This window comes from Salvia miltiorrhiza, chromosome 2, assembly GCF_028751815.1.
Source record: "Salvia miltiorrhiza cultivar Shanhuang (shh) chromosome 2, IMPLAD_Smil_shh, whole genome shotgun sequence".
In the NCBI taxonomy this organism is placed as follows: domain Eukaryota; kingdom Viridiplantae; phylum Streptophyta; class Magnoliopsida; order Lamiales; family Lamiaceae; genus Salvia; species Salvia miltiorrhiza.
The window spans coordinates 36,084,488-36,144,826 of NC_080388.1; the positions used below are offsets into that span (position 1 = coordinate 36,084,488).

General features: G+C 37.6%; 2 protein-coding genes across 3 annotated transcripts; both read right to left on the reverse strand.

Annotated features, from left to right (window-relative positions):
• Positions 1-21,423: 21,423 nt before the first annotated feature.
• On the reverse strand, positions 21,424-35,995 carry LOC131012211 (callose synthase 7-like). Of its 2 annotated transcripts, none has more exons than XM_057940116.1 (42): positions 35,389-35,995; positions 34,346-34,446; positions 33,481-33,593; positions 33,303-33,390; positions 33,102-33,212; positions 32,868-32,990; positions 32,551-32,640; positions 32,368-32,459; positions 32,155-32,278; positions 31,841-31,975; positions 31,691-31,767; positions 31,363-31,450; positions 30,734-30,853; positions 30,145-30,262; positions 29,453-29,784; positions 29,324-29,376; positions 28,599-28,659; positions 27,847-27,928; positions 27,711-27,760; positions 27,540-27,626; positions 27,316-27,420; positions 27,075-27,169; positions 26,884-26,965; positions 26,644-26,807; positions 26,378-26,501; positions 26,173-26,276; positions 26,009-26,096; positions 25,754-25,905; positions 25,268-25,377; positions 25,063-25,182; positions 24,888-24,956; positions 24,561-24,750; positions 24,364-24,490; positions 24,142-24,264; positions 23,947-24,065; positions 23,759-23,842; positions 23,561-23,673; positions 23,236-23,465; positions 22,360-23,157; positions 22,230-22,280; positions 21,970-22,155; positions 21,424-21,881 (listed from the first exon to the last, which is right to left on the reverse strand). In XM_057940116.1, the coding sequence occupies exons 1-42, from the start codon at positions 35,594-35,596 to the stop codon at positions 21,639-21,641; spliced, it is 5,730 nt and encodes a 1,909-aa protein (XP_057796099.1). In that variant the 5' UTR covers positions 35,597-35,995; the 3' UTR covers positions 21,424-21,638. The 2 variants fall into 2 exon arrangements, with proteins under 2 accessions (XP_057796099.1, XP_057796098.1); XM_057940115.1 differs by having other exon boundaries at positions 30,734-30,865.
• A 23,059-nt stretch (positions 35,996-59,054) lies between these two features.
• Positions 59,055-59,494, reverse strand: LOC131008381 (uncharacterized). Its single transcript, XM_057935265.1, has 2 exons — positions 59,405-59,494; positions 59,055-59,363 (listed from the first exon to the last, which is right to left on the reverse strand). The coding sequence occupies exons 1-2, from the start codon at positions 59,492-59,494 to the stop codon at positions 59,055-59,057; spliced, it is 399 nt and encodes a 132-aa protein (XP_057791248.1).
• Between the last annotated feature and the right edge of the window lie 845 nt (positions 59,495-60,339).

A 60,339-nucleotide genomic window follows, 5' to 3' on the forward strand; every position in this document is an offset into this window, starting at 1 on the left:
GCGGTATGGTTTGTTGCTAAGAAATTAGTGATCAAGCACCCTTATAACGCCTCTGGTTAGAGCCCGATGGAGATCAACCCAACCGAGTCAACTAACAAGTGTACACAATTCTCAAACAACGTATTAGGTCATAAGAGAACCTCAATTGATTAACTGCGCGAGCCTTAAACATGGTAGAGTGCACAAAAATATTTATTGGATAAACAGTTTGTATTTCATGAAACATTATAAGCTCATTAGCTCAATCATACATGGAAAATAAGCCCACCTGTATAGGCAAAGCCTGTCGTTTAACCTTATCTCTGAATCGGAATAGCAGTGATAATCCTCCTGACGTTCAAAGCCTATAAGAAATCTATTCTCAATAGGTCTCCTTGAATCTAATCTTAAGTCTTGGTGAAGTGCTTAACATTCTATGATTCACTTAGCCGGGTTTTCAAAATTTAATAAATAAATAATTGAAAACTAAAATTCTTGAGTTAAGAACACCAACAATATTTTTACTCGTCTTTCTTTGGTAATTGGAATTATAATTAAAACCAATTAAATCATAAATACTCTTATTGCAAAATATAATGCAATTTCATGTCATGCTTGGCATATAATAAGTAATTACTTAAAATATGCTTATAATAATAATTTAATATTATTATAAAAATTTACTCTTTGAAAATAATTAATTAAACTTAATAAGTCTAATTAATTATAATAGTGTAGCTCCTTTAAATAAAATCTGCACAAATCCAATTAAATAAATACTTGGACAGCCCATGATTTAAAATAAACAGAGGCCCAGCTGATAAAAGAAAATCGGCTCAACTGAATAATTAAACAAAAAAAATCGGCCCACACAAAAGGAGCCCAACTCTCAAACCCAAACCTAGCCCAACACCCAACCTTTTCTCCCCTTCCTCTCCATCAGTCACGCACACACACGACGCATCAGTCTCCTCTCTCTCTCAACACTCGGCTGCTCGGCTCTCTCTCTCAACACTCGTTTCCGGCGCCTGCAGCAGCAGCAGAAGCCGTTCTCTTCCCGACTCCGGCGACGACGACAGCGACGAGCTGCCGCAGCGCCTGAACCCTAGCCACCCCTCTTTCCCCCCTCCGGCCGTGGCCGAGCGACAGCGGCAGGGCCGCCGCGCCCTGGCCTCCCTCTGTCCTCTCTCCCACTCCACGCACGCCGACACACACATACATCTCCTCTGTAAACGGCGATGAGCGCCGCCCTGAGACAGACCGGCGAGCAGCATCAAAGGCTGCCGCCGTCGACGACACACACCGCCCCCGAAGCCTCTCTCTCGCTTGACTCCCTATTTCTCCCCCGACTCACAGACGGCGTGCCAGCAGGAGGGGAGCCACCGCCCTGACCACAAGTCGTCCCTCCTTGACGACGGTGAAGACCACCGCCGCCGCCTGAACTCCCTCAAAAAGGACTTCCGGCGACAGCAGCCATGACTGCCGCCGTCGACTATCTCCTTCCCTCCACTGATGGAAACCTTGAGAGTTTCCAGTTGTTGAAACACAGATGGGTGGCTGCTTTGATTTACTTGATTGCTGGAAAAAGGTTTGAAAATAGAGGGATTATTAACTGAACTATTTTGTGCGAAATGAGGTAACAACACAATTTGAGTTCTTACCACAGTCGCTGGATTCTGTACGCCAAAGAGAGAGTCTGAAATGGTGGGAATTGCCAAGAAGAAATGGCCTAAGTATGTTTAGTTATGATAGAAAGATGGAGATTGGACTGCCTGCACAAAAGCATGGCTCAAGGTTGACTTTTGGGCTGAAATTGGGGCTGCAGCAGGTAAGTAGGGTGGCTGATGGACAACATAGGGTATGGGTGTTGATTGGACAAATAAAAATCCCTCAGGATAAAATATCGGGACTGTAATAATACTTCAGGGTTCGCTAATTAAAAGCTCGTGAAAATGTTTGAATGCTAAATTAAATAAATATCCAATGCATATATATTTAATAACTAAATTTACAAATGCTTTTGTAAATCATTTTTGTTGGAATTAAAATAAATTCATTTTCTTTATCTAGCGTGAATCATCTTAAATCTAAGTTCAAAATTATTCTAAACTTAGCTCGAGGAAACGGGGTATACAGAACGCCCATGTTGTGGCAATTCCACCCAGAAGGTAATGGGTTACTCCTACAGCACGTCCTTGTACAATTGCTCAAGGCTCTCGGCTGAGTAGCAGGAGCAACTTTAATTTATTATGAGCCCAACGATGGATTCAATAAGTTCTTGCCAATAACCACGTCCACTGAATATATCTTATATTGTTATTCAAAATAGGAAAATTAAATAATAATAATAATAATAATAATAATAATAATAATAATAATAATAATAATAATAATAATAATAATAATAATAATAATAATAATAATAATAATAATAATAATAATAATATAATAATAAAAGAAGAAGAAGAAGAAGAGAAGAAGAAGAAGAAGAAGAAGAAGAACAACAACAACAACAACAACAACAACAACTACAACAACAACTACAACAACAACGGTCGAAAAACGATCGCTAAAATAAAAAATAATACTAATTTATAATAATAATTAGTGACGTCATTACGGTCGTTAACTAACGACCGGAAATAAACGGTTGTATAATTATGCGGAGAGTTAATGACCGTTTTTTGAAATTTTGCGATTAAATTTTCGGTCGTTAAGACCATATTTTCTTGCAGTGACAAATAAAATTAAACTACAACAATTCTAAAATTCAAAATGCATAAAATTAGCAAATATGTCAACAAGTTAAAAAATCTATAATCTAAGTATTTAAGTATGTATCCAGTAGTGTAAAAATAAAATAAACTAATCAAAGGTTAAGGTATACTGATTGGTGGTATCAGAGGAGGAATGTCGATATATCTGCATGAGCTATGAGATCTGCATCTGCATCTCCTCCATCTTACGGGTCAAATTCTCCTCATTTTGTTTCCTCTGCTCGAGCTATTATTAAAAGTCTCATTTGTAATATGTCATTTATTTTTATAAAAAGTATTATTTGATTTTATAAAAAAATATCATTTACTAAGTATCATTTGCATAAATTAAAAAATATCACTTTTTGTTATTAAAAGTATCATTTGTAATATATCATTTGAGAAGTACTATAACTTCTCGGTCTATTCGAAAATATCATTTGTTTGCATTAAAATTATCATTTTCTATTATTAAAAGTGTTATTTGTAATATACCACGTATTATAATAAAAATGTGTCATTTGATTTAATAAAAAGTATCATTTACGAAGTATCAATTATATATATATATATATATATATATATATATATATATATATATATATATATATATGCACATTTGTCTGCACTATGCGGACGAATGTACAGGAGACCAACCCATAGATTAATTGTATATTTATTATGATTAACTGTAAATAAATTAATTTGTAAAAGAATATCAAGTTATTATATATGAATGAAATAATAAGCGGGATTTTTTTTCATGAATTAACAATAAATTTTTAAAAATTAAGTGACGATGGACTCAAATTCGAGATATTAGTTTTTAGACATTAACTACACTATTACTAAACCAACACGGTAAAATAAATTGCAATAATCTATGCAGCCACATTGTGGTCACCCACAAACTAGTTAATTAAATAGGAAAAAAAATTGATTTATTTAATTTATTTTTTAAATAAAAATAAAATTTAATTATTTTATTTTATAGTTTATATTGTACTTTTAATTTTACTTATTTTTTTAAATAAAAATTTATGAAAAAAATAACTATAAGTGAACAATACAATAAAATAACTATACCTTTTTTCTAAAATTAAATAAATATTTTTTCTCAATTTAAACTAGTGTGTGTGTCACACTCAATTCTTGAAGGAATAACTATAATCGAGGTGCGACTAAATCATAAAAATAAATAAGGGAAAAATCTTGTTGAATCCAAATAATAGGATCAAAGTTGGGCAACGCCCTTTGAGTGAAGAAAGACAGAATCAAGTGATACAAATCAATCAATCAACATTATAAACATTAGGATTACAAGTAGGGGGGGGTGTGCATTGGTTCGGTTCGGTGCAAAACCGAACCAAAAATCTAAAACCGAAAATCGAACCGATGGTTAAAATTAGAAGCGAACCGCACCAATTGGGGGGTGTCAAACCAAATCGAAACCAAACAAGTAAAACCGTCGGTTTTGGTTCGGTTATCCGATGCAATTTTTTTTTCTTTTTTTTTTGAAAAAAAAATCAATTAAAACCTGTAAAATAATATAAAAATATAAATATATAATTTTCAGGAAAACCAATTAATATAATATAAATATATAAAATATAAATATATAATAAAATATTATAAATATAAATATATAAACCAATTAAAATTAGAAAATTAATTATATATTATAAAATATAATATATAAGAAAATATTAATATTTACTTAAAACCGAATTCGAACCGAAACTTATCGGTTTTAATTTTTAAAACCGAACCGAAAATTGAACCAGTAGAAATCGGGACCGAACCGCAGCAAAACGGTTCGGTTCGGTTCGATTTTGCATTTCGGTTCAGCTTTTGCTCACCCCTAATTACAAGTTTAGTTTCATGCTTTGATAACCAACGTTAAATAACATAGTGCTAGAAGTTGAGAGTCTAAGCTCGATAAGAAATATCATTCAGAATATAACATAGAAGTCTTAAGTTAAGAAAAACGAAAGACAGATAAGAGTTAGTGCTACAGTAGAAGACAAAATACCGAGTTGAACCCTATTCGCTAATTTCTTAACACACTACAAGTGCACGGATGCAATTGTGTATATTAGCAAGTAAGGTCGTATCCACAGATACTTATTATAATTATTATCCTAAATTATTTTCTCTATCTGTACAATAAATAAGTTGGTTTTTTTAAAGCAAAGAAAATAAATAAACAAAAAGAAAATAAATCTTAGTGACAGAGATAAACAAATGGAAATAAAATATCTAAAGGCAAAGGTTTCAACAGATTCAGATAATCCAACATATTCAATTCAATAAGCCAAGATAAATTTTCCTAAGACAATCTCAATTCTAGTCAATACATACCCACGTGTGGCATACAAATCGTTGATTACATGCAATGCAACCGTCCACAGATCACTTTTAAACATGCAACTCCAAATAGTCCTTAAGATTAATATCCACACACTTATCTCAAGCTCTCTCGCTAATATTGACAAGTATGTTTTATGTTCTTAGTTCAGGAAATAATTATCATCTCCCGATATCAAATTAAACCTAATATTATGCAAAATTGGTGGGCCAATCAATAAAGCAATCAACAAACACAAGAACACAAAAATGGTGAATAAACCTTGAATTATTGAATCACATAAAAGTAAGAAAATCATTGCGTGCTTACTTCCTGAGCTCTAGGATAAAAATATTCTGGCAACACATAGACATATGAACTATAATAAAAATATAAATGGAATATATGAATATTCAACAAATAAACCGTAAGGAAATCTGTGAATTTTCAGTTCTTGCTCTTGAGGTCCTTCTCAGATTGTCTCTGCAGTGTTGGATTTGTATACTGAAAGCAAGAACGTTTTATGTTTGTATACAATAATTCATGTGTTCACTATTTAATCTCCTATCTGATTATGTTCATGATTGCATATGTACATCCTTTGTCTCTATATAAGTAGATTATATGGTGTGTTGTAGATCACAGAAGACCATATAATTGGAATAACCTTAAGATATATAAATTGATCACAACCGAGATTACTCTAGGACGAGTCGTCGGTTTAGGCTGCAGTATAGATGGAAGGAGTTTGTCTTGACTACTTGTCTATACTGGTACGTCATAACGTATTGATAGGATCACAGTGAGATGTATTCTTCTATCTGACAGAAGTGAAGAATCAAGATCTCGGTGACTTAATAGAATTTTAATACTAATAAGATTTCAAATATATATGTTGATTCGTGTATCACTTTGACTTACTATGGGTGAGAGTTATATAGTAACTTCAGTACTCTGTATCTTGGGTGATAGCGGTCAATATATGATATTTGATTATCTGTATTAGTATCTATATCCGGTATAGGATAATGACATCCTCTTAAGGAGCTCAATAAGGTTTATTGCGTTAAACCCTGCAGGTTGATTAAGTTCAGGCGCAATAATAAAGTTTGAGTGGTACTGCTTAAGGATTACAAAGAGATTAATTAATTTAAGCTGTCAGAGCTCTAATTAATTAATGGATGTCGGATATTTTAAATACGGAGATTTAATAAGTCTAAATACAAGCCCCGACTCATCAGCGACAATAAAGGGGTAAGTCAGTATTGATTCTCTAGTGGAATGAATTAATACTTATGAATTAATTATGATCTGGGCTGATCATAGAAATTAATTCATTAGAGGCCCATCTTTATTCCTTGTATCTGATCCCTGGATTGGCCCAAAGTCTCCTGAGCCCAGGAAACAGTAGCGGACGCCCAACAACAGTATAAGGGCCCTAGGTCTGTGTTTTGCCTATAAATACAGCTATCTGCTCTCAGAATAATACACACAAAAATTAGGGTTTTGAGAAAGCAGAATGTGGCGACAATACTAAGTAGGTGGCTACTGTCTCTGGGAGTTCTCATAGTTCGTTGTCCATCCAACGTTGGGAACTGAGCGGGATACAGTTCAGAAGATCTGAGCTGGAGTTAGTTTTTCGCAGGAAATCAAGTTCTGACAGTTTCCGAAGAACGGCCATAATTTCCTCTACAGAACTCGGATTTGGACGAAACAGGTGGCCACGGAAAGCTCTTTCGAAAAGGAAGAAGTCGTATTTCTGGATAAAATATGATTAGAGGATGTTTGAGGCTTCAAACGAAGGCTTGAAGTTGGCTGACCTGTTCAGCGACGAGTTGATGAATTCTTAGGAATTCTTCAGGTATTTCTAACTCCAAGGTGCAGCACTTAATTTAATAGAGCATGCTAGGTTTAATCGATGTATGGTAAATTAAGATAATCCAAGAGACGATCCTCGGGCAAATCGAGTATTAATTAAGTTTAATATTCCTTCATGCAGCTCTCAGAAAAGTAGAATATGATCAAAGGTAAAATCTAAGGTCTTTTCTTGAAGCTTTTAAGGGGTATTTATAGGCCATGATGTTAGATACTGAAGAAATCAAGTGAAAATCGACTTTGGGCTTGAAATTCGTCAAAACCCGTCTAAAATATAGCAGACACGCGGCCTCAGTCATCAAAGAGACGGCTAACCCCACAGACTTTGCGCTCCAAATTTGACGGTTATCCCCACAGACCAATACGAGTCTTTTCTAGCGTGTTTTATCCTCACTCGCATGCTCCTTGAGAAACTTTTCACGGGGTCACCCATCCTGAAATTGCTTTAAGCCGAGCACACTTAACCTTGGAGTTTCTTCCATGTGGATGTTGGATTTGTATACTGTAAAGTAAGAACGTTTTATGCTTGTATACAATGTTTCTTGTTACCACTATCTAATCTACTATCTGATTGTGTTCATGATTGCACATGTATGTCCTTTATCTCTTTATAAGTAGATTATATGGTGTGTTGTAGATCACAGAAGATCATATAATTGGAATAACCTTAAGAGATATAAAATGATCACAGCCGAGATGACTTCAGGACGAGTCATTGGTTTAGGCTGCGGTATAGATGGAAGTAGTTTGTCTTGACTACTTGTCTATACTGGTACGTCATAACGTATTGATAGGACCACAGTGAGATGTATTCTTCTGTCTGACTTAAGTGAAGAATCAAAGATCTCGGCGACTTAATAGAATCTTAATACTAATAAGATTTCAAATATATATGTTGATTCGTATATCACTTTGACTTACTATGGGTGAGAGTTATATAGTAACTTGAGTACTCTGTATCTTGGGTGATAGCGGTCAATATATGATATTTGGTTATCTATATTAGTACCCGTATCCAGTATAGGATAATGACATCCCCTTAAGGAGCTCAATAAGGTTTATTGCGTCAAACCCTGCAGGTTGATTAAGTTCCGGTGCAATAATAAGGTTTGAGTGGTACTGCTTAAGGATTACAAAGAAATTAATTAATTTAAGCTGTCAGAGCTGTAATTAATTAATGGATGTCGGATATTTTAAATACGGCGATTTAATAAGTCTAAATACAAGCCCCGACTTATCACCGGCAATAAAGGGGTAAGTCAGTATTGGTTCTCTAGTGGAATGAACTAATATTTATAAATTAATTATGGTCTGGGCTGACCATGGAAAATTAATTTATTTGAGGCCCATCTTTATTCCTTGTATCTAGTCCCTGGACTGGCCCAAAGTCTCCTTGCCCTAGCAAAGAGATAACACGCCTATTACTAAGATATTGGCGCCTCCTCGTATTTATTTTATTTTAAATACAGTTGTCTGCTCTCAGGAAAAATACACACTAATTAATTAGGTTTTTGAGAGAGCAGAGCGGCGCTAGAAACGTGTAGGCAAATTCTCTCTTGGGACTTTCACAGCTCGTTGTCCATCCAACGGTGAAAGCTGAGCGGGATACAGTTCAGAAGATCAGAGCTGGAGTCAGATTTTCGCAGGAAATCAAGTTCTGGCAATTTCGGGAGAACGGCCATAACTTCCTCCACAGAATTCCGATTCAAGCGAAATAGGCGGCCACGGAAATCTCTCTCGAGGACGAAGAATTCGTATGTCTGGGCAAAATATGATTTGAGGACGTTTGAGGCTTCAAACGAAGGCTTGAAGCTGACTGGTCTGTTCAGCTGCGATTTTGACGAATTCTTCTGAATTCTTCAGGTATTTCTGAACTCCAACGTGCAGCACTTAAATTCATAGGGGCATGTTAGGGATTAATCGTTGTATGATAAATTAATAATAATCCGAGAAACGATCTTCGGGCAAATCGAGTATTAATTCAGTTTAATATTCCTTCAGTGGACACAAAAAAAATGCATGTTGGGTCCCGGAGGGTCACTGAACAGGTGTATGGAGGGGGGGGAATACACCTGTGTGGCAATTCTTCGCGAAAACTGATGTTGGAACAAATGAGAGAACTTAACTGATTCTGAAAAACTTTGTATAAGAATATCAATTGAAGGTTTCAGTTAAGTCTCAAAATAGTTTTCAGTTGAAGATAGGATAGCGACTGATACTGATATTAATATTAGTGGATGACTTTAGTTAATTGAACCAGTCAGATAACTTCAGTCAAGTTTGAACGTAAACAGAAGAGTGTTATGAATCTTACTGATCAGTTAGACTAATAACACTAGCAGCGAAAATTAAACTTAGTTCAAATAGCCTTAAGAAAGTTTGTCACTTTATGAAATCCTTAGTTTCTCTTTTCAGTTAAGCAAAATTTAGATGTAAACAATTTTAGCGCAAATAAGAATAACTGAGGGAAACCATCACCCTCTGGTTTGTTGTTTTTTTTCTCGTGAGCGTGGCTGGTCTTTTTGGTTTGTTTTGTGGCGTAACCATCCGAGTGTCTGGGATACCTTGGGGGCAATGGTTAGGCCGGAGCTCTTGAAGTTATTCCACGCTTGGATGGTTGTCTTATTTTTCTTGTTTCTTTGCTTGCTTGGTTTCTTTTTAGACGAGTACTCTTTTTCCCCTTTACGGTTTTTCCCTTTGAATTTTCTGTAAAGGGGTTTTAATGAGGCTCGGCCCTTTGTCTGCGTTGTTGTGCTGTCAAGGGTTTTTTAGGTTCGTTTTTTCTTTTTTCTGCTAATAAAAGCCGTATTTTAATAAATAAGAATAACTGAAAGTAGATAAAGAACACAATGATTTTTACGTGGTTCATAAAACAAATTCCTACGTCCACGACCAGATGATCAGTTTGACAAACACTTTGGACTTGTGCTTACGGGTGCACAGCAAACCTTGAATTGAAAATACAATTTTCAGTACCAACGCACTGGGTTGGATTTCTCGCTCTTCTCTTAGCACACTAAGACACACAAATGCATTTGCAGCGCTTGGCTAAGATCTCTGGAGTCAGAGCACTGATCTGAACTCATCTCTACTCAAATACTCTTTTCGCTCGGTTGAAAAGGGTTCGAAATCTTCCAACTAAGATTACTGAGAACATGATCTCAAGTAATCGATTCTAGGCTTAGGATTCAACAAAAGTTGCCTAGATTTCTAAGAGAGTTTAGGTAATCAGTAAGATTGATTTTACAACGTTTGAGTACTCTCTTCTTCAATTCAAAGTTTTGTCTATGTTAAGGCTGGCTTGAGAATTTGACAGAGCTACAATGTTAGTCTTTGAATCGGTGAAGATTGCAGTGTTCCTCGAGCTCTATTTATAGGTGAAGTCTTGAATAGATCCGTTAGCTGAGATGGTCTTCAACATTTATGCCGTTGTGAGACAAGATTTGAATTTGGTTGAGGCTACAATCTTCGAGGTTCCTAATTTGGTGAAGAACGACGTCTCAGGTACAGCAGGTAAGGCGTCTCTGAAAAGCTTGCACCAAAAAGGGATGCCTCTGCAGAGAAAAGACGATCCTCAAAATCTCTGCATTTAATGCGGATGTACTTGAAAATACGTGGCTTCCTTTCAATTCTAAAACTTTAGTCCGAGGAAGAATGTCAACTGATACTTGACATTGAGTATCAGTCCACTAATTTCATGTGGCCAACATTAAAACTTCAGTCGTAACTAATTCATCAGTGAAATTCTCGTTCAGTCAATACATCAATATTTGACTTTGTCTTTTCACAGCTATCTTCAGTTGGGGTCTTCAGTCTTCAATCATCCGGTCTTCAGTCTTCAGAACAACAGTCTAACTAGAAAACTTGAACTCTAACACTTGAGTTTGAAAAGTTCTAGTCTATTACAAAAAGTTTTAAGAGTTTTGGTATCATCAAAACTAGGGAATTCCTCTCATTCGGATGTGTTCCGATTCATCTCTGCATCCCTCCGCTTGAAAGTCTTAATCGGAGCCACTCTTTATCCGTGCCTCTTTTATACCAACGATCACTCTGCACTTCGTCACTGAGCGTCACACTATATCTCTTTTAATATTCTTAATTGGTGAGATTGAAGCTCATCCCACATTCCCATGCTAGAGCTATATTGCAAATGTATTCGAAATATATATCATATGAATGAATTAATTAATTTTATAAAATTTGAGTAGGAATTGACAAGAAAATTAGACCAATCAAATATCATATGAATTAATTAATTTTATAATGAAGTCTAGATGCTGGTCAATCAGTGGATTTCACTTCAAATTTGGGGGAAAATGAGTTCAAATTTAAGAATTGAGAAATGAGAATTATAGTTATCCACTGTCTTGTCTTTTCTTCCTATTTACTTCAAATTTTATGCGCCAAATGAAAACAAAAACCTTTTTAATTTAAAACATGACAAAAAAAGAAGAAGATAATATTGAAATACAATAAGAAACAATAGCATCATTATTCAATGAAACAATAATGGTAAAAACTTGACGTCCTCGTGATGTGAACATGTATTCTAATAAGACACTCGTAAGTGTATAACATGACACTCGTGCGTGTTCTATTAATATGTGTTTATATTATGTCAACGTTTACATGAGATTTGTTTCAATGGGACATCAAACGGTACGATCTTCTATCTGTGAATAGTGAGGTTACGGGTTCAAACCCCACTGCTTCCCCTCCCTAATTCCTCCAAGTAAAAAAAATAAAACGTTTGCATGAGATTTCTCATCTTCAATAATTTGTGTCTATATTAAGACTTTACAATATTTTTTTTTCTAGACATTAAATTAATTATCTACGTAACATAATAATGTTATTATTAAAATCTGAATGATTATAAACAAAGTCGATTACTATATTAGATTTTGGAACTCGAATCTTGATCATCACTAACCTCTGATATAAATGGTAATTAACAACAAAATCTTTTTCCAGGTAGGATTAATTTGGAACCTTTGACTGAACGAGGGTAGAGCTAGGAAATGATAATTAATTCAATTATTCAATCAAAAATGAGTATAATTGAAGGAAAGTTGACCGTGGCTACAATACAATAGTGAAAAGTTTTTCAACGATCAAGCGACAAAAAAGAATTATGACGTTTTTTTTTTAGAATAGAATAATGACGTTTTTATATGCTACTAATTTACATTATTCAGCACACACTTAACCAATACACAAGAGAAAGATAATGAAATTACATTAGCTATATTTTAGTATATATTCATAATTATTTAAGCATATTCAACTAGGAGGATATCTCGAACTTTAGCGCTGGCTGTCTTTTCATTGACCTTTTAATTGTGATTTATCCTTTCACGCAGCATTTATTTTTGGGAATGAGTCTTAATATATAAAAATAATAAAGTTAATTATTATTTCTTTATTAAAATTTTGAGATATTTCCAAAATTTTAATTATTTTTATCATTTAAATTAATTTTACTTGATTCTTACTCGTTGAAATAGTGGAATATGAGAAATCATATTTTTGAAAATAAAAATATTCAATCATGCAAATATATGCATAGTACGATTTGCATACTTTACAAGATTGATAAGATGAAAGATTGAATATTATAAATACTCAAGAGTAAGATTGTTCTCTAATTTCACTTTTTTGATGGGATAAGAATTAAGCAAAATTAACTGGGCAATTACCTCAATTGGTTGGAGACCATCTTGCTTAAACATGAGGTCATGAGTTCGAAACTTTCATGAGGATTTTGTTGATTTTCCCGTGATTTTCTCCTAGGCTTCCAACCATTTATTTAGTGTGCGTGTGCTGGCCTAGTGGTAGGAGGTTAATGCCTGAGGTCTAGGGTTCAAATCCTTCGTCGCGCGGTCTTTGAATATCTTTATCTACTTGTGTAATTTATATATATAAAAAATAAGAATCAAGCAAAATTAGCTCAAATGATAGAAATAATCAAGAGTTTTGAGATATCCCAAAGTTTGAATCCATTAAAGTAAACAAAGAAATAGTCTTGCTATTTTAATCTATAGACACTAATTCTTCAAAGTAAATGTCCCCTAATAGGATATTTATAATAAAAGTGCTTTGTTAGGATACTTACAAGTATCCTATTAAAATATGTGAGTGGTTCCACGATGTGGACGATCGTATAAGAGAATTTGCGTGGTTTTTTGAAGGAGATTCACTATATATCATATTGTCATACAGTTATATTAGTTAAATAATTATTTGATAAGCAGTTTATCAATTGAAAAATTATATGGCAATCTTATAGAACTTTAGAATTAATGATGTTATCCCTCTTTGATTCACAGATTTTAAGTTTTTGCTCTTTGAAAATTTTCATAAATGTTATTCAGGTGAAGAAAAAAATTGCAATGCTGTATTTTTTTTCTTCAAGGAAATATCTAGGGCTGTCAAGCCTTGCGGGCAGGGCCGGCCCGGCCCAACCCAGCGGGCCTAGGCAATTTTTTGGGCCGGGTCGGGCCGGCCCAAAATTTCAGCGGGCCTTGAACAATGAAGCCCAGCCCGGCCCTATACGGGCTGCCGGGCGGGCCGGGCCAAAACGGGCCAAAAAATATATATTTTTTTCTTTTTTTTTTAGCTCCAAAAATTAATAAATTAAATCAAATTTAAAGAAAAAAATGAAGACAAATTCGACCTTAAACAATCTACATCTAAATTACATAATTGCCTAAAATTAAATGTAAACAAATATGACTAAAACTAAATGTACATAATATGAATACAAGTAAAAAAACAAAAACTAATTGCAAAAACAACAAAAACTGAAAACGATTTATTCACAAATTAATTAATACAGTAATCAAATCAACTGGAATCAAATAACAACCACAAAAAATAATAAAAAATAAATAAATCTTTCAAGTAAAAATAATTTAATATTGATTGTTGATTGCTAATTTAAATCCTAAGTTAGACTTCGACTCGTCATTGTCGTCAATTGAAGAAATTGACTTAGATTTGGTTGGTTTCATTGGGATTGGCCGATTGGAATTTGGGAGGAGATATAAATTTTTGAAATTTTCACCTTCTATACTGACGGGCCGATTTAGGCCCGAAAGCCCGGCGTGCTTTTTGGCCCGCGGGCCCCATGGGCCGGGCCAGGGAGGCCCGGTTTTTTTTGGGCCTTGGAAATCCTAGCCCAGCCCGGCCAAAACTATGGGCGGGCCGGGCGGGCCCATCGGGCCGGGCCATTTTCGGCCCATTTTGACAGCCCTAGAAATATCAATGACAAGTTATGGTTTGTAATATTATGATCCCTTTTAAACAAAATTAACATAGCGATAGATTTGTAACCAAATTGACTGTTGGTCTTATAAGAAATTTAAAAATATAACCAATTCGATTTTCGGAATGATAATTGCAAATGCTCGTGCGCTAAAAATCAATTTGACTGTCAACTAAGCAAATAAGAATGAGACTCAATGGGGAATATTAATTTCACATAAACAGATAATCTTACCGTTTTTATTTATGTATTCATATCCAAATAAAATATCGATCAAATTTCAACTCCGATGAGAAAAATCATATAAGTTTTGGACATCAGCGAAACTTAGTATCCTGCTTTTTGGATGCATCGGATAACCAATTAGTATATCTTGAGATTTGAATAATGAGTGCGTTTACTTTTATGGATAAATTTATGAAATAATGGTGTCAAATGGCCAGATTGAACATGCAAACATAATATTTGGCCACTAATTAAAAAAACACAAATTATGGTCATTAATTAGGCAATATGCCTAATATACCCCTAATTGGGCGGACTGGGTAGGGTCAGGAGCGCGGGTCGGGTTAGGCACTTATGGCACTATTAGTGCCATAAGTGCCAACGAAATTTTTTTTTACTCCCCCTGCCATGTCTACCCCCAGACTCCGACCCCACCCACCCCCAAGCCAAAAGAAACTTTTTAAACACTTCCCCTAGGGTTTAGATATTCCATTTAGGGTTTAGATTATTCATTTAGGGTTTAAATGTTCCATTTAGGGTTTAGATGATGTTGTTGTTTCTATATTTATTCTGCATGTTTGGCACTTATGGCACTAATAGTGCCATAAGTGCTAAAAAGACCATTTTACTTTATTTTATTTTGGATTTTCGTTGGCACTTATGACACTATTAGTGTCATAAAATAAAATAACAAAAGTAAAATTTGATTTATTTTTATCTAAGGGGGAGTAATTTTTTTTTTTTTTGTTTTTGGCTTGGGGGTGGGTGGGGTCGGGGGTCTGGGGGGGTAGACAGGGCAGGGGGAGTAAAAAAAAATTTCGTTGGCACTTATGGCACTAATAGTGCCATAAGTGCCTAACCCGACCCGCGTGCCTGATCCTACCCGGCACGCGACCCGCGCTCCTGACCCTACCCAGTCCGCCCAATTAAGGGCAAAAACGTCCCAAAGCTATAAAAATGGCCAAAATTTATGTTTTTTCAATGAGTGGCCATAATTTGTGTTTTATGATTCATTTTGGCTATTCCAAAATTTTACTCTAAATTTATTATTAAAAAATGATAATAAAAATTTATACCTTTAAATATTTCTTTTCTTTTTCAATATTTGGCACAATAGAGAAATTCACCATTTTCCTTTCAATATTTGTATTTTAAGGATGGATAATATTATCCACTAAGAAATGGAGGGATAATATTATCCATCCTTGAAGTGAAAATAAGGAAAGAAAAATGACGAACTTCTCTTTTGTGTCAAAAATGTTGAAAAAGAAATGAGACATTTAAAGGTATAAATTTTATTATTTTTTATTTTTCAATGATAAATTTATCCATCAAGGTAGATGCATTCTAATATAAAACTATTGCATTCTAGAGTGACCTTGTGCTGTCATCCAAATCCTACCAGGCCAAGGTCTATGTAATATGAATCTGTCACATTTAATTTTTTAAAAACAATTTATTCATTTATATGATTTACAAACAATTATACAAAAACATTAGTTTATCTCGTGTATCGGTGTATGTGCACCCAAAACAATGGTGGCAAGTTGTTATGAACACACAAAAGGACTTACTATATTTTTTATTGGGATGAACTCCTGTGAGACCGATCTTATGAATGAAACCAGTTTTTCACGAGAAGGCGTAGCTACGGAATGTAGGACGAAAGCTCGATTTTGGCGAAGCTACAACCTTGGTCCAGGGCACGACAGCGACTTTGGCAAAGCTGCGACCGCGGCGCAGTCGCAGAGTACATATGTGTACTGAAAAAAAGCTAATATAAAAATATTACTCCCTCCGTCCCAACTTTTAGTATCCAACTTTCCTTTTTTGGTCGTCCCACATTTTGGTATCCATTTCTATTTTTAGTAAAAGTAGGTGGGGCCCTTACTCCACTTTAATTATTTTAACTCTCACATAAAATGTGGAACCCTTATTCCACTCACAACACATTAATCACTTTATTAAAACCCGTGCCGTTTTCAACTGGATACCAAAAGCTGGGACGGAGGGAGTATGATTTTTTCATATCAATTATTACTTTTTATTATGAAAATTAGGACTGTCTAAATGAATATCGGGTATTGAATAACCCGATAATCGAACCGAATCAATTTATCCAATAATCAATTTTTTCGATTGTTGGATCGGTTTTGGTTATTGAATTTTCAAAAAATTTGGTATCGGTTAACCCGATAACCGATTAGCATTAACCAAATAACTGATTATTATTTCATTAATATTCCCTCTGTCCTTATAACATGTATCCAATTTGTCATATCCGTCCGTTCTCATAAAATGTATCCAGTCTATTTTTGGTAAGTTTTCCACTAACAATAAAGTGGGACCATTATTCCACTTACAACACATTCAATTACTTTATTAAAATTCGTGCCATTTAAAAATTGATACTTTTTATAAGAACGAATGGAGTATTTTTTTTAATTATAATTATTATTTTATCATTCTAATTTCGATGTTTAGTTAAATTAAAATTATGTTGTATTAAAAAAATAAGAAATAGTTTTGGTGCAGTGGATTAGTCGCTCCTTGTATTTGTTGAAGACTTGTATTCAATTCCTCCAACTTGCAATTTAGTGATTTTTTTTAAAAAAAAAATGGGTGTTTGGATACCCGAATAACCAAACACCCAATTCGATTATTGGGTAATCAAACACCCAATTCGATTCGAAACGGTTATTGGAAATAGGCTCAAGTAGATTTCAGGTAACCGAAATTTTCGGTTCGGGTAACCAAACCCGAACCAATTGACAGGCCTAACGACAATAATTACTTGACAAATAAATGAAAAGTATAAGTTATCGTGAGTAGAAATAACAATTGTCGTGAAAAAAAGTATGTTTGACAAACATTGCATTTCTTTAAATCGATTGTTATTTCATCAGAATGATAATTAGTTTGAAATATTCGGCCTGTGACCCTGTCACAGTCCAAAATCTCTAAGGATGGCTTATAGTTGGGGTTATGACTCGAAAATGAGATTAAGAAGTGGGGAAAGAAAGGGGCAATTACTTAATAGTCAATCACTTTATGAAAATAGACATTTATCAATATAACACTAGGATCATAACTGATCACCTGAACACCTAAGTATCATATTTGAAATAGAATATTAGCATAATCAGAGTATCTTGTAGCGAAAATACGTGTACATATCCATTCATTCCTCTAATCGTATCAATATAATATGCACAAAACTTGTCATACAAAACTAAAGCATTCAACATTTCATTCATAACATATCTTCACAATCATGTTCCTGCAACTGTTTAAAATCATAATACTGTTAAAAGATTGTAACCAAAGTTACCTTTTTCCCGATTGAGTGTGATGCATGGAGCGTTGAGCGGTGTCGCATGAATTCATATTAGTCAAATGACTCGACTTGGCTTTTGAAGGAAATACTTGGGCCAGAGCAAACGAACTGCTCTGATACCACTCTGTCACAGCCTGTCTCCAAACTTGATGGCTGTCCCCATAGACTAACACAAGTATTTTCTAACGTGTTTTTCCCTCACTCACATGCTCCCCGAGAAACTTCTCAATCACTATTTTTATAGCAACAAAAACTGCAACTAACACAGTATTATTGTAGCACATAAACGGTAATCGAGTATCATATCCATAGGGACTGATAAATGAAACCACTCTAAGTAATTTTAATAAAACTCTAACAATATTCAGGTAAAAGACCGGCGTCGTTAACAGCGTCGGTACACAGTGAGGGTACTAATGGCAACAGTTCGTTTTAGTGTTTGATTGAGCCATTTAATTTACAATAAGTTTTGGTGTTTTGTTTGAGTTGGTAGACTAGGATTTGACTGGCCCCTATATGAAAGTTGCTGCGAAAAAAAAAATTAATAAATTAAGTTTGACCTTTTGCAATTAATTTCCAATCCTTCAAAATTTGCATCACCATGATTTCCATATATACTGTAATCTCCATTCTCAATAGAGCTAAGAGCGTATCCAATAAGGGCTCTATAAAGCCCTCTTATTCAGTGCATTGACTTTATAAAGAGCTTTATAATTTTTATTTTTATTTTATCACATTTTTACTCTTTAATTTTAAAATTCAATATTTCATTAAAATTAAATTTAAATATTATATTAATTAAAATAAAAATTATACTAATAATTTAGTAATTAAAATTCAAAATTACATTAATTAAAAAAATTACAATAATTTAAATCTAGACTACATCAATCCTCTACGCTTGAGCACTTCTTTGAGCATGTTCTTGTGCCATGCCAAATGCATTTCTGACATATTTGAAGTATCCGTAATGAGGATTTTGTAATCGAGCGTCTCCCTTTTCACATCGACAACTTTTATTTTACTTCAACGACTTTAGATTTTGCTTCGGCGAGAGAATTGGTTGAGGTGGTAAATACCTCGATTCCTTTGGAAACACGTTCCATTGCTTCGTAGTATTGAGTCTTCTCCGTTGATGACTCCACTTTTTTCACTTGCCTTTGTCGCGCTTTGCCGCATTCTGGCCTTGGGGCCTCGTCGTGATACTTGGCTCAGAAGATGTTGTCGTGGCCTGTCCTTCCGAGCCCTTCGACTTCTTCGACGAGCGAACCGCTGACATTCGCGCAAAAGCATTGTTGGCCTCGTAGATCTCATGCGCTTGTTCAGTTATTTGCTCATCATTTATTCCGCTAGCACAATTGGCTTTACATTTCTCGTAAATCGCCTCCCACACCTTGACATCCTTTTGATCGCGTTGAAAGTGAGATTTGATCTGCTTCTTGTCACGAACATGAGCCCCATCATACCGATCATCGTTGTATTTTCTGGTGATATCTCCCCAATATTAGGTTCCCTTTTTCTCCATTCCCGTAATTGGGTTGTGGGTAGCCTCCACCCACAACATACAAATGAGCTTCGTCTTCGCCGATGTGTACCCGGTGCTGGGCTTCGACTTCTTTGGCTACGACACTTCGACGATGTTGTCTACAATGGCATGAGTTGGGTTCACTGTGGTTGGAAGAGAGCATGGAGAGAAGATATTCGAGGCCTGCAAGAAAGGTGCGAACCCCATCATCGGGGAAGAACTAGAAAGCCCCAGGGAAGAAGAAGAACACCCGAGGCTTGAGCTATATTTTTCATATATATAGCCATTGAATTGGTCTTCCATTTTTTGGCAATTAAAATTAAGTCAACTAAAATCAACTTTAGAATAATGAAAATGAAACAAGCAGATACAATTAATTGGCAAAGTTTTTTTTTTTGAATCACAAACAGACCTAATTCTACGGAGGCGACGCTCCGGTGACAGATAAATCAGGGGCTGCAGTGGTGAGAGAGGGAGATATATTAAGAGATAGAGAGAGATAGATGGAGCACGAGAAAGATAGGGAACGAGAGATATTACCTGGCAGGACAGACAGCGTGGTTTCAGCGGTGGCGGCGCAGTTTCAGCGGCGGTGGTGGGATGACTTAGTGACGGACATACAACACCTGTGAGAGCAACACAAAGAGAGTGAGTGAGAGCATAAGAGAGATAGAGATAGAGAAGAGAGCGAGAGAGATAAAGACGTGAAGAGCTCTCGATCGTCGAAATGAAGAGCTCTCGATTCGTCGGAGGAGAATTTTGAAGTTAGGGCACCAAATCTGAAAGGGAAAAAGCCCGAGGCCTATTTTACTAAAACAAACACCGACAGACTACCAACGGTAAAGCTTCATCGGCAACAGTTTTTCCGGCTTTCCATCAGAAGTTTTACCCGTCAGTGATTCCATAGGTAATTCACGCGGAAAAAGCAGAAAAAAACTTCGTCATAGATTCGCATAAAGCCATCAGTGATTACCCACAGAAGTCGCGCCACCAATGATTCTGTTAGTATACAGTGGTTTTTTGTAGTGTTAGATCCCAAAAATACTATAACAATATCTTATATCATTAAATATACATTAAAAATCTATATGATTTTATGTTTCATTGCTAAATTAATTAAAAAACTAACTTCTGTTTAATTATATTAATCATGAAAAGAATAATTTTTCAATATATTGTGAAATTTATTACAATTATTAAACTTTAACAATTTATTAATATGAAATTCATGAATTATGTGCAATGCACATACTCTCTGCTAGTTTATATTAAATTGTTCTATGGACACAACATTGTGTGATTTGATAGCCAGGCTTTGGAAGGAGTGTGACTTGTGGAATGTGTTGAAACCGATGTGGTACCTTTCTTTGGAAGATATCTGCGGAACGATTTTTCCGTAGATGGGAGTGGATGGCCTACAACTTTTTCTAGTAACTTGGAGATATCTTCATGGAGACAAAAAAGGTGATACGCACATAACATAATCATACGAGTAGATTGAAATACAAATTAAAAGATAGAACAATCTGCAACAAGGGAACCCGAGACAGTCTGAAACAATGATACAAATTGTCATTAAATATAAAGAATCACTTATAATCTATTGCATAAAAGAATTGATTACAACATATGTAAGAATGAATTAAATGTGACAGCCGCAGCAGAGGTAGAAGAAGCAGAAAGTGGAGACAAGAACAATGGCTTCCACCACATAAACAATCTTGAAAATGACATCATCAACCAACCATACTCTAATAATATTTATCTTCTTTGTTTTGATGGAAGAAATTCTCCATCTCCACCACTCCTTCCTCTCTCCCTTCAATGCCCAAATCCTCCTCACCATCTCTCTCTCTCTCTCAGAATGTTGGCTAGTTTATAAGGAAAAAGGGAATTTTCATTGATTATATCTGTGAGAATTGCCGAAGTTGGTAGTATACTAATATTCTTGATACTGCATAACAGCTGCTGCACTTTCTTTTTTTCATCTTTTTCCGAACGGGAAATTGACACCTTTTAAATGATTAATTAATGCGTAACGGCTTCATACTTTTTGTGTCAATCTCTCAAACGGCTAGCAGACGTTCTAGATGATTAGTGCTAATCAACATATGTAAATTGTAATGGAATTTGAGTTAGATATACTAGTGTGGAAAAAGATGTTAACCAATAACCATATGCTATTTTGGCTACATGGTTTTTACACAGCCTATAATTGCAGTACAATAGTAAGCACAAAAGTAAAAGTATGATGAGCTCAACTGAAACGGTAAGTAATGTGAATTATAGTATCTGATAAGACAGTAATGATCAAAACCCAGAAAATTTCAAGAGGCCGAAGACTTCTCCTCCTTCCTCCCGGACAAAATCATTGATATCTGGAGGCCCCGACTGAAGGCTTGGTTGAAGAGCAGACGCGTCTGGAACTCAGACATGAAAGGGAACCACGACAGCACAACAACCGGCATGAAGATCACGAGGCCCATTATGGCCTCGTAAGCTCGTGACAGTTCCATCACAGACTCCCAAAGTCCGATGCCCTTCAAGCAAGGCGCGCATGCTTGAGCAATCTGCCATTAGTGACATCAATCAGAGCAAGAACCAAAGCATGTATAACATAGAATGGAGGAAGAAAAAACGCGAGAACCAAATGCTTACGAGGATCAGGGCCCACCCGGTGGGCAAGAAGGCCAACGTAGCAGCAAAGATATCACTGATAGCAAGGCCAGCAACAACAAATAGCACAGTCATCACTGATGCAAACCCGAGGAACAGAAGCGCTTTCAGAATCCTAAACATGAGCTGAAAGTCTGTACCAAACTTCCGTCTCCCCATCGACACCATCTGTGGCAAAAACAGCTGAATCATGATATTGACCTTATGCAGACAGAGATAAGGAAAAATCCGAACATTCATACCTTTAAGACGAGAAGAACTGTGAGCATCACAAACCAAGACAAACCGTAGACCTACGAGATGAATGATTTTGAGCTAGAGTGATGACAAGAAGGTATGGTGAAAGAAAGAGATGATTGCATTAGGACGTACCATGATCTCCTTGCGGCCGTGTGATATTTTGAGGCGATAGACAATGCCGTACTGGTATATGAAAAATCGAGATGCAAGGATGATCTCCAGCACTCTGCCCCTTATATTAGTGTATTTCAAGTGTTCATGCTCTCCATTCCACCAAGATTCCCAACTTTTATCCTGTGCAATCCCGATCCCACCACGGTTTCCCATCCACTTCTTCCAATCCGTCCAATCATCCACGGTCTTTTGCCAGTCGAAACCGGATGGGTTAAAAACGAAAGGAGCGAACAGCCAGGAAGCAACAAGGAACCACATTGAAAAGGTGATGAAGAAATATAGTGATGAACTGCGGTAGGAGTGCCCATATACCTCGTAGATGATCAAAAGTAACAAAAGCTCCAAACCTTTGACAAAGTGACTGCGGGAATACATTCTATAGTTATCAGCAAACTTGGCATGAAAGACGACAAAGCCACGCCCTGTGGCTCGGTATTTCGACCCCCCATGTAACAGGGTTCTACCATAATAGTGGGCTTTTGTTCCAAGCTGAAATGTGAAGAAGACAGATGCCAGCTGCAATTGCATGATGATTAAATCGCCAATGGCAGTTCGAAAGCCTCGCTCAAGGCCGATTTCCATCACCATGGGCAACACCAGCAACAGGCCTAGCTGAAAAAGAGATTGAGTTGCCAAAGCCTCCTCAAGAGCTTTACTCTGACGAATATACGGATCATCCAGAATTCGCTTTTCTAAACCACTCAAGACCATGTATAGTCGTCCATATAAGAAGACGTAAACAATAAGCACAGTAACCTAGTGAGAAAAAATATTTTATCAACTTCTAATATGACAGAAACTATAAGCAAAGGAAATAGGTGTAATCTCACATACCATGCTACTGAAGTAAAACCCGACTGTGGTGAAGTAGAAGGACAGCATTCTGTAGAAATCAAACCTACGTCCAAGTCGATAGACATCTCTGCTAAGAGTCTGCTCTCCGTTGCCATTTGCAACCTTCGCCTCAAATAGAGATATCTGATTCATGCCAACATCTCGTCCCTTACCCACTTGGATGTATTCATGATGCGTTACATAGCCATTCCGCAGTGTTGAATTGTATCCTGAAGATATTAACTTGATCAAAACATAAGAAGGAGGAGGATGACGAGAAGAAGAAATTTTAGATATTTATACCAGAAATTTTAGACATTTATACCAGAAAATATATCTTCACTCAAGTTGATTGTTTTTGAAGCTTTGCTCAAGCCACCTCTTGTCAAATGAAAGATTCTGTCAAAAATATCGGGATGCCCGTAGTGGAACCTTACCCTGTGAGCATAGAAGAGCTTGAAACATCACATTATGACATCATGACACATGAAATATAGGAGTATGGACCAGAAAGCAACTTTACCTTAAAGGGTTTGCCAAAATCCTTTGCCCAATAGTCACAAAACTTGTTTCTTGATTGGACATGAACCAAGCAAGTGAGGAGACACTATTATAAAAAAGTGAAGTCAGTGCATGCATAGAATTGTATCATTGAAGGTTATTTGTCAAGATAATAGTATATACATTAGCTCTTCAAATAGAATGACAAACCTTCCTGTGAAGATGTGCTCCCTCAATCCCAGAATTGTCGGTCTTCTCTGTCCATGATGAGGTTTTAAGAATTCCTCCAAAACATTGCGCATCTTGAAAGCTTCCTCAAAATAATTATCCTGGGGAAAAACAACCATTTTATATGATAATGAAAACAAGCAAAGAGGAAATTAAATAGAGAACGTTTGGACTAACCTGATTCATGTCTATTGTTTGCAAGGCTTCTCCACGGGTAAAAATGATAGCATGGTTTTGATTCTCGGGTTTCCCCTCTCCGATTTTAGCTGGAGGGCCTGGAAGCTTGATACGGTATATTTCCTGGGGTTGCAATACAATTATGTAATTCACAGACCAAAATTAAGAAATCGGAAATGAATCAATTGCAACAGAACATAAACAAAATAGTCTTTCTTGTACCTCGTCCAGCTTATCCCCTCCCTTGACTAAGACAGAATAATAAACCTTCTCAGTTTTCTTTTGACTGTCTACTGACTCTACTGTCTCCTCCCTCTCATCTATATAAGCAATACGCAGCGTTGGATGCCTGGATAAGAGATTTTGAACTTAGCCAGTGTAAGATCGATCAATAAGACTAAGTGCTTACTGAAACTTACGTCAACATGAGGTTCAGAATATTGAGATAGTGTCCACGTTCTCGGGGATCACTAGACATCTTTTGTGCACCATAGACCTGGCAAGATACAACATAAGTGAACTTGAGATCTGCTAAAGCTTGTGCTCGTTCCTTAAGAGTTCTGTAGTTATGGTGAGTCGTATCAATGGCCCGATAGCCTCCAAATATAGCTGCAAGGGAAACATGAATATCGCAATCAACAGATAGCTCCAATTAAAAAAAAAAGATTTGATTTACTACAGAAAAATATCGGAGTGTGTGTGTGTGAGAGAGAGAGAGAGAGAGAGAGAGAGAGAAAGAAACCAACCATCATCATCAGCAAAATCCAGAAAGCATTGAAGTTCTAGGGCCTCCCTATAGTACATCATTCCTCTCACTGGATGCTCAGCAAGAAAAGTAAAAAAGGGAACATCCGTCAGAAATGTATATTCACATTAGGTTAAAAACACGTAAGTACATCTGTACATGCTTGTATATCTGACCTGTCCGAGCAAGTGTCTGTCCCCTGTAAGAAACCCAATAACGATCCATTTCATTCCTGTCTTTATTGGCATAACTGAGTTTGGGGTCTTTGATCCGCTCCAAATAATTTTTCCATTCATCTTTTTGTTTCAAAAAACAACGCGAGAGTTGAATATCTTCCTGAACAATCACAGTAGTTGCACAGGAGATAAATTTAGAACTCACCTGGATAAATCTTCTGAAGGTAAAACAAAGTTGAAATGCCATCCTCATTTTCCTTTTTAAGCTCATCCGTTGAATAGAGAACATCTTCTCTATAGTATGGTGTCAACACACTGAAAAATAAAACAGATTCAAATATACGCTAGAATTGCATGAGATTGACCTCAACTATCATGCCCGAGGATCAATTCAACGTATATGAAACAGAAAACAATTTAAGAAAGCCAACAAAGACAAAGCATGTAATCAGAAAGTACTAATAGAAAAGAAGCATTAACTACATCTTTTCCATTTACGATGATCAAAAGGAATGATAACAAAAGGGTAAGATTTCAGAGTTTTGGCCTACAATATGCTCCTGTCCGCTTCATAATTTACATGTTTTCAAATGGGAAATTTTTTATTTAGGTTTGGAAGTGGAGACTTGAGCATAATTACAGTCATGAGCCAGTAGACAAGCAACCTGAGACTTTGAAGATTAGATCATACCTAAAAGACAGCATGTTGCGGACTTTAGGAGCAGAAGGCATTGTCATAAATAAAGAGTTGGCAAAGAAAGTAATGCGTCGCCGAGCTTCTAAATTCATTGGGACATTGATTGCTGACTCTTTCACAGTTAAAAGTAAATGAAGTCGGACAACCTGCGCAATAGAAAATGAAACAAATTTAGAGTCATCAACATTAAGTCAGCTATAGAGAGGACACAGAAAACAAAACCTAACGAACCCTTTAAGTTTCCAATACCTTTTCCTTCCAGGAGCTGCTCTCCAAGAGATTGATATTTACCCTATCAAACTTCTGCTGTTCTTTCTCATTTCCTTGATCCAAAATCCTAAAGAAAGGCTACATTTCAAAATACTGAAAATATAGTATCACAGCTAGCTGTCAATAAAGAATTTAAAACTTACTTCTGGCCATCAAACATTACATCTTGAATGATAATTTCTATGATATCCTGGAGCGTGTTTATGATCTGAGATCTGTATATCTCGAGGTCTTCATAATCTTCCATCTGCCATTTAAACAATAACTCCAAATTGAAATTGCAAGAGACATTCAACATCTAGATTTACTGAAGAATTTGATGCTGAACTTTTAAAATTTGGATCTTACAAGAAGTTTGAAAAATCTATCCAATTTCTCACTTAATAAAGGCAGCCCAGCCATGTAAAATTCCCTCAAGAATCTTCGATCTTGTATGCTGCTGTCAACTTTGTCGCAAATTTGTCTGATAATTCTGAAAGTTGGAGCAAGAGTTCAAGAAGTAAGTCATCTCAGAAAAAAAAAAGGATGACAAAACAAAATCTACTCCTTTCTTTAAAATCAGAAATTAAGACAAACTTCTGCATGACAAGACAAATATTAATTATGTCTCTTACTCCTTATCCCCTTCATCTAGCAGAAGGCCAATGAGCACTTGCTTCAATGTCTCGTAGCATTCAATCACAGCAGACTTCATGAAATCATCGTTCTTAATTTTCCTGAAGAGTTCAGCATCTTCGTTTTCCTTGAAATCTTTTGCCATGTCCAGTGCTATTGGAATCTAATATCAACACAAAGACACACTCAACAAGAAAGCATAATAGAAATTAAGAAATGGGAACTTGATTAGTTTTTACCTTACTGGCAAGCAAGAAAGGAGGCCACTGGACAACAGGAACATCACTTGATGAATAAGGCACAAGAAGCAGATCTCTCTCCCTGAAAAATGGGTCCCGTATAATCAAATTATCGAATAAAAACCTACACTCATCAGGACAATTGAACTTTGAAGGAAAAGCATATGATTTCCCATCTAAGAGAGAGATACCGATGACTGATCAAGTCCTCGTTTCTGAGAGATGATATAAACTCATTCCACATCTGGGAGAACTTTGCAATGTTTATTCTCTCAAATATGTCATCCTGCCATAACAGTTAAGAGAAATAAGAAGGCTTTCAGATGTACATTTGTACAGTTTACAGACATTTAAATAAGGTAATTCACTTTAATATTTGAAAAATGTTTTCCAGACTGCCAATTTATCATCAAGAGATCATCAATGTAGTACCCCTCTATGACGTTTGGCTTCCCCTTTGGAGTATGGAACAAGACGCTTGCTGAAAGCTGAAGGAACAGATTCAAATCTTGCCCTTAACATGCCAAGGGTCCTAATCTAGCAAAGGAAAAATGGGTCAGGAAAGATTCTCGAAACATATCACTTAACACACATCATAAGTTGGGAAAGGTTTTTAGGGCATTATCTAGCAACTTGACAGGGCCAAAATCACTAACCTCTCCAAGGTGGCTAAATGCACCATAGATCCCACCAATGATAGTTCCATATATAGCATACCATATTTGTGTATCCATGAAATATACCTATATGCAAATTAACTTTTCAAAAAAATTAAGAAGAAAAATTGGTAGAAACATTTCATGGCAAGAGTGTATTTGGTCACATACCAGAATGACTGGAGCCCAGATAGCAATAACCACGCCCATATTATGAGTTGCTGAATTCCATATGCACATTGATTAGATCGTCAACCATAGAAGTAATAGAAACAAAAACCAAATTGTTAATTTGAGAAAATGTTACCATTTGGAAAGAAATCATGCCAATCATAACTACTGACAGTGATATTCATGATCGTCCTTGTCGGTTCAATTAATGGCAGTATCTGATTAAGGCAAAAATGAAAGTCTGATGAGAATTTATTCAAGAGCAGAAAGCTCATGAAAATACACACAACTTTTGAAAATAGAGGAATGATGTCTATGATCATAGAAAAAACTGAATATAGAAGACGAAGTTTCTACGGTTATGCAACCACATTTGAATTAATTATTGTTTGGGATCATTATGTCAGATACAGCAGCCTATTGTCAGAAGAACACAAAATCATGCACCATGGCAATAGAGGTATTTAGGAATTTTGAATGATAAAGTTAGTATAGCATATATCTCTATTAGTGTTCCTCAAAGTCCCCAAGATGAATATATATATATATATATATATATATATATAGGAGAAGGTTCAATGGAGAAGTAAATGTTTGCAAAGAAAGGAGAAGCAATCTCAGCCATTGATCTTATCTAATCTAACGGTCAGCATTCGTTCGTTTAACGTTCAACGAGAATTGTGTTGAACTTATACAGGGTTCGAACCCCCAAACCCCCAAACGTTCAACAAAATTATTCGTATGTTCAACCGCTTCTACTGACATGTTCATGACATATTCAATGTTTCTCCATTCTCTACTTATATATCCTTCTCCATAGAATGCGACCCTATATATATATATATATATATATATATATATATTTCTTGTCAAAGAGAATAAGGTCACCTCAACATAGTAGCTAAATGCTAGCTTGCTTATTAGCAGTGTAATCCAAAATAGTGTGTACCTGAGAATAAAAGAAAATTGAAATCAAAGGTACGCAAAAAACTAAGAGATTATCTAGTAACTCGAAGAGACAAGTAGCAAAACAAGGAAAGAAAAATGGGAAATTGTTATTCCATATAAAAATTTGTCTCGCAACTGAAACCTTTTCTTTTGTTGCAATTTGCGACCTGTACACTGTATATATTCAAATTGAACTGGACTACCTTAAATACCCTTGCTAGTGGCTATTACTTACAAATTTTGGCCATAAATAAAATTTAGGTTGCGAGCTGTAACAAACAAAAGGTTTAGGTTGCAAGCACAAACACAACTATATAGTTCAGGAGGCAAAATATTTTTTCCTCTAAAAGAGAAACCAAGAAGTAAAGGAATAAATTGACATGCATAGTAACCAGCATATTTATAAGTATCTTTGGGGAGTACTAAGAACACATGCACAAACATATAAAAACCATGACAAAGAGATGGTCTGATTGAACAAATAAATGTAGCACACATGCACACAATTGACAAATCAACTAATGTGACTAATGTAGTTGTGCATGTGTTACATTTATTTGTTCAATCTGGTCATTTCTTGTTCATGGATTTATGTGTTTGAGCACGTGTTCTTAGTTCTCACCAAAGATAGCATGCATTGTTTAGGGGCAACTACGATATTTTACTTGAAAAGGGAGAACATATCTTCATGCATTCCTCTTCCAATATACAGCTTTGGCTGGAACAGAAAAAAGGACACATTAAAACCATAATTTATCATAGTCATCAGAAAATGCACCTTTAGATCAACTAACCTGAGCCCACCACATAAGAAGAACAATGATGCGCCAATTTGAGCGTTCCATGACTCTCCGCAGAAAAGGAAATAAAAAGAGGAAGGAAGCTAACATATTAGGTAGAAAATAGATTGCAATGCAGTAATAGTAAAGGTCTTGGTTCTGCCAATCTGCTCCCAAATTGTCGATTAATCTCATTATCCCAGTTGGGTTCTGAATAGATCTGGAATATGTCAGTGGCATGACTATAAGCCAAAATGTAGCAATTGCCAATTTCAGGAGATATCGGAGTATCTGGGTAACTTTCAGGCTCCTCCAGGCGTTGAAACTGAGGACCATGTCGAGGACAGCTACAGAGGGATGATAGACATGTTATTAATATATTACGCAGGAAGCTCTATGTCGAGTGACAAAATTGACAGAATACTGAAAATGTACAGACCCGCCTACAGACACAAAGAAAAATATACTCCCTTCGTCCCAGTACAAATGTCCCACTTTCCATAATGGGATGTCCCATTACAAATGTCTCATTCCTTTTTTGGCAACATATTCTCTCCCTATACCTAATATTTAAACGATTTCCACCAACCCATTTTATCCACTAATTATACATTTCTTAATCTCCGTGCCCAAAAGTAATGGGACATTTGTAATGGGACGGAGGGAGTACAATTTAAAAAACAAAAAGGAAAAAGGCTAACAGGTACCTCGCAAGAAATTCAAAATGGCAGCAGTGATAAAGATGCTCAAAACACTTCTGAATACATCCTCGTCAAAAAGAACATTTGAGGATACACGTTGATGCCATGCAATTATAATCATTGCCTGATACATATCAAGGAACTGGTAATTAAAAGAAGAGAAGAAAATAAAAAGTTTAAACAAGAAATGTTAATACTACTGAAGAAGTTTTCATAGTTCGTCCCCTGCTGAGACTCTTCAAATAAAACCAACACCTTGCTGCACCAAGGAAATTCCCTTTTCCCTCATCATCCTTTCACTAAATGCTTCTTATTTTCTAATGAAAATTGTTAACTGTAGTAAATATTGCATTGTCATTACCATCCAGGAATTTTGTAAATCTTTTTAGATTGGCTTCTATAGATAAGGTGATTAGAAAATGATGACACATCTTGAGATTTGATTTTATGCAAGACATATGAGACTCTCAAATGTGGTTTCTAGAAAATTCATTTATGTATACTTCCAACACTAATTAAAAGCCATAAAGCACCTCAAGATGAATATATACACACAAATTCACAGAACATAACAAAATGAGTATAAATGAAGTACCTGGAGTGCCAATATAAAGAAAATCCACATTCTGTCAAAACTCCTGTAAAGGTGCCAAAATGTGCGCACTTCCACAAAATTAGTCTTGGGCTTTCTATTTCCGACAGCCTGGTTATTTCTCTGTGAAACAATCTGATTAAGTACCAGTATTTCTTAGTTTCAAAAATGAACTTAGATATACTTTTAGAAAACTGGAGTACATACAAAGCCATTAGAATTACAATTTACAACTTCAAGCAAACATCTCAAAATTCAGTGAGTGAACAAAGTGACTTAGGACTATCCCTTGGCTGTACTTTGCTTCTTCCTTTTTGTTTATGGTTTAACTTATATTTCACCAACATATTTGCTTTGCTAGAAGAAAGGAATTAAAAATGAAACATCTATTTCATATTAGTTTGCATGACTTAAATTTCCCTTTGTTAGTGGTAGCCGACCCACATTGCAAGTGGAATCCAACTTAGTTTCAAAGATGTACCTTTGCAATCATTTTTAAGAAATGATGCCTTATCATATGAAAAATCAATCATGTTATACAGGATAATCAAGAAAGAGGTGTGACAGGAGAGGTCTGTTTGCGTTTATCAACACAATGAATGTAGATATAACCATGTTATAGGGCTCAATACCTTGTGTCTGGACTTTATCACAACCGAATGCACAAAAAAATCAGCTTTTAGATCCAGTGGCCATTTCAACCTAAAACACCTCTTTGTCCTGACAAGGGAGGAAAATGCAAGGGCAAACAAACCAAGAAACAGAATTAATAAATAAATAAAATAATTCAAACATTGAACTGCAAGGGAAATAATTTTAATTGTGACTTCGCCAAATAAGATTTATCCCATTAAAAGTATTTGTGAAGGTCTCAATAATCTGGGTTTCTGTGTTCTGATAAGTTCATTATATGTTCCAAGAAGTTAACCAGAAAATACAGAGTTATGATCAATGAGGTACCAAAAGTATTCATTCAGATCATCATAGTTTCTCCATGCTGAATGGCTTGCTTTTCCATCTTTGTTTCTCCTGGCTTCCTTTATTCAGAAGATGAATGATTAATATGAAATGAATAATTAAATAAATAACCAATACCAAATTGTCATTTACCTTTTGCAGAACGTCATAAATAGGGGTCACTATCTTCTTTAGAAATGATTCCTCACCTAGTGGTGCTAGTTGGGTAGCAGCTCCAGTAACGTGTTGAGCATTATTGAAAAGAGTTTCATGCATCTCCTTTGCCATCTTGTATTCCAAACAGAACAAGTTATTCTTTTGCATACATATATAAGAATAATCATCAGCTACGTACTTGAACAGTAAACAGAAGAACAGCAAGAACTTTCTTTTTTGCTTATACTAAAAACAATGGCATATATAATAGCATGTCAAGTAAGATGTCAGGACAATAGACGTGAACATACACAGTGAAATATATAGCATAAGCACTCTGGCATAAATCGAATATTTGACGCTTCACCCCAAATAAGGAGGTAAAGTCCAATGTACAGAAGCTGCAACTGTTGTCTCCTTTCATCCCGTGGACAGCTGTAAGCATGTAAATCACATAGTCAGATAGTTACATGGTTATGTGACATACTAATAAGGAAATTTTGGTAATAATGCAGTCAACTTACTCCAGATGTTGTTTAAGGTGTAGATATTTACACCACGACTGATAATTTTTAAAAATCCTGTCCATCAAATCCTGAATCATCTTGCCATCCAACTGGTGTATTAAAAGAGGAGATCAAATCAGGCATGAATGGATTTTCTTTGTAATCTTTGATTGTTCCATGGAGAACAAATGACATTCTTACATGAGCATAAGTCTGAAGATTCTTGTTTCTTATGTCCATATTTGCAAGAAGCAATATCAAGTGCTCCCTCTGATTAGCAACATTTCCTTTCTTCAAAACACCAAAGGAGAATACAGATGTATTGAGGTGAGCCATCTTAAGTATCCAAATTCAGTAAAATAACAGAAAATTGGAAAAGGATTTGCAAATGCAGTCAATAAATCAGATGAAGTGTGTGTGTGTGTCATAAAAGAACCAAGGAAGCCCAACTTAAATCTTTAGCCTATTGGACTAGCAGTAGTCAAGTGACTACAACACACACAATGTAGTAAGCATACCTGAAACCCAAAACGTAAAGCAAGCCATTCAAGGATATCATTGACTGGCCTCTCTCTTTCTTCAGGCATTTGGAAAGTTGGAAGATAATCGACATAACGAATAGCTTGAAGCGCTGCTATGATCTAAAATAAGTAATCCAGAAACATAGACTATAAGATGGAGGGAAGACAAAAGTTCTTAATTGCATATTTGTATATGAATCGACATTATAGACACAATGCATATAAAATGACCTCAGGGAGCTCCATAATTGCTGGTTTAACACCAATAGCATGCAAGGGAAGAATGTTGAAGTGCTCATATTGTTCTTTTTTCTCCCGAACATCTTTAGCATATCTTTGGGTCTGCATTTATGATATCATTTAATTGAATTAAGAAATTCTTTCACCACAGCATAGGACAATAATTCACTAGTATTGGAAACATAACCAAACCTCACTGTCAACTTTTGTTGCCGGCACTACCGTCCTTAGCACATCATACAAGACAGTAGCAATCTGATAGATCTTTGCCATCTCCTCCCTTATAAGAAAGATTAACATCATTAAACCACCAACTAAAGTATTCTGTATTTTATTGAAATAATAACAAAGGCTTGGGATTAAGCCTCACGGTGTTTTTGTATGTTCCCCCCTTTTGATATTGTGCTCATAGAACAGCTGATAATATTTCTGGATTTCTCTAGGATCGTTACTTGCAAGCTTAGGTGTTGTCTCTGCTTCTTCCTGCAACCATTGATTTTTAAACATAAACAAGACTAGATGCACTGGATAAAATAAAGAAATAATCTAAAGCAAGCACCAGATTATGACTTATGCTGTATTTAAAACTTTAAATAGAATTAGCTACTTGTAGTCAACTGTCTCTTATGTTAGTTTTATAGCTGCATGTTAATATCAGTTAATTGCCGGAATGGTATCTGAATAAATTTTGAACTATCATCCCAAATCAGATATTGATTAAGAAACTAGATCCACTTCAAGTATTTGCCTAGATCATTGCAACTTCCTATATCAACACTCGCTCGTGGCAGCCGGACCATTGATTAGTCGTACATCGTTTTTGGTACATTGCTTGAGAGGTGATGAAAGGTTAAATAATTTTTTCTTCTCTCCGTAATCCTATAGTATATCTGACAATCATCTTTAAAGATGGCAATGATCTTCAGTCATCACGTTTCCAGACTCATCACTAATCCCAGCAGCTCCCTTGTCAATGTAACATTTCAAAGATTGTACCTAAACCATGTTTGTATACAGTAAATTGTTGTTTTGATCTCTCTCAGTTATTAGTGTTTCTAGTTTTCCTGGCAAACATACAATGAATCTAGGAATAAATTTTGGAGACAAGTATATAGCAGAGCATTAAAGATATAAGGAGTCACGAGATAAAGCTCAAAGACCAAAATTTCAGGAACATAGTTCTTGCAGAAATCAGAATAAATTTCTAGGAAACTGAAAATCAACATCATCCCAACCTTTTCAAGTCTGTGTAGCAAGTATGTTTTAAATTGCCTAACACCCCGCCCGCTGGATGTTCGATCTGCCTTGTGCGCTTGCTCAAGTGCATGAAAACGGCCTGGTCCAATTTTTTTCCGAAAAAGAAAAAGACAGGAAAAGGAACTAATTAACTCTGAAGCATGACAAGAAAGAATAAACTAGGATAACTTATTAAAATAAACAAAAATTCCATATTTTCATTTTGATACGAGTCATGTGACATCAGTCAATAAAATCAATTTAACAAGGAGGAACTGGATACTGGAGTTGTCGATGTCTAGCTTCTTATGAAGCAGACAAGAATTCACTATTGTCCCAAGTTGGGAGAAAAGATAATTGATGGAGTGAGTTCTACTAGGAGTGACATGATAAGTTTCAGATTGAAATGAAAGTTATACAAAGCTCATTCCCGCGAGGCATCTACAAGAATTCAAAAAGTGAGCAAAATGAAAAATGTGGACATGAGCATGCCATTACTCTCTCTCTCTCTCTCTCTCTCTCTGTTCCCTTACTTATGAGTTATGACTATCGGAAAGGGACCTTGGACTCAAAGTGATTCAAAAAGACTGAAATACTTCATTGAAAGCATACCTATAATGCCTTGAGAAGTGTTCAAACAACGTATTATCTAATATATCATTGAGCCAATATAGAAACATTACTCAGCAGAAACCAACTAGCAGGACTATAAAACTTAGAGGTGAGAATTCTTGATGATAGCAAGACATGAACACGACATGCAAATAAATGCGAATTGCATAAACAAATGTTCCATGCGACACATATTGCATACACAAAGTTATAAATCAATAGCATTATTAATTAAGAAAGTATATTAACGCAATTTGATAATAACATAATGAACACCAAGTGCAAAACATAGACAACTAATAATTAATAAGAGTAGAGGAAAACAGACTTCAAAAGTATAAAGAGAGAGAGACGACTAAGAATAACATACCAAAACAACACTCACAACAATTAACATTCATGATAAAAAAAAAATCACAGAAAATCTTACACAAATAAGCAACGCGGGGATTATCTTCCTCGATTTCATTGGCCACGCGGAGAATTGGGGCAATGAATGCCAGCGACGAAGGCACCAGCTCACTGTCCACGGCGGAGTTTTCGTCGGAAGGGTCCATCACAGTTAGCGCCCTCGTCAGCCTCTTCGACAGAGACCGCGGCGGGCCCAGATCGTCCTTGGTCCCACTACTACTCGCCATGCTACTGCTAACGCCACTCCTCTTCCGCTACGGCCACGCCGCAATCCCTCCAATTTTCCCCCCTTTCTATCACCCTCAACTCTCGAGAAATCGTCACCGGTTCCAGAAACCTTTTGGTTGCAGCTGAGCATCCTTGTTGAAGAGTGCATCTGTGCATATATACAAAGCGAGAAAGATTGATGCTTTGATGAAGAAGTGGGGCAAAATCTTTTCCCCTTTTCTTTCGGTTTCTCTATGAGGAAGGAACGAATTTTGGCGCAATAAATTCGAAAATTGGTTGCTTTTTGAGTGGCTTTAATTTCGTCAAATGTGTTAAATAGTGGAAAGATTTTGAGGGCTTTAGCTGCCTTGTGAATCAGAATTCCACTTTGGAGAAGAAGAAGTGTCGAAGATAACTATATACTAACTGCCCTTTTCCCGCCCCTTTTCCTTCATTTCCAAACTTTTTTAAAATAAAAACTATTATCTACTTATCTACAAATACAATGATCGATAATTTTTTGAATAAATCACCAAACTTTGTCGATACACAAGTTTTCCCACTTTATATTATACCCCTTAATACAAATAGTAAACAAAGTGATACCCTTTCCGCTGCCGCTGTACAAAAGAGGTGGATTTATGATGTAAATTCTTTACTTCATTATTGATGTTTCAATTTGTATGTATTTTTTGTAAGAGAATTTATAAAGTAAATTGATATGTGAATGTATGGAATTTATGAAGTAAATATCACACTAAAATATCTTAGTCTTCGCATCGATCGTAAGTCTTTTCTTAGCTCAACAACTTTACGTCAGAAATTATTGAGGAACCGCCTACAACAACTCCCAATTGAGTGCTCATGTGTAGAAGAAGGAATGACAAGAGCTTGAAGCTAAGAGAAAAGGGAATATTACTCACGCAAAGAAAATGAAACAAAATATCTAGATGCTTATAGCTCAGGTATAGGTTCGAGATATTTATAATTAACTTCCTAACTGAACCTGTTGTATTCAAGAACCTTCTCCCTACAGGTCGTTATCCCTCGCTCTATGCATTACATGTATTGCCTACGGTGATACCTCTTACGTACATGAATTGCCCCCGTGTACTTCGCTTGTTGGAACAAATCGCTGCCTACTAACTGTATGATCAAAGATCAAGCCCAGATTCCGAAATGCAAAGCAGAAAGTGAGTGCACTCCACCTGTTTGAATAAAGTCCCAAGCGAGGTGAACCTGCAAAACAGAGAGAAAACAAAGGAAGAAAAAACCGTTGCCCCGTGGTATGAAGGCCACTGCCTTGAAAGCGAAATTCGGCCGACCACGGAGTGCAAGTCCTACACGCCGATTCACTCCCCAAGGTTTACACAGCAACCACCTCAAGTTCGCACTTAAACTAGGATGGTTCGGAGTTGAAAGGAACAAAGACTCAAGAATGTAAAAGAATGAGAAGAAGAAGATGAGGGAAAGTTTCTTAGATCGTTTTTCTCCCCAAATCACCAACTGAGAAGAAATATATATAACCACAGAAGGAGACGTTCACACGTTTGCTCAAAAAGCGAAACCGAAAAAAGAAGACGTTGGCATCCATAACAAACCCTTACTACTGTGCGGCGTTAGGATGAGAGAGTTAAGATTTTCGTAGGGCTTCACTAACAGCCCATTAAACTTACAAAAGACCAGCCCATAAAACACATCTAAACGTCTAAATCTGATGGAAAAGATAAGGATATAAAAACCGATGTGGGATGGAGAAAAGAAGGCCAAAGTCTAGCTATTTCCAACAATCCCCCACAAATAGCTAGACAAGAAAAGTACTCAGCACTAAAAAAAAACATTTAAGTATCAATAATCTTTCGATTTTGAATTGATACGTAGTGAAGCAGAGAAGCATAAGAGTTTATAAAGTGAATCAGATTCTTGAACTAAATAAACTCGGATGCAAGCCCCCACAACACAGAACAGACCTTAGAAATTCCAAACAACTCCACAATTAATTTCACAATCCATGGCCCAACACAACTACCTTGGGAATTCATGAGAGCTCTAGAAAAACTACAATAAGTTTTTCATAGGAGATGGCCAATTCTCCACTCTCACTTAGGTGATTCATCCTTTATTGCTTCTCAATAGCACACCTGAATCATTAAGAGTCATTGCTCGACCTCAAACAACATATAATTTCCATCAAGTCCGTCTCATACTAGGACCACCAAAGATGGCTATGGAAAAAAAAACTTTATTCACCACATAAAACCATCAAGTACAGCAAGTAGCTTGTTGTACCACCCCAACGGGCTATGGTTTAGACAATCAAACAGTGCATAACATAAGTGAACTAATGAACATGAAAGTAGTACAGCTTAGTTTGACCTGCAATAGGTATCCACCATATTCCTTTCACGTCAAAGGTCGCACTCCCATTTCTTTTGAAGTTTCCAACACCAGACTTCGGGAAAGTCCTTTCGTAAACGGATCTGCTATGTTTTTCTCCGACCTCACAAAGTCCAATGATATAACTCCATTCTTCAATAGTTGCTTGACAGCTCCATGTCTGACTCGAATATGTATTTTCTTGCCATTGTAGACATTATTTTTAGCAACTGCAATCGTCGCTTGGGAGTCGCAATGTAGGGATATAGGAGCTGAAGAATCCCCCCACATAGGAAGCTCTGCAAATAGATTTCTCAACCAATCTACTTCTTGACCTGCCAACTCAAGAGCAATAAATTCTGATTCCATAGTAGAGTTAGCTACACACGATTGCTTAGCAGACTTCCAAGAAATAGCTCCACCTCCTAGAGTAAAAACATAACCACTGGTAGAGCACACTTCATCATTATCAGACACCCAGTTAGCATCACAAAAACCCTCTAAAACAGCAGGGAATTTACTATAATGAAGACTCCAGTCCATAGTGCCTCTCAAATATTTCATTAAACAATAAAGTGCAATCCAATGATCATTACTAGGATTATGAGTATAACGACTTAAACGACTCACAGCATAAGCAATGTCAGGTCGAGTATAATTCATCAAATACATAGCACTTCCTATTATTTTAGCATATTTTTCTTGTGAAACACTTTCACCTTTGTTTTTTGTCAGATACATACTAGAATCATAAGGTGTTCTTATCGGAGCTAAATCATACCACCCAAAGCGTCTTAAGATTTTTTCCACATAATGAGATTGACTTAATGAGATCCCTTTTTCAGTTTTTCTCAATTTAACACCAAGAATAACATCTGCTTCACCAAGATCTTTCATTTCAAATTTAGAAGACAAAAAACGCTTTGTTTCTGAGATGACGTCAAGATTCGTGCCAAAGATAAGCATGTCATCAACATACAAGCAAATAATAACATAATCATAACCATACATCTTGGTGTAGACGCACGAATCAGAGTTATTCACAACAAATCCATCAGAAATTATAGTACTATGAAATTTTTCATACCATTGCATAGGAGTTTGTTTAAGGCCATACAAAGATTTTTTCAACTTGCACACTTTATTCTTATGTCCAGGAACTATATAACCTTCGGGCAGCTCAATATATATTTCCTCTTCCAAATCTCCATTTAAGAATGCCGTTTTTACATCCATTTGATGTATAATCAAGTTATGAATTGCTGCTAAAGCCACTAACGCTCTAATAGTGGAGATTTTTGCAACAGGAGAATATGTATCGAAAAAGTCTATGTCTTGCTTTTGGAAAAACCCAACAACTACCAATCTAGCCTTAAACTTATCAATTGTACCATCCGGTTTGATTTTTCTTCTAAAAATCCATTTAGTTTTCAGAGTTTTACAATTAACAGGCAACTCAACTAATTCCCATGTGCCGTTACTCAAAATAGATTCTAATTCACTTTGAATTGCTTCTTTCCAAAAAACTGCATCTACACAAGTTATAGCCTCACTATAAGTTTTGGGATCCTCAACAACAAAGTAAAGGGAAACAGCATGCTCATCAATTAAATCTGGGTTCTCAATTAGATAAGCAGTGATAAACTCAGGCCCATAGGAAGTTTTAGTTCTCTCCCGTTTGCTCCTTCTAGGTTCAACATTAACACCAATTTTTTCATGCTCATTATTCGAAGAACTAGACACCTTGGCATGCACATTAACAGAAGAGTCGGAAACACTTTGAACATTACTCTTTAAGGGAAAAATATGTTCAAAAAATTCAGCATCACGACATTCAGAAATAACTTTATCATCAATAGATAAAAATCTATATGCAGCTGAATTTAAAGCATAACCAATAGCATCAAAGGTTTTTGGTCCAATAGCTGTTCTTTTTGAATCAGGAATGAATACTTTAGCTAAGCACCCCCACATTTTTAAATACCTTAAATTTAAAGCATAACCAATAGCATCAAAGGTTTTTGGTCCAATAGCTGTTCTTTTTGAATCAGGAATGAATACTTTAGCTAAGCACCCCCACATTTTTAAATACCTTAAATTTGGAGCAAATCCTTTCCACAGTTCATACGGCGTCTTGTCTAGCCTTTTGTGTGGCACCCTGTTCAAAATATAGCAAGCAGATAACACAGCTTCCCCCCACATGTTGTCAGGTAGTCTTGAACTTAAAAGCATAGCATTCATCATATTTTTTAAAGTTCTATTTTTTCTTTCAGCTATGCCGTTTTGTTGAGGCGTATAAGGGGCACTAAATTCATGCACTATTCCATTTTTTTCACAAAACTCTTTAAGAAAGGTTGTGCTATACTCTCCTCCTCGATCAGATCTAAGTCTCTTGATCTTTCTATTTAGTTGATTTTCTACTTCGGTTTTGTATTTAAGAAACATTTCTGCAGCTTCGTCTTTAGACCTTAACAAATAAATTCTAGTGTATCTAGAAAAGTCATCTACAAAGCTAATGTAATATTTCTTTCCTCCTCTACTCATAGTGTTTCTAAAGTCAGCTAGATCAGTGTGAATAAGCTCTAGCAATTCAGTCTTTCTATGTTCGACAGACTTAAAAGGTTTCATAGCATATTTAGCTTCTACACATATTTCACACTTAGACAGATTATGCAAGTCCAAAGCATTTATTAGTCCAAGTTTCCGAAGTTTTTTAATAGCTGCTAAATTAATGTGTCCAAGTCTTCCATGCCAAATGTTGTAAGATTCAACGATATAAGCAGAATTAGAATCCTTCTCATTCATGATTTCAGTAGCTACATTGAGAACAAATAAGCCCTGACTAAGCTAACCTTTTCCTACAAATTCTCCATTTTTAGTTAACACTACTTTGTCAGACTAAAAAATAATCTTTAACCCTGCTTAGTTAAGCAAAGCACCAGAAACTAAGTTCCTACGCATAGAGGGAACATACAAGCCATTCTTCAAGCATAAAGTTTTGCCAGATGTTAGTTTAAACATAATATTCCCTTTACCGAGAACTCCAGCCACGCTAGAGTTTCCCATGTAGACGCATTCGCCTTCTCCAGCTTCCTCAAAGTTGTGGAGCAGATCTTTGTTGCTGCAAAAGTGTCTCGAGGCTCCTGTATCAAGCACCCAGTCCAGCTTGTTTTCCACCATGTTTGCCTCGACAACCACAGTAGCTATGATATCTTCATCTTCTGTCTCAACAATGTTAGCTTGATTTCCAGCGGGCTTGTTTGGTTGATGGCCTTAACGCTTGAAGCATTGGAATGATTTATGTCCAGGAGCACCACAGACATAGCAAGTAAGCTTCGTGCTCTTCTTCATAATTTTGCGGTCCTTTTTGTTGAAGTTGGATTTTTTAAAGAATTGCCCTTTCTTCGGAACAGGGCAAGTTGTGTGATTTCCTGTTGCAACACCACTTTCAACAAGATTAGCATTAAAAGAATTCACAGACAAGATAGTAGACTTATCCTTGAGGCGATTTGCCTCTTCGGTTCGCATGTGGCTGATCAGCTCTTGAAGAGTCAAGTCCCTCTTTTTGTGTTTGAGTTGATTTCTGTAGTCCGCCCAGGAAGGTAGGAATTTTTCGATCAATACGTTGGCTTGAAGGATCTCACACATTTTCATTCTTTCATTGAGAACCTCAGCAGCAAGATTTTCGTATTGATGGAGTTGGTCCACGATTGGCTTGTCGCCCACAATTTGAAATTGCAGCCATTTTCCGACAACGTATTTTCTTTTTCCGGCATCATCTGCTCCGTACTTCTTCTCTAGCAATTCCCAAATTTGTTTTGTTAATTTGACATTGACGAATAAATCGAACAGAGTATTCGTCATGTGGTTCAGCAAGTGACCTCGAACGGTCTTGTTGTCTTTCTCGTGCTTCTTCAACAATTGAGAGTCGACTGCCTTAGTGAGCGCAACATCATCTTTCTCTTTTTCTGGCGTTTGTGTAGTGGCTGAAAGTGACTCCGATTCAGTTGCTCCGAGATCGTTGAACAACACATAGTCAAGCACAAGTGCCTCTAGGAAGATGAGAAGCTTTTGTGACCACCTCTTGTAGTTAGCTCCGTCGAGTGATTCAAGCTTTGATAAATCGGGCAGTGCCTTCGGAGTTAGAGCAGCCATAGATCGTAATTTCGCTTTCAAATTGTTGGAACAAATTGCTGCCTACTAACTGTATGATCAAAGATCAAGCCCAGATTCCGAAATGCAAAGCAGAAAGTGAGTGCACTCCACCTGTTTGAATAAAGTCCCAAGCGAGGTGAACTTGCAAAACAGAGAGAAAACAAGGAAGAAAAAACCGCTGCGCCGTGGTATGAAGGCCACTGCCTTGAAAGCGAAATTCGGCCGACCACGGAGTGCAAGTCCTACACGCCGATTCACTCCCCAAGGTTTACACAGCAACCACCTTAAGTTCGCACTTAAACTAGGATGGTTCGGAGTTGAAAGGAACAAAGACTCAAGAATGTAAAAGAATGAGAAGAAGAAGATGAGGGAAAGTTTCTCAGATCGTTTTTCTCCCCAAATCACCAACTGAGAAGAAATATATATAACCACAGAAGGAGACGTTCACACGTTTGCTCAAAAAGCGGAACCGAAAAAAGAAGACGTTGGCATCCATAACAAACTCTTACTACTGTGCGGCGTTAGGATGAGAGAGTTAAGATTTTCGTAGGGCTTCACTAACAGCCCATTAAACTTACAAAAGACCAGCCCATAAAACACATCTAAACGTCTAAATCTGATGGAAAAGATAAGGATATAAAAACCGATGTGGGATGGAGAAAAGAAGGCCAAAGTCTAGCTATTTCCAACACTTCGCCTCAATAGTTTGGAAATTTTTCCGTGTAGCTTCGTCCTCCGGTGTATGAGCCCATTGGACTAGAACTTGCGCACTGGACTACTATTCTTCTTGATGATTAGCCGTGCAAGAATCTTCACCGGTTGCACTAACATAGCTCTCTCCTCATCAAATTCAAGTTGTGAATTCGAGTTTTAATGCTAGAATTCACAACTAAGAATAGTCTTGGTTGTGAATTCGAGTTCAGTTGATAATTTTTAAATTTTTTATGTAAAGGGTAAAATGGTAAGTGTGGCCAATTTTTATTTTTACTATTTTAAAGTGACCAATTTTTTAAAGCGCTATGTAAAATTAATTAATGATAATAATAAATAATTATTATTATTTAATCTATTTATTGAACTATTAATGAAATTTGAAAAATGATATTATAAATATAATTATATTTGAAAATATGATGTATTAAGTTTTTTGGCTCACAAGAAATGACTAAATCAATTATATAATACGGTTTGAGATTCCCGCTCTCCCCTTAATTCAAGGTCCTACGTGGCATCGTCAAAGAGTTTTATTTTAAATCCCTACAATTCTAGAGCTTCTAGCTTTAAAATATATATCTTATGTGACTTATTTTATCCTATGTGGCTTATTTTATTTTTATTTGAAAAAACACAAATATTGATTATTTCTCACTCCCACTTAATTCCCCTCTTCCTTGCCAATACAATTCCCCTCGCCCCAATTCAGCCCCACATCCCTCAACCAAGGGCAGCGCTTCTTCTCCGCTAGCCACGACGCCGCCATTTGCAGCACCATTCCCCCGCCCCAATTCCTGTCGATCCCCTCTCCTGCCAATCCAATTCTCCTGCGGCCCTGCCCCAATTCCTCCCCCTGCCCCAATTCGCATCACCTCCCTCAACCAATGGCAGGCTTCTTCTCCGACGGCCGCGCCGCCGCCGTTCACAACACCATTCCCCCCCGCCTCAATTCCTGTCGATCCCCTTTCCTGCCGCCCCTCCCTCCCATCATTTCTCTAACCTTTTTGCCGCATCTCCGCGTCAGACTCCCCCCACTCCGTCGTGATTCGCAACACTCCAGCCCCAAGTCGGCGCTGCCTTAACCACCATTCTCTAACCCGACCATGGGACGGGTCATAGCAAGCGCCAATAGCTGCCCAGCCGCAGCCGCATCTATGCATCGTCGACCACCACATTGACCCCTAGCCTTGACATGGTAAGTATTAAAGATTAGGTTTGACTATTATGAATATGGAATGATTAGTGCTTAATTTTAGAAATAACAAATTTTGGAAATATATATGTAATTATATGATTTAGCTTTCAATCAATAATCAACCAATTTTTAGGTACAAGTTTAAAAATGGAAACTTTGTAATGCTTTGAGTTTTATAGCTAACGCCCGGTATTTGTTCTATTTTTTGTTGTGTTTCTTCTTCTTTTTCTTGGTATTGTTTTAGATTGAATTTTAGGAACTCTTTCGTTCCTTGAAAAAAGAATATATTTTATTTCTCATATAGTGTGTGGATGTGATTGTGAATGGGTTAGAGATATTGTCTCCTCGTGTTGAGTAATAGTGTATTCGGAATAATATTTGTGAAGAAACTAAGAAGCTTAATGAGTTCGTTTGAATTGATGTTGATGCTGCCAAGACCTGGTATATATACATTAGTATATCATGTCTTTCTTTTATTTGTTTATCTAATTCATTTGAAAATTAGGATATTAAATAATGTGACGAGGACTAGAATTTTGTGTGTGCAGTGTTGTTAAGTCCGGAGGGTCTCGAACAGGTGTATGGGGGGGAATACACCTATAGGCTATTTTTGTTCGAAGAACCAAAACGAAACTTCAAACACAAACTGACTCAACCTGTTTACTTAGAAAGAGTTTTGACCAAAACAGGGTTGACGACTGATACTGAATACTCTTCAGTAAGGAGTTATCAGTTAAGTCAAAGACTTTAACTGATACACGTAAAGCTTCAGTCTAGTTTGATAAATAGAGATATGTTATGAATCTTACCGACTATCAGAAGATAGATCAGTTAGACTGATAACACATGCAGCGAAAAACTTTTGTTTCGTAACCTGTGAGTTAAGCAAGTTGTCAGTCTTTAGGTTTCTCTTTGCTATTAATCAGTTTTCAGTTTAAGAAGGTGGGAACACAAGTAAGAATGTAAATACTGAAAGCTGTAAATAACACAGAGATTTTTACGTGGTTCGGAAAACACTTCCTACATCCACGGTCGGTTGATCAGACCAACAACTTCACTGGGCAAGTGCTTACGGGTGCACTGCAAACCGATGCTCGTGCTTACGGGTGCACAGCAAACCTGAACGTGTGCTTGCGGGTGCACACAACCGAGACGACTGAAGATCCAATCTTCAGTACCAACACACCTCGTTGGATTTCTCACTCCTAGCACACACTGGGCACTAGGACCTCACGGAGACATAACACCTTTCTGAACTCCTTTTCGACATAAACACTCAATTCGGTTGATTGAATAGAGGTTTGAAAACTTGTCAACTAGACTACAAAGAACAAGTTCTTTGCAATTAGTTTTACCTAGGCTTTGGATAAACAATATTTGACTAAGGTCTAAGAGAATATATGTAATCAGCAGTGATTGATTTTTGGCTTTGTGATTCTCTTCTTCGATTCAAACTTTGGAGAGGTTTGGTTTAGCTGAGTAACAAATTTGGCAGAGTTTCAGCTTATGTTGTTGAATCGGTGAAGATTGAAGTGATCCTCGAGCGCTATTTATTGGAGACGTCTTGAATAGATCCGTTGGCGGAGATGGTCTTCAAGATTTCTTCCGTTAGAGAGTAATTTGAACTTGGGCTGAGGCTTCAATCTTCGAGGTTTCTTGTTTGGTGAGAACGGCTACTTTGAAGAGCAGGAGATGTGACATCTCTGAAAAGGTAATCACCAAAAAGGAATGGCCTCTGCAGAGAAAGGATGATCCTGAGATCTCTGCATTTAATGCGGCTGTACTTCTGGAGTGCGTGGCTTCCTTTGAATGTTGATGGTTCAGTCCGAGGAAGAATGTTTAACTGATACTTGACTTTAGTATCAGTCCGTTGAATCCATGTGTCCGCTGAAACCTTTGCCTTGCTTGAACAAAAATTTCACACACATTGCCCCAATGCATCGCGTATAAACAGTACAAATGATAAGAGCACCCACAGTGGGTGACTCAATCAAGCACACTCGAATCACCCACAGATCGTGTCCCCCACTACAGCAAGGAATGACTCGAGGCTTACCCGTTTTATCGGGTATGGCCTGATCCCTTTAAAGTCGAGCGTAGAAAAGAAAAAAAAATGAAAAATCTAAACATACCTGGAACTCGACGCCATTGAAGAAGTGAAGATGAAGAAGATGAAGTGCAGATGAAGTTGAGGCGCCATTATATGAGTAGTTTAGGGTTTTAAAATTAGAATTGGGCTTTCAATATTTGGGATTTTATTTTTAATTAGTTTTAATTTAAAATTATAATTGGGTTAAAAATATTTGGGCTTCTATTTTAAATGAGTTAGTAAAGAAAAACTGAAAATATTTGGGCTTGTATTTTTTATTGTAATTTTTTTAAATTTTTTCAATTTTAAATTTATATTTAAATTTTAGTAATTAGTATTAATGCAATTTTCATTTTAAGTAGTTGTGTTATTTAAATTGGTGCAATTAAATTTAAATGACAAATACCAAAAACAAAACTAAAAAAATCAAGTAAGTTATCAAGTCACCCCACTGTGGCCTCCTTACTCATTGTGGTCCTCCTTCTATCAAGTAACTATCGAGTCAACCCCACTGTGGATGCTCTAATAATACAACAAGTTCACCCCAAACTTTTCAACCCCTCTCCAAAATGCAAATTCAACCGATTTTTCAAATGTTTTCAACTCCAGAATATATATGATATTTAAATGTTTTCCAATATTTTAAGAGCCGTTTTCCAGTTATTTATTAAAGAGTGTTGATCTTTTAATTTGATACTCCCTCCGTCCGCGATATCGTTTCCACATTGTGGACGGTGCGGGTTTTAAGAAAAATGGTGGATAGTAATAGATAGTAATGGATTTGTAGTGAGTGGAGTTTGTGTCCCACTATTGTTGTGAGTGGAAGTTTGTGGACCATACTTCTATAAATGGAAGTGAAAACAATATCGCCAGTACCAACACTCTGGGTTGGATTTCTCGATCACTCTTAGCACGCTAAGACACAAAAACCTTTTCCAGCGGGTGGCTAAGATCACTTGGAGTCAGAACACTGGTCTGAACTCTTCTTTACTCAAACTCTCTTTTCTCTCGGGTCAAAAGGGGTTTGAAGTACCAACTAGATTACAGAGAACATGCTCTCTGTAATTGGAAACTTAGGCTTTGGATATTACAAAAAATTTGCCTAAGGAACTGAGAGAATGTATGAAATCAGAGAACTGATTTTGGCTTTGAGAATTCTCTTCTTCGATTCAAAACTTTGAAGGCAGTGAATGGCTGAGTTGCGATTTTGGCAGAGTTTCAACTTGTGCGTTTGAATCGGTGAAGATTGTAGTGTTCCTCGAGCTCTATTTATAGGAGAAGTCTTGAATAGATCCGTTGGCTGAGATGGTCTTCAAGAATTTATCCGTTGTGAGAGGAATTTGAATTTGGCTGAGGCTTCAATCTTCGAGGTTTCTTAATTTGGTGAAGAACGGCGTCTCAGGTACAAGAGGTAAGGCGCCTCTGAAAAGTTATCACCAAAAAGGAATACTCTGCAGAGAAAGGACGATCTTCAATATCACTGCATTTAATGCGGCTGTACATGAATGTGCGTGGCTTCCTTTATACTCAGGAGTTTCAGTCCAAGCAAGAATGTCAACTGATACTTGACTTGAGTATCAGTCCGCTAAATCCACGTGGCCTGCATTATTACTTAAGCCACAACTGATTCGTCAGTAAGCAACTCTTTCAGTCAAAACGTCAATATTTGACTTGGCCTTTTCACAGCTAACTTCAGTTGAGGTCTTCAGTCTTCAGTCCTCAGACCTCCGATCTTCAGTCTTCAGAACACTAGATAAACTAGAAAATAAACTCCAACACTTGAGTTCGGAAAGTTCTAGTCTATTACAAAGAATACCTAAGGATTTTGGTATCATCAAAACTCGAGCTAGATATTTCATTAAGTTCCCAACAAGGCTGTTGCAGTAGATTTGAAAATGAGGAAACTTTTAGGGTTCGTTTAATGTGGGGGTTCCATAGAAGACAGAGATAGCAGAGAGGATCTCCGGTGCAAGGCGGCGATCCACGCCAGAGAAGAGGCATCGACGGTGGTGAAGGCAGGGGGCAGTGCCAGCGTGTGGTGGCGGCGGCGGCGGGAGGGGGGGAGAGAAGACGATGGGGTAGGGATGGGGCATTTTAATTTTTTTTGTCTATTTATTTTATTCCACATGTCATAAATATGCCTAGGTGTCAATTTCGGCTGCCACCGTGTCAATTCTGGCTGTCATCGTGTCATTTCTGGCACCGGAGTAAGAAAAAATCGGTCATCGGACAAATTTGAGACAAAAGCAAAAGATTATGTATTTAAAATTAGAGTTATTAAATTAGGAGCAAAAACCAATTTGGGGGAAACGTCATGGATTTATAGGCAATTACTTTTTTTTTCTTATCTCTCATTTTTCAAGGGGCTTGGGATATCCCAAAATTGCAATACATCAAAGTAAATAAGAATTAACTTTATTATTTTTATTTATCAAGCATAATACTCCAAAGCAAACGTCACCTTAATCATTATATAATACAATTTGGGATTCCTGCGCTTCCCTCGATTTTAGGTCGCATGTGGCATCCTAAGAATTCAGTATTTCAAATTCTTGCAATTCTAGAGCTTCTAGCTTTAAATTATAATATCCTATGTGGCTTATTTTATTTTTATTTTAAAAAACACAAATATTGATTATTTCTCACTCCCACTTAATAATTCTTCTCTTCCCTGCCAATACAATTCCCCCCGCCCCAATTCCGCCTCACCTCCCTCAATCAAGCACAGCGCCTCACCTCCCTCAACCAATGGCAACGCTTCTTCTCCGCCGGCCGCGACGCCGCCGCCGTTCGCAGCACCATTCCCCCGCCCTTATTCTTATCGATCCCTTTCCTACCGATCCAATTCTCCCGCCGTGATATGCCATCGATCTGCGATCTGCCTTCCATCGGTGACGAGGCCGCCGATCAGCTTCACCATCTCTCTCGACTGATGCGCGCACACACCATAGTCCGCCGCCTTCCTTTCTGCCGATCCAATTCTCCCGCCATGATATGCCATCGATCTGTGATCTGCCTTCCACCGGTGATGAGGCCGCCGGTCACCTTCACCATCTCCCTCGACTGATGCGCGCACACACCACAGTCTGCCGCCTTCCTTGGGGACGGCGAAGCCTCTTCCCTCTCTTTCACGCAATTCGCCCACTCCTCCCTTCCTGCAGTTCCCAGCGAGCAACGGTGAAGACCACCACCGCTGTCTCAACCCTGTGATGAAGCTCCGAATCATCACCTAGTCTAAACGACGTGAAAGGGTATAGGGAAATCACCTGTGTTGTTGCAGAAATCAAAGAAGACTCGCGATTCACTCTAAAACTCCTTCAGAACTCTTTTTCATATATTTCAGCTTAGCCTTTGAGCAAGATTACATTAATTATTTATAGAGTTACAATCAGGGCAAAAGGGTACGTTGGACATTCTATACAATTCACGTACGCATCGTATGAGCATGAGTCACAATCTGGAAGAATATTTTCCTAACTAACTTGCAACTTTACGCGGGTGGCGTGATTTCTTGTCTGCGCTGACTTCGCCATAAACGGATTATCGGCTACTCGTTCCTGCTCCCTGAATCTGCGCCGCAGAGTCCTTTCATCTGCGCTTCTTGCCCTTAGTTGCTAGTCTCAAGCCTTAGTTGCTAGTCTCAAGCCTTGGCGAAGGCATCTGCGTTGTTAATACCAATGGCTTAAGAGTTAATTGTTATGAGTTTGTGCTTTCTCAGAAGTCTCTGTGCTGATGGGATCCTTACTCCTCATCACCCCGGTTCTCCCTCGCCCTTCCCCCTATCTACAGAACCCGGCGGCCGCAATGGCTCAAGACCACGACCATGGTAATTATTATTTATTATTTGCTGATTTAACAATAATAATTAACCATACGCTAACTAATTTTCCATTTTCGATTGCTGATACTCCAAATATTCACAAACGATGTATATATTGAATGATTGTTAACTTTAGAAAGAACAAATTTTGGAAAGCATTTTAACAAAGGAAACATAAAACCTAGATTTTTATCTATAAATTCCTTAGTAAAAATTATTAATGCCGCATACGCAAGGTAGCCTTCTTCTTTTGATGTGTTTCTTTTGCATCGATTTTTTTTGTGCGCTTTTGAGTTCTAATTTTCTTTGAATTGATTCCAATGTCTAAGGTTTTTACTTTTACTGAGGTCTTTGAGCACAGCACCAACAAGGACTGTTGGATCTTAATCGGGGGAAGGCAATTGATTCGTCATCATTTGTATCGAAAAGTTAGAATTTTTTTATTGTGGATCAGATCGAATTGTGGATTTGGATACGTAGATGATATCAATTGTGATTAGTTCTTCAGTTTGGATTATCATAAGACAATTATTTGTTTGTGACAGTTCAAATTCTGATTATTATATGATTTGAATTTGTTCATCTCTACAAGTAAAGTTGAGTGTTGAGGTTCCGGCAGAGGTATGTGATGATTGTTACCGAAGAGTCATCAAGGAGTTAACCTACCTAGCAAAGGTAACTTGGCCTTTGATGCTGCTTGAAGCTTTGTTTTTATGGCAAGCCTCTTTTCTGGGAATATATGAGGGATTATTAGTCTATTTCAATAACACAAATATCACTGGGTGGTGCAAGGGTTGATTTGTCACTATGTAATGTATTATGGAGCATTACTTAATGTGGGAATGGCTCGGGTATCCCACATAACCAAGCCAGAAAAGAATAGAAAAATAAATTAGATAGAACTGAGTTGAAAATCTGTAATGTTGGCAGTTGATTATATTTGAGTGTCATGTTTTTCTTTTACTCTAGAGGTTTGATAAATTATGTACAGACATTGGTGATGATTCTTTTCCAAAAAGATGGTATGAATTGATATTTTCTGTTGTTGAGTTTTGATTCCTTTGTTTGGTGTTCTCCTTCGCATCAAAGTTTACTTCTACCATGGCAATGTGCCCTTCAGATTCTTCTACCTATTCCACTATATTGAGCAGAGGATTTGATTAAATTTTGTATTAAATTGCAGATCCCAGGATTTCGTCCAGGGAAGAATGTCCCAGAAAGTATACTTATTAGTTATATTGGGAAGGAAACTGTTAGAGGAGCCACAATCAAACAAATATAGTCACTTATTACATTCCAAAATTATCACTATTAATCAAACAAATATATGGAATCAAAAGAGATATTAGTCAACTACAATATTAAAAAAGATATTGATGTATCAATAAAAAATCTACCATTTTTTTAGTACAAATTTTAATATTGAAAACTTTTTAGCTATAAAACCTTTCATCATAAACTCTCATTCAAAGTGTAATAGATTTTTGAATATATTCAAACCTAATTTTGTCTCCTATTATCGGGCACTATTTTGACCACTAATTTGCCGATCGAGGTAATTAAATTTCCTTTAATTTATTTCTTTTTCGTTTGTGTGTGTGGATATTTAGTGGCTAATTAAAGTTATAGTTAAATTATTTAATTCATTGTCAATGTTTTAGAATTGTCTATAATTAATACCTCTTCCCTATTTATGGACTTGAATATCTTTTTCATACACATTTGAATTAGTCGATGTTTTAGAATTGTCCCACTTGCGAGAATAAACCCTTCTAATTTATATTAAAGTTTTAGAATCAAAGTTTATAATTGTGCCTAATTTCTTATAATTTAAAACACACAAAATCTCTTGTACACCCAGGTGTACGGTACACCCGAATGTACAGTGTCATTTAGATAACATGATAGTGTCATTTAGTGTTAGTGTCATTTCGAAATATTATTTTTTATATAATATGATAGTGTCATTTATAAAAAAAAAATAGTGTTAGCGTCATTCCAAGATAGTGTTAGCGTTAGTGTCATTTAGTGTTATTGTTATTGTCATTTACACCCGGGTGTATAGGAGACCACCTCTTTAGAACACCTTATTATAAATTTCAAAGTTTAGAATTGTGCCTCGACGGGTATCCGCCACCTCAGCGGGTATCCGACGAGTAGTGGGTGGCGGGTATCTAACGGATGGCGGGTATCCGACGGGCAGCGGGTTGGTAGATACCCGATGGGTGGCGGGTATTCGCAGGTCGCAGGTATGGGTGGCAAATAGTAGTGTACAAGAAGTTGAAATTTTTTCTAAATTTTGTTGTAGTTTCGTGGTAATTTATTTGTTTGGTGGTATATTACATTTGTTGGGTGGTTGATTGTCGACGCCGAGAAGCAACAACGCCCCTACCTCTCAAGCCTATGCGGGTATCCGACGGATAGTGGGTGACGGGTATCCGACGGATAGCGGGTATGGATGGCAAATAATTTTTTCGAATATACACTTCGTTAAGTCATGTTAGGGATAAAAGTCCTCTTTAATTTATTTTTTCATTTTAGTTTGATATGTAATGTAGACCTATGTCGTGTTAACACTTAGGGGGTGTATTCGTTGTAGAATTTGATGGATTTCTATGGATTTTAAAAGTCTGGGTGTATTCGTTCAAGACTTTTAAAAGTCTGCAGAAATCTGGGTGTATTTGTTCAAGTGTAGTAACCCGCTCTTTTATCAGTATTTTAATTACAGTATTGTGTGTTTATTTACCTATCTGCCAATAATTGAAGTTTTATGTTTTCTATTATGTTTCTGAATTTATGTATCTTGGTGACAAGTCACTTAGCTCAGTATGCTTTATTTATTTTCGCGCATTTAAGACCGCGATGAGAATCTTTAAGTTGATGAATGATTATTAATCCGAGTTATAACCAACTTAGCTAAGTTGTGTTATTTATCAAGATGGAGTTTATCTTCGCATGATTTACCAAGTCGTGATTTAATTCCGACTTTGAGGATAATTAAATCTACGGATTTAATTTGAGTATTAGAATAACGAATGAATTAAATCTACGGATTTAATTTAGCATTATCGTTTAGCAAAAACGAAACCCGTTTCTCTACTTCGGAGAAACCAACACTGAGAGGTTTTTATTTAGATCGTTCACTTAAGCCACATCACACCACTCTACACCTCTCTACCTCTCTACTTCGGCTACACCTAGGATTAGAAAAGAAAGAAGGAGGATGAGGTGGGCAACGGCCACGGCAGCAGCCCCCATTGGGCGAGCAGCCGAAGGGCCGCACGCCACCTCCACGCCAGAGCAGCAGCAGCCACGGCAGCAGCCTTGGGCTGGGCAGCCGAAAGGCCTCAACTTCCGCACGCCAGCGCTGCCCAACCACAGCCGAGTAGACTAAGCTGTCCTTGCAGCCCTACACAGCAGCAGCGCCCCCTCAACTTCCACGCCAGCGCTGCCCAACCAGCCAAGACCACGCCAGCTGCAGCTCCTCCCATTGGGCAGCAGCCGAAGAGCCACACTCCACCTCCTGCACAGCACGGCAGCAACAGCAGCAGCAGAGCAGCAGCAGCTCCTCCCATTGGGCGAGCAGCTAAAACGCCTCCCCTACTCCACGCATGGCAGGGCTAACAGCCAAAGCCCTCCTCCTAGGCACTCAAGTGCATTCAGCCGAGCTCCCCTATTTAAACTCCCCTTCAACCCCTTTGTGCCACCCTGTCTCTTCCTTCGGCACTCTGAAAATCCAGCAGCAACAGCAAGAGCTCCATTCCTCTCTTGACGCCTTCCACGGAGAATATTAGACCGAAGCCCTTGCTGCACATTCAAGGTAAGACACGGCCTTATTTCTTCCCTTCGCCGTGTTCCCTTCCATCTGTTTCAGCCTAAGAACAATAACTCCCTTTTCAGTTTGAACCTCGACGATCGAAGAAGCGAGGATCCATCGTGCTTGTCCGACCAAAGCGCGCAACAACAAGGTAACTCTCGACCTCTAATACTACTCCTTTCAGCATGAAAAACACGAACACTAGAAGCATGTTAGGTCACCTTTCCGGTGGAACCACGGTTTGAAACCTTGATTAAAACGACGAGAACTTTAGGCTTTAAACATAGATGAACTTGAACAAGCACATCATGCTCACATAGGAATAGATTAGGGCCGACGTACGAGTGAGAATCGAGGCAAGAAAGGACGAAGAACCCTGGTTTTGGAAACTGGAAACCCTCGTCGTTCTGCCTAGAAAACACCAGAGCAGAACAGAAAATGCCAGAGCAGAGCTAGAAAATGCCAGAGCAGAGTAGAAAATGCCAGAGCAGAGTTGGAAATGCCAGAGCAGAACTGGAAATGCCAGAGCAGAGCTAGAAAAAGCCAGAGCAGAGCTGGAAGTTCCAGAGCAGAGCTGGAAATTCCAGAGCAGAGCTGGAAACCGCCATAGCAGAGCTGACGTTCCAGGGCTAAATCACCAGAGCTGACTCACGGAGGCCAGAGCTGACTTCCCGAGCAAATCGCCAGAGCTGACTTTCGGAGGCCAGAGCTGACTTTCCAGAGCCAACACGCCAGAGCTGACTTTAGAAGCCAGAGCTGACGTTCCAGAGCTAAGTCACCAGAGCTGACTTTCGGAGGCCAGAGCTGACCTTCCAGAGCCAACTCGCCAGAGCTGACTTTCCAGGGCTAAATCACCAGAGCTGACTCACGGAGGCCAGAGCTGACTTTCCGAGCAATTTGCCAGAGCTGACTTTCGGAGGCCAGAGCTGACTTTCCAGAGCTAAATCGCCAGAGCTGACTTCCGGAGGCTAGAGCTGACTTTCCGAGTAAATCGCCAGAGCTGACCTTCAGAGGCCAGAGCTGACTTCCCGAGCTAAACTCGCCAGAGCTGACTTTCCAGAACAGAGAACAGTGAGGCAGAGCAGACGTGAGATAGAGAGAGAAAGAACTTAGGGTGTTTGAGCTTCATTTCTTTTCCTTTACTCACGAAGGGAGTTTATTATTAAATTAGCGATTAGAACACCCTTAAGAGAGCAAATCAATATAGTAATTACTAGATCTCACGAGACGAAACCTAGTTGGTTTAATTGCTTTAATAACAAGGACTAGAGATAAGATTTCCCTTAGTATCACCTTAGTCTAATAAAAAGAATATGAGCCATGCATAATTACATTACGCATCCTCATATATGTTAGTTTTTCCACGGTCTAAGACCTTGCGTTATTCTTTTCAATTAAGGTTGAACGCAAAGAGTTTAAGGCTTAGACGTGAGTCACCACTACCAGGTGAGGCTTTCTTACGTATAAACTAAAACCATATTATAGAACTGTTACAATTTTATGCTTAAGATTTTTGAATGATATTGTCAATGCCTAAATGCTTTATGTTTTGTTGTTAATTACCTATCTGATGCTAATCGAATTCGGATTCTGGATGGGACCGCAAATCCATTCGGAATTAGTGTACACCCTTGTGATCGTGAGTCATCTAGCGGGTTGGCCGATCACAGTGTCCGTAGAGGGAGGCCTACCTCTCGGCACGAGTTACTGATATGGTGATTAATGATGTTAAAATGCTTGCCCGGGTTATTTACGGAAGAAATGATATTTTGGTAAATACGAGTCTTTAAAAGAAAACCCTCGTATCTTACTACTGTTGGAAGGCTTGACAATAAAATGTATGCATGTATGTATATTTTTCGGCATGTGTCCACTAAGTACCTTCATACTTAGCCCTGCATGTATTTCTAAATGTGCAGGTTGAGCGATGATCGGGAATGTGGTGTGCAAGCGGAGCTTTTGTCGAGCTAGGACGAGTACATCAGAGCAGGGTATATGTCTTCATACATATGCCCGAGTTGTTGTTATTCCGCTGCATACACTGATTTGCTAGTTATCATGATATTCGTCAAATAATAATGTACTATTCAACAATGTCCTCAAATACCCGTTTGGGTAATGTTATGTTTCCCCTTTGACCTCCATCAATATCTGTTGTTCTTAAATCGTTGTCTTATATAATGTTGAGTCATCAAAAGGTTAGATATGCCCCTTTCTAATCCCGCTCCTAAATCCCCTCCCCTTCGTCGCGATTTCCCCGAACCCGCTATCCTTAGCGGGCGCGGCCGCGACATCAAGACTTTTAAAAGTCCATATAAATCTGGGTGTATTCGTTCAAGACTTTTTAAAATCCATACAAATCTAGGTGTATTCGTTATTCCATTGACTTAAAATCTGGAATGACTTTCATGGATTTCATCCAAAAAATACACACGACGAAATCCGGCCAAGAACCACGAGAATTGAAATCCATGAAGTTTTAAGCAAGCGCTGAGTTCCAGCGCCCGCGGCCAAGAAGCCAGCGAGCGCTGGAACTCAGCAATCGTTGAGCTTGAGTATATTTCCTCAGTAATGGTGACAAAACTGCTTAGCCCTGCTGTGGGACCCCACCAGTCATCGAGTCATCCCTGGTCATTGATTTTACTGATCTGGTGTTCTGCCAGAATTCATAATACGCTCCACATTTCCTGGTTACTTTGCATTCCTTTTCTGATTCCTCTCCGGAGTGGAGCACATTCTCATAATTCTTGTACTGTTCTAGTCTAGTCTGTCTATACTTCTCCCTAGATATGCTTAGCCTCTCCCATGGAATTCCTTGGATATCCTTCCCTCTTCGTGCCTCAGCAGCCGAAGTATCAGTGATCTTATTGTCCAAATGGTCGTGTTCATCCTCATCCTCAGATTTTGTGTCTCCTCCCATTATTCGACCAACAAAATACATATATTCTTCTACTTCTCCCATCTCATAGTGAGCAGGCGCATAATCCATTTCTTCCACTTGATATGACATTTATTCCGCTTCAGGTACTTGTTAGCTTCCAATTCCTCCAATTTCGGATTTATTCACGGACGAAAGATCGAATCCTCGAAGAAAACTAGGCAGGAGGAAGAGCCGGAGGGACTCCGATCAAGAGGATTACAGAGAGATCTCTGCGGCTCCGATCACAATTGAGCGCATGCGATCTGGTGAGAAGTCGCTGGAACTCAGCGGTCGCTGGGTTTCCAGCGGGTGCTGGGACTCCGCGGGCGCTGGGTCTCTTCTAGCGGGCACTGGTTCTCCGCGGGCGCTGGTTTCATGGAATTTAATTCCAAAATTATCCCGTAAAGTCTTCGAAAATCAGTGAAAATCGGGGTGAAATCCAACCACGAATTCTTTGAAAGTCGTCTGGAATCTATGTGAATTCCATGGAATTTAAATTCCATGAACTTTTTAAAGTCTGTGGAAATCCACAACGAATACACCCCCTTTATTTTATTGAATAATATTCATCATTTATAAATATATTATGAAAGGGAGGTGGACTTTTTATTTATATATAAAATATAACATCAAATAATTCCCGTCGAATTTCGAAGGGTCACACACTAGTATATTATTATAGATCTAAAAAGGTGGCCAGTCTTCCCACGTGCCATACATCTGGCGCACGTGCAATTTTTGGTTATTATTCAACAACGCAACAGGAAATTAAATTTGCCTAAAAAAACAATCAAAATTAGGAATTAGGATTAATCAATGACAAGATCACGGCCGTGATTCGTCAAAAATTGTAGGAGGGGCCCACACAAGTGGTCCATGAGAATTGGCCATGCCACTAAACCACCCACTCCTAATTAAGACTAAACACACACACTCGCACCATTAACTTAATTAATCTTTAATAAAGAATATAAAGATTTGTCCCAGTCATACTTTAATAAAAAAGGTTATGCTTCAAACCAAAGACTTTGTTCCTCCTCCAATAGAACATTTACCTCTATAATAATACTGATTTGTTTATTAACACTGTAATTTACTGTTTTGTCCATCATTACCGTTGTCAGCAAACAAAATGTTTAAAATTTTAACTATTATACCAATTGTTAGCTTCTTGTATTTATGCTAATTGCTTCTTTTCAATCTACAATAAATCTGTTCAAATTGGGTTACACTTGAAAAATGAATTAAGGTGACGTATTATGTATATATATATATAGGGGTGGGCTACCGTGAGAACACATCTTAAAATAAGAAATAAGAGCAATTTTCAATGTATGAATTTTATGTAAAATGCGTATGAATTCACTGTATAAATATATGAATTGTGAAAAATAAAATTTTGCTATATGATTCTGGTAAGGCATAAATGAACGACGAACGTTTGTTTGGTGAATTATCGGTGAATTGTGAATTTTACCTAAAGATTGATCGGAAAGTGAAAGGAGATTGCTAAATTGCTGAGAGCACGAGAGAATATTGTTGCAGTAGTAAAAGTATTGAAAGCGTAAGGTTACAAAGTGTGTATGTGCGACTATTTATAGATTACATGCTAGGGGTAAAACAGTAATTTCGCCTTCGAAGCATGCTTCCCGCGTGGTCAAGGGCATAGTGGTAATTTTGCCCCCCAGGCGGGCGGTTCCTCCGCTCTTCAGCGACTTCTCTGGCATAAACGGCTTCTCTGGCGTAGGTGACTTCTCTGGCAAGGGCCATTTCTCTGGCACGAGCCATTTCTCTGATCGGGAATGATTTCCCTGACATATCCGTTCCTCTGGTGAGGTCCGTTCCTCTGATAAAGACGATTCCTCTGTTTTGCATACATTACTCCTCATCAGATTCTTATTTTATATCTTAAGAACTGCACTTATTTTAGCCCTCCCCTATATATATATATATATATATATATATAGGAGATGACTAAAATAAAAACACTTCTTAGAATATAAAATATAATCAATTTTCAACCCTTAGATCATCAAGATCTACAGTTGATTCGTAATCTCATTAGATGAATTTGTGGTCCTGAGTTCGAATCCCAAAGATAGCAAAAATTATTTTTCACAATTCGTAACCTTGTTGAATAAATTCATACATGTTCTACATAAAATTCGTACATTAAAAAATATTTTTATTTTTATTTTAAGAAGTATTTTCACGGTAGCCCTTCCCTATATATATATGGGTTAAGATACAAATGCCCCCCTAAACAAGACACCCCTAAAGCGTATCCCTCCCCATTCTCGATGTTGGCCCAAATAAACCCCCAGAGTCAATAGAAATGGTACATTTAAACCCAGCCTCTTAACAGCCACCTAACGTCGTTCACGTGAATTTTTTATTTTCTCGTCCTCGCCGCGGCGGCAGCGCCTCCACTTTCGCCGCCGGCGTTGCTCGCCATCCCGCTTTCCCTGGCGACCCTCTCAAAATCATCCCCCAATTTCCTCACCGGGCCTCTCTTCGCCGCCGCCACCTCATCTTCCCCGTCCTCGTCCAGCAATCCTACCACCTGGCGCCGCTTAATCGCTACCGGAGCGCGCGGCGGGGAGAGGGTTTTGTCGATCTCACTTCGGATCTCATCCTCCTCGCGGCGAGAGACGACCAGTTTTATGACGGATTTATTCGGAATTGGGGATCTCTTGAAGATCTGCTCCCGCTACGCGCGTAGCCTCTCGACGTCCACCGTACCCTCTCGTTGTTGAATTTCACGTTGGTGTAGAAGCGCGGCCGCTGCAGGCTGCTGCTGTAGAACTTCCCCGGACCTAATGCCACAACCATATCGCCATCGCTTTCCCTTCCTCTTCCTCTTCCTCTCTCTCTCTCTCTCTCTCTCTCTGTTGATGTGTGACATCTGGAAACGTCACAATCCTTTTTCGATGTGGCACCAAACGCGGCGGCGATAGGAATCAGAAGAAGGCGGCGGCTGCTGCAGACCAGTTGCAGGTGGGCCCCACGAGAAAAAGAAATTATGTGAACGGCGTTAGACGGCCGTTTAGAGGCTGGGTTTAAATGTACCTTTTCTATTGTCTCTGGGGGTTTATTTTGGTCAACATCGAGAATGGGGAAGGATACGCTCTAGGGTTGTCTTGTTTAGGGGGGGCATTTGTACCTTAACCATATATATATATATATATATATATATATATATATATATATATATATATATATATATATTATAGGGGTTATTGTCATAAAATACATCAAGTTTGTCAATTTTCTAATTTTTATCATCACTTTTTTTTTGCCAGAAAATACATGAATTTATAATTTGTTCTCAATTGTCCCATCATTTACAATTTTGCCCAAATTAATCTGAGGTGGCAGCCGGATTGCTAACGTGGTTGCCGGAATTGCCAACGTGTCTGTCGGAATTGCCAAATAACACATACACATCTCTCTCTCTTTCTCTCTCACACACACACGTACACCTCTCTCTCTCTCTCTCTCTCTCTCTTTCTCTCACAAACACACACACACACACACACACACACTCGTCACATACCCTCCCATTTCCAGCCCTCATCCACCAGCAGAGCCGCCGCCGCCTTCCCCCGTCAGAAGAGCCTCCTCTCCGCCGCCCTCCCCTACCAGCAGACCCTCCCCCCTTCGCCGCCTTCCTCCGT

Coding starts and splice junctions, on each gene's coding strand:
- LOC131012211 (XM_057940115.1), bottom strand. CDS start 35,596: ATGGCGAGTAGTAGTGGGACCAAGGACGATCTGGGCCCGCCGCGGTCT. Junction 29,785..30,144: donor CATTTTGAATTTCTTGCGAG/GTACCTGTTAGC, acceptor ATCCCTCTGTAG/CTGTCCTCGACATGGTCCTC. Junction 27,761..27,846: donor GCATGATTTCTTTCCAAATG/GTAACATTTTCT, acceptor TATGGAATTCAG/CAACTCATAATATGGGCGTG.
- LOC131008381 (XM_057935265.1), bottom strand. CDS start 59,494: ATGGTTGTGGCATTAGGTCCGGGGAAGTTCTACAGCAGCAGCCTGCAG. Junction 59,364..59,404: donor TGAAATTCAACAACGAGAGG/GTACGGTGGACG, acceptor TAGCGGGAGCAG/ATCTTCAAGAGATCCCCAAT.